Here is a 72089-nt window from a genome sequence, read left to right as displayed (position 1 = left end):
GAGTCTCAATATACGCTATTATCATTATTACTGTTGATAATTTTATGAATGGTGAAAAATGCAACATAACAGCAAGAGCACTGTAACACATCAAAGCCTGTGAACAAAAATAAATGCACATATTTCCATATTTGCTCCTTGACATAATGTGGTCTGGTTTTCTTGGGGCGCTTCATGTTTTGCCGTGCGTTACTGGGATTTACATATTTTAATTATTACAGATAGGTCTATTGTCCTTGATCCCCTCCGGTCAAGTCTCTAGGATTCACCCATGGTGAACATCCACCTGTTGGATGTGCGCATGCGCCAGCAGCAATCCCTGCTATCTGCCTAAGGGAGCACGTGATCACTCGCGGCACAAAGCGCGTCATTGTCAATAGAGCATGTGCTCTGCTGCAAACAGGAGTGAGCTTAGTGCTTCTGCATGGCGCATGGTTGTCTGTTAAATTGTACATGCTGAATGAATTGTTTAAAAACAACAGCAACTATACAAATTGTTTCTTGAGATGTGTATACATTAGTTACACTTACTATAGGATGTAAGTATATCTTACTATAGGTTATCGAACTTCATATACATAGTTAAAGTTGCACTTCTTTGTACTGAAGTTATTCTGTATTTGATCTGCTCTTACTGTAAAATATATATTTTGTGTAAGTCGCCTCGGGTAAGGGTATCGATGTATGTTTATTTTTCACAGACCACAACAAACGCATTGAGACACTCTCGTTTATATTAATTTCTTATTACTACACAAGTAATACCACTTGTAAACGTATGCAGACATCATACTTCAGCGACATAAATGCAGTGTGATCGTCTAAATGTTTATGTACTTATTACTTATAAGTCATTTAATTCTTGACAGCTTTTCACAACTATCACACACACAGGTGAAGCAATAACAGAAACTTTGAACATTAAAGGAGATTATAATGGTCAACTATTTGCCATCTGTATGCATACTCAACCACTTTTGTGTCTCTGGTGTGTATTTGTTCTCAATAAGGAAGGGGTCAAAACATTTTCCAAGGGGCATAGTTTCTTACAGTCACTGGAAAATTTGGTGACCCCCCTGTAAATCAGTTTTTCAATTACTATTCAGATACAACCACTTTCTTGATGTAATATAAATAAACTATCCACATAACTTGTACAGTGAGGGAAAAAAGTATTTGATCCCCTGCTGATTTTGTACGTTTGCCCACTGAAAAAGAAATGATCAGTCTATAATTTTAATGGTAGGTGTATTTTAACAGTGAGAGACAGAGTAACAACAAAAAAATCCAGAAAAATGCATTTCAAAAAAGTTATAAATTGATTTGCATGTTAATGAGGGAAATAAGTATTTGACCCCTTCGACTTAGTACTTGGTGGCAAAACCCTTGTTGGCAATCACAGAGGTCAGACGTTTCTTGTAGTTGGCCACCAGGTTTGCACACATCTCAGGAGGGATTTTGTCCCACTCCTCTTTGCAGATCCTCTCCAAGTCATTAAGGTTTCGAGGCTGACGTTTGGCAACTCGAACCTTCAGCTCCCTCCACAGATTTTCTATGGGATTAAGGTCTGGAGACTGGCTAGGCCACTCCAGGACCTTAATGTGCTTCTTCTTGAGCCACTCCTTTGTTGCCTTGGCTGTGTGTTTTGGGTCATTGTCATGCTGGAATACCCATCCACGACCCATTTTCAATGCCCTGGCTAAGGGAAGGAGGTTCTCACCCAAGATTTGACGGTACATGGCCCCGTCCATCATCCCTTTGATTCGGTGCAGTTGTCCTGTTCCCTTAGCAGAAAAACACCCCCAAAGCATAATGTTTCCACCTTCATGTTTGACGATGGGGATGGTGTTCTTGGGGTCATTCCTCCTCCTCCAAACACGACGAGTTGAGTTGATGCCAAAGAGCTCAATTTTGGTCTCATCTGACCACAACACTTTCACCCAGTTCTCCTCTGAATCATTCAGATGTTCATTGGCAAACTTGAGACGGGCCTGTACATGTGCTTTCTTGAGCAGGGGGACCTTGCGGGCGCTGCAGGATTTCAGTCCTTCACGGCGTAGTGTGTTACCAATTGTTTTCTTGGTGACTATAGTCCCAGCTGCCTTGAGATCATTAACAAGATCCTCCCGTGTAGTTCTGGGCTGATTCCTCACCGTTCTCATGATCATTGAAATTCCACGAGGTGAGATCTTGCATGGAGCCCCAGACCGAGGGAGACTGACAGTTATTTTGTGTTTCTTCCATTTGCGAATAATTGCACCAACTGTTGTCACCTTCTCACCAAGCTGCTTGGCGATGGTCTTGTAGCCCATTCCAGCCTTGTGTAGGTCTACAATCTTGTCCCTGACATCCTTGGACAGCTCTTTGGTCTTGGCCATGGTGGAGAGTTTGGAATCTGATTGATTGATTGCTTCTGTGGACAGGTGTCTTTTATACAGGTAACAAGCTGAGATTAGGAGCACTCCATTTAAGAGAGTGCTCCTAATCTCAGCTCGTTACCTGTATAAAAGACACCTGGAATCCAGAAATCTTGCTGATTGATAGGGGATCAAATACTTATTTCCCTCATTAACATGCAAATCAATTTATAACTTTTTTTCTGGATTTTTTTGTTGTTATTCTGTCTCTCACTGTTGTCAGGTGCAGAATATCGCAAAAGAAAATCTGAAAAAGAAGCCAAAACGGATCTCTTTTGAATTTTTGTAAACATGACTTACAGCAGGCTGCTTCATCGTCGTGTCAGTCTGTGGCCATGGTCAGCAATAGCACTCTACAGACGCAGAGGGATGTGAACCCACATGGAAATGAGGAGGCAATCGAAAAATCTGGAGATATTTAACTGAATTTGTATCAGGTATGGAAACGGAAAATCAGGTTGGAAGAAATTAATGTAACATGCATAGTAATGAGGGTGGAAGCACAGTCAAAAGTTATGGCTCAGATGCTTCTGTGTTAAAAGATCCTTCAAAACGGCTGAAAGTAGACTGTAATTTCAGGAAATTGTTAGCGCAGAAAGGGCCAGAATAAGTTAAAGTGTTTGATTTTCCTTAAGAGAGTAGTGATAGAAGATTCCTTGTTAAACATTACATGCGAGTGTTGGCAAATGGGAAAGAAGTAGCGAGACCATGGTTGGTTTATTCAACAACTAAAAATGCAGCATCTTGTTTTTGCAGCAGAATTTTTCTGTCAAATGCAAAATTTGCTCTTGCTTTGGATGGTACCCAAGATTAGAAAAACGTCTACGATTTTATGCAAGCATGAAAAGGCCACCTGGAAACATTCCAAAATTGTAAAGAACTGGAGAGGAGACTAAATACAAGCACAGCTACTGATCATGAAAATTCTGCATTATTAAAGCAGAAACGCAGCACTAGCAGAATGTATTGGAACGACTTATTGCCTTGATAAGAGTACTGGGCACTTAAAACATTGCATTGCATGGGAGTTCAGATCAATTATTTGAGCCTAATAATGGAAATTTTCTCAAATTTGTGGAACTAATGGGGATGTTTGATAGTGTGATGAAAGAACATCACAAGAAGCACATCACATGAAATTCACAATCATTTCTTGGGTAAAAATATTCAAAATGAGGTCATCCAATTATTGGCCACACAGATTATGGAAATTATACTGTCACTGCTAAAAATGGCAAACTACTACTCAGTTATTTTGGATTGCACACCTGACATAAGTAAAATCGAACAAATGACTAATAGTTAGGTGTGCGACAGTGAACCAATCGTGTGGTAATATGTCGTGTGGCAGTGTATACATTCAGGAGCTTTTTTTTTTAGTTCTTGGAATTAAAAGATTCAAATAGAGCTGGAATGACTGAATTACTTCTGCAGAAACTGGATGAGCTGGGACTTGACTTTGCAGACATGAGAAGACAGGGCTACTACAACAGGGCCAGCATGAAAGGAAAACATAGTGGAGTACAAAAAAGGATACATGACTTGAATCCAGCGGACTGAAGCCAAATGCAGGTAAAATGCTCGACTTCACATTTCTGGTTTGGTACGATATACTCTACGAAATTAATGTAACAAGCAAAAAACTCCAGGCAACTAACTTTGATCTCTGTCAAGCAATTGCATAGCTGGACACAACAAAAATGTATCTCCAGAATTATTGTACAGACAAGGGCTTTGCAGGGGCACTGACAAATGCAAAAGATTTGGCAGAAGAACTGAATATCGATGCTTGTTTCCATCTGACCTACACATTTCATCTTGTCAGAAAAAACAAAAAAAAACAATTCTAGAACGAGGCAGAAGACGAACCTATCAATGACCACAAACAGAAACTCAAGGTGAACATAAAAGGACATTGAGGCACTTGAATTATGTGATGAGTTAAAAGCTCTATAAGAACATAAGAACATAAGGCCAATCGACCCATCGTGCTCGTTTGGTGTTCATTAATATCGAAGTGATCCAAGGATCCTATCCAGTCTATTTTTAAATGTTCCCAAACTTTCAGCTTCTACCACATCGCTGGGTAGTTTATTCCAGATTGTGACTACTCTCTGTGTAAAGAAGTGTCTCCTGTTTTCTGTTTTGAATGCCTTGAAGACCAATTTCCATTTGTGTCCCCGGGTGCGTGTGTCCCTGCTGATCTGGAAAAGCTCCTCTGGTTTGATGTGGTCGATGCCTTTCATGATTTTGAAGACTTGGATCAAGTCCCCACGTAGTCTCCTCTGTTCCAGGGTGAAAATATTCAGTTCCCTCAGTCTCTCCGAGTAGGACTTTCCCTTCAGACCTGGAATAAGTCTGGTTGCTCTCCTAATAAGTCTGGTTGCTCTCCTGAAGAAGAATGGATTTGGGATCGAAACCAAAAGGATGTATTGGAATACATCTGCAAGAACAACATGTCATCTATGTTTCCAAATGCATTAATTTCTCTCAGAATACTGCTGATATTGCCTGTGGGGTGCACAGTTTATCTAAGTTGAAACTAATCAAACATTATTTGCAGTCCACAGTGACAGGATCGGTTGAATGCACTTGCGATCATTTCAATAGAGCACAAAACCTTTAACTGAAGGAAGCCCTGCATTCCTTTGGAGCAAAAAAGGCAAGACCAATCACATTTTCATAATTTAAGGTAAGACTATTTTCTTAATAAAATAATGCTTCATCATTTTGGTACATCAACATGATTTTGTGGTAATTAACAGATTCAGAGTTGTGTATGAAAATGAACGGGAGGGGAGAGGGCCTTATGTTTATATGTTGCTAACAGGGGGGGCAACACGTTTATATTTTGCCTAGGGTGGCATAATGTGTAAGGCTAGTGCTGGGTAGTTTGTTACAAATTATTTAATTAGATTTTAATGCAGTAATGTCAAACTTTAAAAAATAAGTTGGTTTGAGTAATCACTCAATCGCATATCTGCAAACCCAGACTTTTGGGAGATATGCACACAATGTAATGTCATGCTTTTGTCTCATTTATTTTAGTTGATTTAACTTTGCTACAGTATGTCAAGACACACACAATGCCTCGTCAAGCCACCATGAACCGAGAGCCAAGTCTCATACTGGGTTCACTGCTTCAAATGATCTGTGACCGCTGGTCCAGTGACCACACTGCAAAACACACAACCATACAAGCTGATGAACTGGTCAAAGCGCGAAAACACACCTAGATTGAAGTATCATTGGACTTTCCTTCCTGACTAGTTCTTGGTAGTGAGTCCGAACCGAACCAGTGCCCTGGTTAGGACTAGGGCTGGGCGATATGGCCAAAAATGTTATCACGATAAAAAATGTAACATCAGTCGATAAATGACAAATCATTATTTCTTTCAAGTTTAAAGGCAGATTTTTGCTCCTGAGTGAAAGTTGAAGAAACCAGAGAGTTAATTGTGGTTTTAAACTATTCGTTATGGTCGGAACATGACAAACACTTGCCAAACAGTGGCTCATTTCACAAATCTGAGGTAGAACATTGAAAACAATGATAATGATAAAATATTTTTTCAACATAAAAATATGCATGAGTAAAATTAAGTAAAATCCCTTTTCAGTCCTTTTTCCTCAACAAAATAAATATCTGCAGTCTGATGTATAACAGCCCCGCAGAGACAATCACCGTGAAGGCGAACACGTTTTAGTTAACTTGTGTCCATTTATAAGTTAAATTAATGAATAAATACATACAGCAGATCTGGGTTTCCCTCTAAAGTATTAAGGACTGGTTCATGTTTTAGGGGGGCTACAGCCCCGAATGTTTTATGAATGTACCCTGATCTCAAATTATTTTTGCTGGCGGCGTTTTCTCTCACATTCACACACATTTCTTTTTTTTTTTGTCGAGATATTAACATTTTATTCGGGGCTACATTCAAAAGCTGCAGCGCTGGCAAATATGGCTGGTGACGGCGCTGGACTGGTTTAATAAATGCATCCATAAATGCCATGACTGAAAAGTGCACACTTTAGTAAATTATAACCTGCTATATTGTATCTGGATGATTAATCGTGAAACGTGTACGGTGTTTCAACTGTAACGTGCCCTGGTTAAGGGCGTCTCCTAAGTAAATTAAAATAATACGGTCCAAAGTGTCGTTTGCAGTTACAAATCTGTAGTAAGAGTAATAATTTAAGGGAGTCAGGTTGTGCCGTTTATCTACTAGCACATATCTTGATGATGATTGCAATAATAACAATAATAATAAATAACAAATATTGTATTGTTGCACATGGAGATGTTTTCTTACAGTAACGTAATGCTTGTCTGAATATAATGTTGTCTATACACGTTTAGCTCTTCCTAATATCTCTTAACAGAAACGTGTGTTTATTACGCTGTTTACAATCATGTAAAGCACAAAGAATAAAATAGACACACAAGCCCTTTCCACGTCAGGCTGTGTCGCTCATAGTGTTGTTCTCGGTCTCTGTTTTGAAAACGAAACACAAACCAAACCCACAGTCGCTGCTCCTCCACAACAAATGAACTTCCCACACGGCTGGGTCCGAGAGAGCCAGTGTGTCAGTGCTGCTCCTCTCCACCGGCTACTGTCACAGAGGAGGACTGGACTGCTGTACTGAATTATCGACATTATCTTTAGATCGTTATCGAGATAAGTAATTACTGCGATAATTATTGTTATCGATTTATCGACCAGCCCTAGTTAGAACCAATACCCCAGTAAACACAATGGAAGGAAACTGGCAAAACGGGGAAATACTGAACTTGTACAAACACGTCCAGAATATCAGTCCGTGTCTCCTCTCCCAAACCCATGTTTCCACAGATCGCTCAACAGCATTGGGCCAACGTCGGCCCAACTGACGTTTTTATACCCACGTTGGCTTGACATTCAAAATGACGGCGGCCCGATGTCGGTCCGACATCGATCCATCCATGTTTTTACTTACAAATGTTAATTCCCAAAAAAGTTTCCTTTGCTCTTATCCTGTATCCAGTGTTGCTCGTTGCTTCGCTGTCCTTGTCCTGTAACCTCAGTGTTTTCAGAGCCCGTTCTTGATCTTGTAGAAATATATTGCAGAAGAGCTACAATCACACTTTTTCAATGCATCGTTTTCCATCTCCCTGGTGAGGTACAAATGCGGGAAGCTTGACAGAATATTTCTAACATTAGTATTATCCAATACTCACAGTTATTTAAAAAGGTGACATCTTATACATGCTGAACAAAAAGCCTAATTAAATAATGCATTTAACATTAAATATGTAAATGTACAGTAGCCACTTGGAGAATTACAGATCAAAACACAGCAGTACATTACATTCCCCACACCGGTAAGACATCTAAGATTGTATATATTCAAATTACTCAGCTGAGGCATTATTAAGGAATAATATGCACCAGTTTTATTCACAAATACTTGAAGAAACATTTAAAAGAATAAACAACAAATGTCTGATCTTGCTTCTCAGTTACTGAGTTCCTGAACTGAACAGCACTGGATCCTCTGGACATGACTTGGATCAATTCTAAACAGAAAAACTAAAAATAAATGTAAATTACTAGGCATTCAATAAGTTCAAGCCCTATTAATTCTTATAACTGTAATCTTAATTGTCAGTATTGACCACCTTTTAAATAGTTACGAGTTATACGTTCCCTTCTGTCCTGTAGCCATTAAGTTACATTTGTGGCTAATTCAGTGTCTGCTTTAAAATACAAACAAACAAAAAAATTGTTTCTGTGGCATCTTCACACACTACGCCTATACTTAAGAACGAAACCGGGCCATTGAAGAAAAATACAATGAAGAAAATGTGAACACTATTCTGTTTTATACTTCTTACAAATGAGTTACAAATTTAAATACATTCGCTAAATAATGAATTAACCAACTGGCAATATATTGTCAATTAAAAATGATATTTGGAAAACAACGACAGTTAATGTGTCGTACATACATCCTGCTACTTCATACAATTAAATATTCTACTTTTCAGTACATTTAAATATTTGAATTATAGTCATGAAAGTGAACTTACTTTAAAGCGGGCTGTTCAGTCTGAGCTCATCTGAGGAGACGCCTTTTCTCAATGTGGTCTTGAGGAAGAGTGCTCGAGCGCTTTCAAATAATGAAGCTGGGAACATTTTTGACAGTATCAAATGTATTTATTATTATGTATTATACATACATGTGATATTTTAAAGCTGTATATGTCCATTTAGTAAAACAAGTTGGGACCAAGAGGTAAACAGAAGTATTTACAAGTTGCCACAGGCAGACACAGGAGAGTACAGGTGAGAGGCAGCCATCTTGTTGAGACCTCAGAGCAGGACAGCGTAGAGAACTGCTGGGTTACAGTAGGTTGTGCACAACCCATAGAGACACCCCAAGAGCTAGAACTGCCCAACAGGTTCTAACTGCTGGACACCGAGTTGGACAGTGGCAGCTCAGAGAGTGATGGGGGGGCAGTTGAGCACCAGAGCACCATGGTGCCCACTCCTCCCCAGAAGAGGGAGGTAGTTATAGTAGGAGACTCAATTCTTAGAGGTATAGATCACACAGTGTGTTCTAGTGATAAGGAGACCCGCATGGTATCTTGCCTGTCTGGTGCTCAGGTTGCAGATCTCCCTAAACTAGTAGACAGGCTACTGGCCAAAGCCGGGGGGAATCCACTGGTCTTGGTCCACATTGGAACCAATGACATAGGAAAAGGTAGGACAGAGGTTCTGCAAGACAAATTTAAAGAGTTAGGAACAAAACTAAAGAGCAGAACCTCCACGGTAGTTTTCTCCGAAATACTTCTGGTACCACGTTCCAGGCAAGGGAGACAGGCAGAGATTAGAAAGTTTAACACGTGGTTGAAATCTTGGTGTAGGGAAGAGGGGTTTAGGTTTATGGAGCATTGGTCTTTCTTCTGGGATAGATGGGACCTGTACAAACCAGACGGTCTTCATCTAAACAGAAGGGGGGCTAATGCATTGGGAGACCGTATGGGCAGAGAAATTGAGAATCATTTAAACTAGGGACCAGGGGGGCAGGGAGCTCTGACAATGGGATATGTTCCACTAAGGAAAGAAAATAAAGGGAACCCACTAGTAGGAAAGTCCTGAAAAGTTTGTACCTCAATGCCAGGAGTATAAAGAACAAGATGTTGGACTTAGAAGCCACAGTGCTGGCGTGTGACTATGATGTTGTAGGAGTGACAGAAACATGGCTTACAGAAAATGATGGGGATGAATACAAGTTGAAAAGATACACACAGTTTAGGAGGGACAGGCAAAATCGAAGAGGTGGTGGGGTAGCATCATATGTGAAAAATGACATTGAGGCAGAAGAACTCAAATTAGATCCCAGTAACGGAACAGAATCTTTGTGGGTCAAACTTTTGAACAATAGATCCGGAGGATTAGTGGTAGGAGTGTGTTACAGACCACCCAACTCAGATATTCAGCAAGATGTTGCATTGTACAATGTAATCAGGACTGCATGTAGCAAGGATGTGTTACACCAAATGAGCACGATGGGTCGAATGGCCTCCTCTCCTTTGTAAACTTTCTTATGTTCTTATGATAGCGCATGATCCATCTCGCTGACCATCACTACTGTCCAACCATGCCAACCATATGTCGACGTCAGGTATATGTCATCCTCCAACTACGACTGTTGTCCAACCGTGCCAATCATATGTCAATGTTATGTGCTATCTGGGTCTGTAGCGTCTCGTTCCCATGGCTACAGCACTCCTACCGTCAATTTTCCGGCATTCAAAGCCAGTGTGAATGCGGTGCAACAGGAAAAAGCAGGCAAACATTGCCTGTAATTTTCCAGCATTTCAGTGTGAATGGGGCTTCATTTCCTTTCATTAAACAGTACACACTGGCAGCAAAACATAAATTGTTACCTTGGTTTTTTAAATCAATGAGGAAAGCTCTTTTTTTGTCTATTATCTTGCTAAACAAAATACTTTTTAGGCACCTCTGTACACCACCTTGCAAATGTCTAATTAGGTAACCACTATTCTCAAACTGCCATCAGTTAGGATTTCTGAATTACTTTGCAGTAAATTAGATATGCTCTCTATGAAGTCGCATCCAACTGCCCCAAATTACATCATTTTTAATAGAACGCATTATTTAATTAACCTGAGCTCAGTCTCAATTGCACAAAATCATTAGGACCAACATTGTGTGATATTTCATTTAAAAGCCCTTGCACAGTACCGTGCACAACGATTTTACATGATCACGGTTCACGAATTTGAATTTGAATTTTGAATTCTTCATAGAATTCCATACCCTGAAACCTATTCATGTATCTGTCATAATGACGGATACATTCCAAAAACACATGAGGCTGCTCCCCACCATCAATCCCCGTTTTAATTTTTCACCTCTGGTTCATGACCACCCTCTAACATTATAACATCACAAGCACCTTTCTTATTATATTATTATAGTCTAAGGCCAATTAATCAGACAGATCCAAATCTATATATTCCTGAATTTCCACATTTGATTGGTTATTATTTTCTGCTTCTCAGGATAATTCATCAGAAAAATCTAAATCTATATATTCCTGAATTTCCAAGTTTTGATGAGTGGTCTCCAGACAGTACATTGCTGACATTTTTACATTTTGACAGTGTCTGTGACTGTGCTAATTGCAACACAGACGTTCTAGATTTAAGCTTACGCAGCATACTTTTTGCGAGATTCATTTTATTTCTCAGTACTGATGTTATTACATGATCAGAGTGTTATTGCGCCATACTTGTCTCCATTGTTTGTTAATTGCAATTTTAAGAAGTTGCTATTTTCTGAATCAACCCTTCCACATCTTTCAGAGAGACCGGTTGACTGCCCGAGGCCACATTTAGCAAACAATCATCAGAAATGGTGCTATACCCTCTTTGTTTTAACATATTTGTCTAAAAATGTCTTTTACAATCTGGGTTCGGTTTTGGGGTCACCACCTGCTCATCATCACAGGACTCGTGAGCAATACGGTTTGTATTATGGATCGCCTTTCTTAGTTCTGTACAGCTGAATTGTACTTTTTTCTCCAATAGTCTGTTCTCTGCAAGGCAGTTGACTGTTGTCCACTCTGAACAACAGCAGCTCCCTTATCAATATGATTGGGTTTCTCCTGTGGCAGGCCTCTCGCACTCCCTTTCACTGACCCAGGTAAGGTGTTGAATTGCCCCAGCTGCAAAGCTTCTTCACTTTTACTAAAGTAGGACAGGTGTCACGGTATTGTGCTTTGTACAGATACTTTCTCCACATAAAACTAAACACTTGCTCAAATAACACAAATAAACAGTGAATTTTACATACCTCCACCAGTAGTGTGTTCTGTGGCTTGGAAGGAATGGGTAACGAAGTATTTGTGGAGGTTAAAGGGTATCTTGCCTGTCTTCTTCATTGAAGATGATGATGAAAATGCCTGTTCCTTATTTTCAATTTGTTTACCCCTCACAACTGTCAACATCAAGTGAAACAGACATGTATGCAGTAACATTGCACATTATTTGTTATTACTTTATGTCTTAGGAGGTGTCTGAAGAACTGTGTATTTGTGTAAACAAGGTCACTGTCTCACAGTCTTAGTCTCACGGTACTGTGTTATGGATACCTAGAAGAATACAGTCTGATAAGAACCAATTTTCTCCAAGGATTTGTGCGTGATACATCGTACATTGTACAAGCCCCCACTTATTAAACATTACATATGCCTTAATATTTCCCAGGCAGAAACCGAGCTTCCACTGATCACGGGACAGACATGTGGGTGTGATGCATTTACCCCACACTTCTCCAGTCAACCAGTGACATTTCTGAGCCTTGTATTCCAGTGTTTAGCCTTCTTGTGTACCAGTCCCTTGTGTAGCGTAAGATACACTTATAAATTTCAATTAAAGAAGTGAATTTATAGTATCACCTTATCACGAATCCTGGAATCTTGTAGAACTCAATTTCTGTAATAATTGGATGCAGACACCAATTCCAAAGATATAAATTGTCAAATTTATTCAAAAACAAGACGAAATGTAGCACTACACTAATTATACAAAAGGGAAAAACTAATTAAAATTCAACTCTAGATCAACAAATCAAAGACAAATCACTTTCGTGACCAAATCAAAGACCATGGGATCGCATATGATATCACACAAATCGTTCAACAAAAAAGGTTATAAACACATTGACTACAATACCGGTTAGTAAGATGAAGGTGAGTCTCTCATTAGTATTGTTAGTAAGACATTAAATAACTACGCAGGTTAGTATTTATGTCAGGTAACTTCTCGTTATATATATATATATCAGTCTCATTTACGTTTAGGTGCCGAGAAAGATCCTATCATTACTTGTTACCACAATTTCCCTTAACTGATTATTATTCAATGATTAAGGATAGGCAGGGCCACCAATAATCTAATGTCTATTAACTTGTGTCAATTTCAGACTAAACAGTTAAACAGGAATGAGAAGATATTTCTCGGCGTTGACAGATTTTATTTCTAAAATTATCAACAAAACAGTTTAATGCAACACACATTTCTATTTAAGAAAACTAAATGATATTACACATTCTAGAGTTATGAATCACAGATTAACATTTCGAATTGATTTCTCAAATGTCATGAATCATGAACTCCAAACTGTTAAACTTATCTGAACTTCGTCGCAGAGAGGCCTATAATAATGCCATCATGTGGTAGATGTAGAATACTACATACAATATGCAACAATGTTTTATTGAAAAACATATAATTTACTTTTTTAATCAGTGTTTAATTCAATATTTTAATTATAGAATTGTTAATACTGATTTGTCTTTGTTATTCAATAATACATTTTACAAAATAGGTTTGAAGTTTTGCCTTATTTATTGTTAAGAAGGAGAATATAATGTAACCTCAAGAAGTAATCCGCATCACCATGAGAACAAATGGCACAACATCCAAGCAGACAGTAACAGAATTAAAGGTAATGGATGGGTAGGTTGATATTTTACAATTCTTGAAAATTACAATTTCAAATACATTACTTTGTAAGCCTGTAGCAATTATTATTAAAAATAAGTATTTATCATGAAAAAAACATAACGTGTTCATTGGCTTGTTTAATTGAAGCTGCAATAGAGCTGTCATTCAGAGTTGAATTCCTGGAGGTACACCAGTCTATAAGACAAACAGGACAAATACAGGTATTACTTTCAAATATAAAAGTTTTCTGGAGAGTGATGCACTGAGATAGAATTTACCTGAAGGATTTTATGTGAATAGCATGTGTGTTAATCGCCGTAGGTTAGGAATATTTGTACCCTTTCATTCAGGGGTCCTTGATTCTAATCATTATGGTCCTGAATGTGTTATACGTTGGAGAAGAGGAAATCATTTAAATTAATGTTAATTTGAATGAGATCACATGGAAAGATAAATCAGAAGCACCCTGTGGTCCTCGATTTCTTTTTCTAATGGACTATTGTTCTTTTTCAGGAATTAACACTCTTGGTTCTGGAGACGACCTTTGTCAGCTGGATTACATTTTTTCCAACTGATTTATCAGCTAGTGAATTATGCGTTCTGACAATTGATTCAAGAAATAATCTCAGGCAAACCTCTGATCACCCAAACAAGCAAACCAATACACCAGTGGTCCTCAAAGTGGTGCCCTTGGACATGTTTGTGCCTGTGATGTTAGGCTGCCATGCTCATCACAATTTGTACATTTTAGAGGTGTATCATGACCAAGACTATGGGGCTTAATACAACACATTTCTCTACTTCTACTATCTGGAAAGTGACTCATAAATAGTGGGGAAGAACTTATTGCAGAAGGAAAATAAATACATAATGAAACTGAAATACGGAACTGAATTTCATGGAACTCATAGAAAGCTAGATATGCGTCTGCACATTAACTTCCTGGAAGACCCCTGAACTACAATGTTCCTACAGTGCAACCTGTTACACTTGCCTGCTCTATACATCACAACAACCTCAATGACCAAGAATACGTTTAATCAATCAAAGTCTTGGCTCTACTGTTGTATGTTTAGCGCTCTTTTGACTGTGTGGATTAGGCAATCATATGAGTGCCTGAGACAACAGTTCAAATTGGGATCTGACGGTATATGGTACATAAGCTCCTAAGCTCATAAGTCCCTTGGGTAGCCCAGAGCTATAAAGAGTAACAACTTTTTTTCCAATAAATGTATGGTATGGAATGTGGTTTTATGTGGTACAGCAAAACCTGATACAATTACAATTATTTGCAAGTGTAGGCTTAAGCACTACATTCTTCTTCTGGTATGGTATATATTAAGTATATCATTTGAATACTTTATTATGTTGTATCAAGAACTCACAACTACTGGCTATTAGGTTCATTATTTAAATCTTCACTGTTTAAGACATTGACATGTATTCAATGATATTACATTATATAGAGCTCAGATTGAATGGAGATCTAAATATTTTTTCTGGTCTCAAAGTCTGGAGGATAGGGTCATTGTGTGATAATTTTAATCTGGTCCCAAGATTATAGTCAACTTTTAGATAGGACAGGCTTACAATATAATTAAACCTTAGAATTTAAAAAGTCTAATATATCACATTCATAACCTAACATCAGAGAAACATTTATGCTCTTTTATGTACTTTTACATACTTTTATGTAATCTAGACATTAAAATAGGCATTTAGTTCTAAACTGTAGACTTCATCATCAAAGAATATTGAGTTTATTCACTTCTGCTCAAACATACCCTTATAGATACATTGTCGGACACTTATCTGCATTAACTTTGTACTTGCCAAATCAAATACTAATCTCTCTCCTACACTACATTTTCCAGCAAACAAATAAAATATAAGTTATAGTATGTTATTAGACATGAACATCGTATGTTTTAAGATTTTTCATGCTGTTTGTCCATTTTCCTTTAGATTAGACATCATCCCATATGGATAAAAAACATATGTTTAAGATAAAGTAGAAATGTGTGATCCCTATATTTCTCATATGTCATATGACATTCTTTTATATATGTACAACATATAGGATATATTTTAAATATATTTTAGTTTGTGATTCCTATATTTATTTTATATTTGGAATATATTAGGGCAGTCAGTCAATGAAAATATTTTATTTATTTATTTATTAATCAATGGGCATTAGTTGATTAATCGGTAGATAAAATAAGTGTAACAGTCTTTAAGTGCTTGTGCCACACAGTAATAATTTAATGTAGGCATTGGTATTACAGTATAACAACACTGAACGGGAATTAATTTGTTTTTTAGAAATGTATATTGAAAAAGAACAACACCAAATTATAATCAGCAAACTATAATCACTACAGCAAACTGATGCTTTGCTCACAAATTATACTGTATACTACGGAAGCGCATTGTTGCCACCCGAAAAAAAAAAAAAAAAAACATATTTTGGGGGATGTGTTATTGCCAGATCATTTTTTCTTTTTGGCTAGGTGCGTGTTGTTTCCATAAAAAAAAAAATTGTAATCCAAAACAATTGTAGTCCAAGACCATTTGTAGTACTTATGGGTAACCTTGCGATACGACAGAACTGTAAAGGAAGGATAGAAACTTAATAAACTTGTGTGAGACATTCTTACACACTCCTTCAGGATCCAGTATGTGAAGAAGGCCATTTTGTCTGGTACATGTTTCTAATTAGTATATTATGTGGCAATATTTTGTTTTTGTTTCATGACAACACAACACAATGAAATATATCAGGTGTTTAACTAGAGAGACGCATTTTTAGAATGATTCGCAGGAGCAATATAGTTTCAGTTCCTATACAGTTCTGTGTATTGCGAGGTTATCCATAAGAACGACAAATTGTCTTGGACTACATATTTTATTTTTTATTTTGTCCTGGCAACATGCACCCCCCCTTTTTTTTTTTAGGTGGCAGAAATACGCTCCATAGTATTCTACTCACATTGCCCTTGTACGAAATACATTGCTTGCAAATGAAACATAAAACATTTCCTTTGTCTTCAGTGTTTCCTTATGAATCATACAGTTTCATTCCAAAGATAGACTCTCGTGATGTGATATCATGCATGTTTCACCTTTATAAATTAACACTAGAAGCGCTGATCTAGTCAATTTGACAGGTTTAATTTGAATTACTGTTCCTGAATACACTGTGCATAACGTTCGTGACATTTCCTAAATATATGTATTAAATATGCCTAAGGTGTTTTAGCTGCATAAACGCAAATCAAGTTCTAGTCACAATCTCTACCTCACCTAGTATACAGTCTACAGTCTTTCGTGTGCTTGAAAAACACACGCATTGTATAGCATTACAAGTTAATTCTTACAACTGTACTCAGATTGAGTGGACACTGAGAGTAAAACCTTTTCATTTATTTGTTTTGACTGTGCATTGTATGCATTTAGAAAAAAAAACACTTCTAAGTAATTTATACCAATCATTTTAATGATCATATTTACATTTAAATATCCTACTCCATTTGTGCTAGTTTTATTCGATTGTTTGCCTTTCATTATACCACAGCGTTTAAAGAGCTATCGGTTAAAATAAGCGGTTTTGGCTCTTATAGGTACCCACTGGACACACAACGTTATAATTACGTGTTTTTTTGGTTGTATTTGAGTTGCGACGTCAGACAACCAAAATATAACCAACCTACAACCTATTTTTGACGACGCAGACGTTGCGTCTGTCTTATACTTAATGTATTGGCTATATTTTAGTCGATACTTAAGTTTAGATGAAATAACCAATACACAATCTTGGAGGTGTGACAGCTGTAAGCCAGTTCAAACAGCCACAGTGTTATGGGGAATAAAAACAATTCTGACATATTATTTCACAGTTTTACATCCTAATACATTAACCCGAAACGACTGACTTTTCATGTTTTTGATTGGCTAAGTTGGCAGTTAATTATTGGAAAATTAGCCAATCAAAACTCAGCGGTTTCAAGTGAACGTAGCCATGGCTACTCTTAGCTCAAAAAGACGTTCAAACCAGGCTGCGTCCCAAATCGCACAGTTGCTCCCTACACCCTTCGACAAGTGTACACTGTGCGTGACGTTGTGTTGACGTCACAGAGTGTGCACTTGAGTGAGGAGGGTGTAGGTGAAGCTAAAGGCGCTCAAAGGGACACACTTCAGTGTCAGCATTCAGCGCCTTTGCCTTTGACCGAAAAAGTACCTACGCAGTCTTTTCTTGTCATCTGTCTCTGTATTTAATTAAAATAATAATAATAATAATAATAATAATAATAATAATAATAATAATAATAATAATTTTGAAACACATTGTTCATTAATATCACCTCCTAGTTTTATAGGATACTACTTCAGTAATTAATTAATTTATAGGTGCCGAAACGTTCTTGGCTTAACTTTCTAATAATATATTTAAATCATGATTATATAATAATGTTATATTATCTATCTATGTATTATAATTTCCTTGATACATAATTTAACAATTTCTACAGCTGTCTAGCTAGCATTACATTTATATGCACCCGCCGCTGCCATATTTTCCCAGTTGACTTGTCTCAGCCTTTAACGCAAAGAGTTGTGGGACTTCAGCGCTAAAACACTTCCGCATAGTGTGCTCTTTTGTGCACTCCGTCGAAGGGAGCATTGAAGGGCACAAACAGCTCAATTAGGCTCCTTCACTCGCTCCCTAAGGTATTGGGACAGCCCTTAAGATGGCCACCATAGTACGTCCGCCTCTCAAGGGAAGGGAATGAGGAAAGTGTGCGATTTGGGATGCAGCCCAGATTCATGATGGGAAATGTCGTTTTGAAGTAAGTGAATTTTAAGTCCTGCTTGGGAGTTAAGTCTAGATTATGGCTTTAATGCAACTGGCTCCAGGACTTGTAGGTTCTGTTGTGTTATACTAATTAATTTGCAAACAAGAATATTGAATCTTGAATAGGTCAGCTGGTGTTGTTGTTTAAAATGTGTTTATTGCTGTCCATATTCGGGATTGAATAAAAAAAGTTACATTTTCCAGTGAAAAAAACAAACAAAAAAAAACTTATATTTGCAGTGTCCCCCCATCTGAAACTGAAAAATGGCATATATGAAACGAGGAAAAAAATGCCATGCTGAAGTCAGAGTGCTTGCTGAAGTCAGTAGCAGCAATGAGGAACAAGAAGACAGTTGTAGTCCTCAGAAGTGATGTTCATGAACAAGCAGACAGAAATCTTGATATTCTGAGTGATATGGAGAAAGTATCAGGACATGATAGTAATAATGATAATGATTTTGGGTATATTGTTTCTTCAGAGTAAGAATTCTGATTTTGTAGGCCTATATCTTATAAAATGTTCCAATTCAAGTTTCTTAAAGTATGACTTTCAGAATTCAGTTTCTTTCTACAAAAGCCTTGCATTATTTAAATTATATTAATATTTAAATTATAATAATATTAATAATCAAGCGGTGTACTAATAGCATTTTTTAATTTAGGAACTTAAAAGTCAGACTTGCAACATTGATATGATTGAAATAATGTGATACAGAAGTTAGAATCTGATGTCAGATTTTGGTCATGTAATGGCTGTATGTGAAAGTGGGGGGGGTGTGGCGACGGTCAAAAACCATGAGAGCAGGATAGGGGCGGCGGTCAAACACTGTGAGAGTGGGGGGGCGACAGTCAAATACTGTGAGAGCTGGTGGGGGGGTGGCAACAGTCAAATACCGTGAGAGCGGGGGGGGGGGGGGGGTCGCGACAGAACCGGCACAAATTAAACACTGGCAATCCCCAAAACAGGCAGAAAACAATGGAAGGCTTGGTATGTGCAAGAAGGCAAACAATACTTTGTGATGAATGAAGGAAACAAATGGATATTTATAATGAGACTAAACAGAAGGGTTAATTGGTTGTAGGTGGAGACAATGTTTCAATTTAGATGGCAATGAAGGCTGCATTGAAGAGGAGCGGCAATACAGGAAATACAGCAGACAAGGGAAAAACCTGGTGGGGGAATTTGGGAATGCTTAGGCTGTTGGTGTTACAGTGAGGTTCAGTTACACAATATATTTGTAACACATATATGGACTTCAGACTAATATATATTAAAAATATACATCAAATGGGCATTTTGTTTTTTATTTTCCAGTCAGCCATTTAACAGCCATCATTGGTAAAAGTGAGCATGCTACACATGATAGAGTTACACAGAAATAATGTCAAAATGCCAAGGGGCAAAATGTCCTCTATTCATGGAATGACCTATCAATATTTACTTTCAGCACCTCTTGACAAGTGACATAAGGCTGCAAATCCAAAGCTTCCTTTTGGGTTGACTTGACAAAATATATGGTAAAACAAGCTGTGCATTGCCTTCACACAGCCCACTTATAGGTCAGGAATCAGTAGACTTATCTACTAGATTATTAGGAATGTCACTATACATATTGGGGTAGAAGGTGACACAAATTATGAACAATTAATATGCATATATAAGATCAATATATGATGTTTAATTAATATTGTAATCCTGGAGGGAGCTGGCAGTAGGCACTATGAATTGAATCCCAATCTACCCAATGCTCTCTAGCAGTACACACTACTGCTTCACAAAATATCCAGATCTAGTAGCAAGGTAGTAATCGTGGACTGCATACTCATTGGACCTGTACCAAGACTGTGCACATTACAATACAATTGTATAAACTGGGAATAACCCCAAAGGAAGAAAGCTATTACTAGTCCATATGATTCATAAATGTTTTCTGTGCAGCCTGCAGTGTCTTTATTTTTGAATAATTTGTTCACAGTTCAGTAATGGAAATTAGTTACATGTGATCATCCCATAAAACTGATATATTCCATTTATGGCATAGGTATTTTGGTTGTTTTCACACTGCATCACTTTTCAAAAATATAATTATGAATGATTTATAAATATGCAAATATCTGAAGATTTACAGATCAAAAAGTGCCACTACTCAAGAGGCATCATTAATAATCTTCAGGTCACTTTTAAGCCAGCCTGCACTGTCTGAGTGTTTGTGAATGTTGTTAATGGCAGTTAATGTTCATGGACGCATTGGTGCTCTGGTCCTCAACTGCCCTCCCATCACCCTCGGAGCCATCACTGTCCAACTTGGTGTCCAGCAGTTGGGATGTCTCTAAGGATTGTATGGGCCATTTTCTGTGGTTACGACTGTAACCCAGCAGTTCTATACACTTTCCTGCTCTAAGGTCTCAACTCTCCTAGATTTTGGCATGCACACTGAAGACTCTGTATAGGAAAGTTGAAGAAAGTGTTTTGTGATAATTATATAATGTTTTATATTAACACCAGCATTAGAAGTAGCTTGTATAAAGACTGAGCAGATAAGCTTTAGCAGGCTAAGCAAAAGGTCAACAAGGTTCATTTGTTAGAAACTCCTGTCAGTACTAAAAGATTACACAGTGCCGAAATGGCCTACAGCTGTTTGCTGAAAATTTGTTTGTGACTTAATAATTTCTCCATATAGGCAGGATTTGTTTCTGTTAATGAGTGATTGACACTAGGTAAATGATGACCGTGGGATCGCATCTTCCTAGTGCACATCAAAGGCAGACATCTGCTTTTTGGATCCATCACCTCTTCACGGGAAGACAGATCGTAAACCGACCCGGACTTGTACCTTCTGATTGGATGAACGACCATAAGATTTCACGTCACTTTCCTATAAAGCTGCACTCATGTTTGTAAACATTAAGTCCTCACTGAAGGAATTTCCTGACGTGGGGCTTCCGAGCCGGCTTGATTAAAGTTCTATTTGCTTTATCTCGACGACTTCTCCACTTATTTCCGAGACAGTTCTACACACACTTTCTCTCTAATGGGCTGATTGACTAATTCTTCCATATCACTAATACAGCGCAGATCAAGAAGTTGAGCCTCAAGATCATGGACCTTGATCTCTAGGATGTCAACATGCTGACAATGTTCAAAAATGAAAAATTGGATGAGTTGATCCAGGAAGGCAATCATTCTGCAAACATGATACTGTAATGGCCACATGCTTCTAAATTTCTAAAGTTTTTTATTTTATTTTATTTTATTTTTTGGGCTCTTGGTTTCTGTCCCCTGATCAACTGCTTGACTTTTTTGTCACAGAGATACAGTACAGCTCTTTCTCAACAGCAGCTTTAAGTACCCTGAGGTAACCTTCTTAAAAGGACGAAAACGACAGGGCAGGAGTTGTGGTGCAAATGGAAAAGAAGCCTTTATTGCAGGTGTAGCCAATGCAGATTGGAGCTCCCCGCCCGGGATTCGCACTGCGCACCACCAGCGCCCCTCAGAGCGCTCCACACCGCTCCAGCGCAGTACAGTGTTAAGCCCTCTATGCCAAAAGACCGGGTCTCCCACCGCGGGAGGCTTAACACTGTACTACTTTTTACTGAGGGGTTACCTCACTTTGTAACGTGCTCATTATAACACGAATGAACCCCATTACACTGGCCAGCCCAGAAGAACAACAGAGCCTCGTCTCGTATTCAAACAGCTTTCTTACAGTTCTCTTCCAGGTTTTGCATTTCATATAGTTCTAAACAAAAGGTAAATAATGTCCAATCAGCAGAGGATAGTGTCCCTGATGTGCATGTGGATTGGTTCAGCCCTCACTTCTCTACTTCCTCCTCCTCCACAAAACATTAGAGTTGTTCCACGTGTTTTTACATGTGGAACCAGACAAAGAGAGAAAAGTGGCTATGCAGGGGCAGGGAAGAGAAAGAGAGAGAGAGAGAGAGAGACAAAACTATACAACACAATATTTTACATATTCCATTCAAATAAATATATACATATTCATATACATTTTAATATTTATGCAGAGCTGATATGTCTTTTATCGTATTTAAATTTCAGTCCCTCCTGTTGGTCCTCCAAGAGCAAGCGGTAGAGGAACCGCAAAAAAGGGAAAAGGAAAATATGAGCCTATGCAAGAAGTTAGAATCTACTTTGTGCAGACGGCTGTATGTGTGCATTCATCCCTGTGCAGACACCACATTATGCTCTGAGGCAGAGTAATATTGTACTCAGTGCTGTCATTCCATGGATGACCCACGATGCGCTGTGGCATCCCACTGGTATTGATGGTGCAGTGCCGCTAGGGGAATATTTTATGTTAGTATAATGTTAAAGGCAGTCGAAGCCCTCCTCATGCAGACTTCTCAACTTGAGGGGGACAGACTGGGAGGCAGAGACAGTGGAGGTAGACAGAGAAGTGAGGGACTTAGTAGCACGAATTATTACACATTTCAGGCATATCAGCAAAGCATAGATTATTATTATTAAAATTGACAAAATCCCTTGAAACAGCACATATCCCCAATGTCCCATTATCCCTTTTAACCACATTAACACCCCCACCAACCCTCAGCAGTGTGAGGAGGATAAGAAGGAATCTCATGATGGTTTAAATCTGGGGAGACAAAAGGTGTTATTTGATGTACTTCAGGTCTGCAATGGTAGCTTTCCTGTGGGAGACTCTGTGGGAAGATTTGAAAAACTAAAAAATGATTCTGAAAATAACTTTGCATGGGCTTCTGTGCATGGGAGCACATGGACTGTGGCTGTGTACAGAGATGCCATACATATTGTTTCAGATAATCTTTAAACAGAGCACTAGAGTCAGTGGGTCCCCAGAGGTCAGCCGGGAGATGCGTTGCCCTGCCTATCATTAGTTCATAAGGGGAAAGTTGGTTGCCCTTATTTACAGAGGCTCTGAGTTTAAATAGAATGGCAGGGAGAGACACAGTCCAGCCCTTACCTGTTGTGAGCAAAGCCTTTGCTAAGCTTTCTTTTATTTGTTCATTCCACCAGGCCAGAGCTCTGAGGGTGGTAGGGGATGTGAAACCTCTGTTTCACACCAAGGAACTGACAGGCCTGTTTCATAATTTTACCTGTGAAATGTGTGCCCTGGTCAGAGTCCATCTGTTGGGGGCCACCCCAGTGTGGAATCACCTTGGCAGCGAGAATGCAGGCAGCAATGCTTGTAGAGCAGTCCCTGCTGCACTGTTAATTTTGGCAGCTTGTTAGTTTTAGTCTTACTCTTTTGACTAAAATGCTTGTCAAAACGTTTTAGTCATATTTTAGTCATTTCATCTATCATTAGTTTTAGTATTAGTCAATGAAAACTCCTGTCATTTTAGACTAGTTTTAGTCAGTGTAATTTTAATCCACACATATATACTTTTTATTTATTATTATTATTATTACCACCATCATGCATTATGTCTGATGCCAAATGTTAACATCAATTAGTGGATAGTTGCAAAACAAACATATTGATAGATTTAATTTGAAATTGATTTGAAATCAAGTCACAAACTGCTATTGTAAACTTCATGGTCACAAATTACTGTAATTCACATTTTTCAGTTTGAAGTCTCTCTTGAAAATGTATGAAATAAGAATAGAGTTACAAGAACAGTATAGAAGCATATACTGAACTTTATTCAATTGCAAAATGTAATCCCACAGTTGCATTTTCATTTATGCACGTGTTATTTAGGTCAAAATGCAAATACAATCTTCCCATTTGTATTTTATATTCCATTCTTTGACAATATTAACATTTCCAATGGCTTTTGCATTAACATATCATTTTAAAACACGTCCCCTGGGGTCTGGGCTGGAGGTGTTTCGAGATTTTAATTGGTTACCTGGGTTTACCTGGGCGCAGGCGAGACATTGTTGGCACCATTTTGCAACATTGCGGCCCATACTAGGCCACCACCAGTGCATATGCATGTGTTGTAACTTGGGTTTGTGACAGGTCAACCCAGAGCCATCTTTCATAGATAGCTCCGACTACAGCGGAGACAGAGGGCGGTGGTGGTAGAGCGGCAGCAGCTTTTGCAGCCTGATTGCCAGCCTTCTGTTATGCCTTCACTTTGATTATAGCTGCCGTTAGCGGTGACTGGTTTCTTTCTCTGATTCTGTTTATAATCTATTGCGGAAGCCCACTGGTAGAGAGTGCAATCAGTTTTAAAAGTTTAATAAAATAAACACTCTGGGTTGTTTATTGTAAAGATGTTTACCGAACTTATATTTTTTTGCACATGATCCTTAGAAATATGTATTCTTCGTCAAAACAAGTGCTTTAGTTTTCTTCCAGGCAGCCCCAATTGGCACAATGGGAAGAGATGGCACCAGAGGAGGCGTTTCTTTATGTCACGCCCCTTACGCCAGCGCAACTGGTCACATTCGTTTTGCATATATGTGTGCAGATCTGCGCTACAATAACTGGACCACTTTGCTTCCAAGGTTTCGATTTACATTTCAGTAACACACATTATACATTTATAATATATATTATATATAGCAATACGCATGCATGTATGTATGTATATAGGTGTACTTCATCAGCTTTGTATTTTAGTTTTATATAATTGTATCATGTGGAATTGATGTTTTAATCAATGTTTTGGCTTAATCTGAATTATTTAGTGCTGAACTCGAGTGCGCAGTTCACCATCACTCTCGTTGTGGAAAACAAACAAAACGTTGCTCAGTACTCATTCATCTCTTTTATGGATTTATTCAGCATAACCTTTCTATTTTTCTAACAAGCATCAACATCAGCTTACTGCCATGTGAAAAAAAACGTAATTATGTCAGCGTAATGTCATCACGTTCGAACCGTAATACTTGCAAATAAAATAATAGGTAATTCACCTGATACCGTAATACAATGTATAGGAGTGCAATACTTTTAACATTTAGTTTCTTCTCAGATCGGAATATCTATGTTTTTCGATTATTATTGTATTGAACACATATGCGTGTTTTGAATAAAACCGCAGAATATGAAACTCAACTTGTTTCAACTCAGAGTATATTGTACATTTAATGATACTTTTGCCCCTGCTGCAGTGCTGTGTGGGTGATGGGTTAAGCCGTATGGTGCAGCGTATACAAAGTTACTGTCAAGTTAAAGTAACGAGAGAGAAAAAAAAAACATACAGCCAGCCAGCTAGATATCTGGTTTAGCTATACATTAAATGTCATCGTCATTTATACAGTTAGTATACAAGCAACACAGCTAACACACAACGTTGAATAAATTACATTTTTACAACATTTTGGCAACGTGTTAGCAGGCAAGATACTTTACAGCATTGTTTCCGTGGGTCGTGGGAGGTTAAAAATGGGTCACCAAAACAAAATGTAGAATATAATTTTTCTCTCTGGTTTTCTCTCTAAATTTAATATTAATAATATTTGCAGTACACCTGATATCCAGAAGAGGCAATATACCGCAGAGCACACTGTAAGCATGGCTATTAGTGAGAGCCCAACTGAAACAGCCCGTCGCTGGACCAAAAACTCAGCGACAGCAAGCTGTCCCGATCGCCAGTGTCACCGAGTCTAGACCCAAAACTGATTAGAGCAGACATGGAGGATGAAGCAGTTCAATAGACTGGTTCAAGAAATTAAATTGGGTGACACTGAACTAGGTCTACACTCACCTAAAGGATTATTAGGAACACCATACTAATACTGTGTTTGACCCCCTTTCGCCTTCAGAACTGCCTTAATTCTACGTGGCATTGATTCAACAAGGTGCTGAAAGCATTCTTTAGAAATGTTGTCCCATATTGATAGGATAGCATCTTGCAGTTGATGGAGATTTGTGGGATGCACATCCAGGGCACGAAGCTCCCGTTCCACCACATCCCAAAGATGCTCTATTGGGTTGAGATCTGGTGACTGTGGGGGCCAGTTTAGTACAGTGAACTCATTGTCATGTTCAAGAAACCAATTTGAAATTATTCGACCTTTGTGACATGGTGCATTATCCTGCTCGAAGTAGCCATCAGAGGATGGGTACATGGTGGTCATAAAGGGATGAACATGGTCAGAAACAATGCTCAGGTAGGCCGTGGCATTTAAACGATGCCCAATTGGCACTAAGGGGCCTAAAGTGTGCCAAGAAAACATCCCCCACACCATTACACCACCACCACCAGCCTGCACAGTGGTAACAAGGCATGATGGATCCATGTTCTCATTCTGTTTACGCCAAATTCTGACTCTACCATCTGAATGTCTCAACAGAAATCGAGACTCATCAGACCAGGCAACATTTTTCCAGTCTTCAACTGTCCAATTTTGGTGATCTTGTGCAAATTGTAGCCTCTTTTTCCTATTTGTAGTGGAGATGAGTGGTACCCGGTGGGGTCTTCTGCTGTTGTAGCCCATCCGCCTCAAGGTTGTACGTGTTGTGGCTTCACAAATGCTTTGCTGCATACCTGGGTTGTAACGAGTGGTTATTTCAGTCAAAGTTGCTCTTCTATCAGCTTGAATCAGTCGGCCCATTCTCCTCTGACCTCTAGCATCAACAAGGCATTTTCGCCCACAGGACTGCCGCATACTGGATGTTTTTCCCTTTTCACACCATTCTTTGTAAACCCTAGAAATGGTTGTGCGTGAAAATCCCAGTAACTGAGCAGATTGTGAAATACTCAGACCGGCCCGTCTGGCACCAACAACCATGCCACGCTCACAATTGCTTAAATCACCTTTCTTTCCCATTCAGACATTCAGTTTGGAGTTCAGGAGATTGTCTTGACCAGGACCACACCCCTAAATGCATTGAAGCAACTGCCATGTGATTGGTTGGTTAGATAATTGCATTAATGAGAAATTGAACAGGTGTTCCTAATAATCCTTTAGGTGAGTGTATATCACTTCGTTATTTTCCATGACTTGTTTATTCATAGCTATTCAGTTCATAAATTAATATATGTGCCTGATATGCAAACTGCCCTCTCATCCTGCACACCTGACTGGACTGTGATATTGACAAAAAACAAGCAGCCCATCTGTCCCATCAATTTTGGAAATATATGCATGCATTTAGACAGGCCTCGCCAGTGAGCAAGTGTGTGCAATCGCACAGGATGACAAGACGTCTCCAAGGTTACAAACCTGTCAAAACTAAGGTTGTGTCATGTATGTCCTACCTCCTAAAGGCAAGTAACCAATCAGAAACATCATATACATGTTCTGCCCCTGGAGCAGTTCTATCCTATCAGTGTTGGTTTCCAAAGTCTCACTTCACTGATTGGGTCATTTTCATCCGCTTGGACTAAGCAGAGTGACAGTGCAGAGAGCCTTTGACAGGTTATAATGCTGACTGAGGAAACGCTGGGAGGGGCAGCGAATAATGCTGTCACACAGGGTGTACAATTGGCCAGGGCCGGTGCTGCATTTAGCTTTTTGAACACTGGATCCGATGATGCATACAATTTTTACCATCGTGAAAAGTGAACAAAAATAAGTGTGCATCCATATCCCACCTTGCACACTGAGGCCATCATTGTTGTTCAACAGAGGTGCGTCAACGAGTTCAATTCCATCCGATTTATTCCATCCAAAACAGAAGTATTTACAAGTTGCCACAGAGGGAGACAGGAGAGTACAGTTGAGAGGTAGCCATCTTGTTGTTTGACTAGTTTCAGACCACTACTTTTTTTTTAATCATGATGAAAAAACTCCTTATTTCTTCAGCAGCCCCATTGCAAACTCAAAACGATGGGTGACAGACCCTCAGCACTGTGCCACGGCTGTGGATAGCACTTGATAGACGTTTTTAAATCCTCTTATTAAGCAATAAAAAAAGCTTGTATTGCTTGTTCCACTTTATTGGCTAACCTGCTTGTTGTCTTGCTTACTTTGTTTTGTCTGTTTAAATTGTGCTGCATGTTGTATTTTTCATTGTGGTCTGCATGTTTGAGTTGCTACTGCATATTGCCTGTTTTATCTTTTTGCTGTGTCTGTTTTGACTCTTACTTGACTTGTATATAGCACTCTGTGTATGATAAGAGCATGTTATAAATACAATGTTTTATTATTATTATTATTGTAGTTGAAGGAGGTAAAGAAACAGTGGTGTAGTTTGTAATGCGCACACTGGTGTAAGAAACAGGAAATGCTGTGTTCTTGACATGGTTTAAACATATCCAATGTGCAATGTCCTTGACGGACAACTTTTCAGGTGAAAGACTACAAATGGTGTCGGATACAGTGAGCAATAGCCTTCAGATAAGGCTAATCATACTTTGTTCACACAAAAACAAATCTCACAAATCAGACACACAAAATCCCAGCTACTATCCCAACAAATCTACATTTCCATTATCCCACCCTGATGCACAACATAATACAATATCTACCAATTAATTGGCAGCAATATTGCAAACCTGTCAATGTCAATTTGCACGTTGCCCGCAGTCTGAACTCCAGAAGAGGAGGTGATTGCTGGCACTAGCAGAGCTAATTTTAGATGCGTCTTAAATGTGCCTTTAAATCTGTGCATGCAGTGTCAACCCTGATGATGAAAACAACAGAAGAAAATAAAAAGTAGCTTGCGACATTTCATTTTTTCAAAGTAGCTCTCATGTTAAAAAAGTTGGGGACCCCATGTTAAGATTAAATTGCCATAACGTGCATACTCTCCCAATCAGTAACATGGAGGCAGGACGTTCAATTGATCTCAATGACTTGTTTGTTTTGCGCACAGTAATTCAGCAATAGGATTAATTTTAGCAAATATGCAGAAATAATTAACAGGTGAATGTATTTCAATTTAGCCGCAAATTTAAAATCCCATTCTGTTTAAAAGTGTCCCGGGATTGTGGGGCCAGGTAGCAATCTACTTAATGAGGGAACGAACGGTCTGGTGATATAATAACAATATTGTACTAAATGGAAATTGGGGCATATAGACTTTGTCTGATTGCATGTTCAGTGCTTTTTTGTGTAGTCATTGTTGGGTCACGAAGGTTTGTCATTCTAAAAATGTGGGTCGCCGGGAAAAAAGATTGAAAACCACTGCTGTACAGTAATAAAATCTAAGCTTTTGTGCGCCAGATTGGTTGGTTCTTGGTCTTTTTTCTGCCATTATAACACTGAACGCATATCAACACCAGATTGATTACAGGTTCCTAGAGCATAACTTATGTTTGAGTCCATGATCGAACATAAAATTAAATCTGAAAACTGATCACTGTGATCAATTATAGAAAATAAATGAAAAAAAGATTCAATTAAATAATTATTGTTATTTGATAGGGGGCCCCCTAGCGGCCGGGGGATCTAATTGAGCGCTTATGCCGTTTATGACTAGAAATGGCTCTGTGTATTATTTTAAAGCTTATCCAAGAAACAAGTCAATGAGAGCTACTTTATTTCTTTATTGGCTTTATTGGTCATGTAGATTGTTAATGTAGTGTCACATATCACTATTATATTTTGTAATCTGGCTTTTCATTGTCGAAGCCTGTATGTACACTAACAATCAACATGGAATTTAAATCAAATAAAGAAAAAATAATCACTGAACATGTTGTGAACTGCATTAAAAAGTAAAAACAAATTGCAAGATGGGATTTTCTGCTTTTTGTTTTAGTTTGAAATTACAAATTGTTTCCAGTTTGTTCCATTGTACTACAGAACTCCCCCATCTGAAGTACAGGACTTATTTTGCATGCTGCAGAGGGTGACAAATAATCTGCTGTCTAAGCATAAAAGGATAAAAGTCTGATTTTATGATATGGATTTACATTTAAATGATAATAATTAAGATTTTAATTTAATAGATATCATGTCATTTGTTCACTAATGCTTAATTTGACTGGAAAACTGAATGATTCTGGTTTTATTTGTTCATCTGATGCAGGGCATAAAACAAACTATTTCACAGTGGTCCATTGGTACATTTGTGTATTCAGATATAACTAATGGATCTCCTAACACAATACACTAATCATTCACAAAAACTTACAACATAAATATGTAGTTTGTCCCTCCTCAAAATCCTGAATTCCCCAAGCTTTTTGTTAAAAAAATTATAAAAATATTTAAATTGTTACCTATGTTTAATATCCAGTTTGTACTATATTAATATAAATACAAGTAATACTACCACTGCAAACTACCATGACGACGACGACTACTACTACTACTACTACTACTACTACTACTACTACTACTAATAATAATAATAATAATAATAATATTTATTATTAATAATAGTCTCCCACCTGTTTCTTTACCAATCTTATTTATTTTAACTCAATTTTCCAACCTTGTTCATTTCACTGCCTTACAATCCTGTCTCTCCTCCTTCTCATCTCAGCCTGCAATAAGCCATACTGTGTTGAGAGGAAATTATGCTGCCCTCTGGTGTAGATCTCTGCCCTGTCTGCTCTGCTTTTATATCTGTTCCCACCTAAGTTTCATTTCTGGTCTTAAGCACCCTCTTCAATCCCCCAGCTCCCATTCGTTTTCTATGTCAGTGGATGGCAGTGCCTGCTTCTGATCAATGATCTCTAAGCCCTTGCATATGTCATCCAATCTACATTCCTTCTCTCCTTGCTCATGGCTATCGTCTTTTTCTTTCACTCTCATAAATCCCTGCCCCCTCAGCCCCTGTGTGACTGCCCTGTTTTTTCTGTAGCTCCTGAATCATAAACCTACTACAAGTGCCTTGGATCCACAAGAATGGTCCTGTCTCTTTACCACCATGTAGGCTACTAAAAAATAGCTCCTGGTCTAATGCTGCTTTCTTTCTGGATTTTTTCAAAATTGGAATATTACAATTCCCTCTGGGCTGACACAAATGCATTAACAATTAGTAAATTCTAATTCCTCTGAAAGCACACTAGCGTTTTCTCTAGTTTTAGCCTATACACATTTATTTTGTAAGTTATTTCGCAAAGTCATTTAATCATAAAAAAATGTAACTCTATAGTCTATCTGCTTTACTTTTCCAAAGAATATGAAAGTGTAAAAAACCCCATTATTTAATCTCAAATATAGTGGGAATTACAAACTGCATCATGTATATACTGCACGGTTTGAAGCTTTGGGAAATGACTGGTGACGTTGCGGCGCAGCCCACTGCTTGTGCTACTTGAGGACAGGCATACGGACTGGAGCAGCACTCACATTAAAGCAGGCAGCCGAAGCAGAAGCATCAGGTGAATAACTGGGAAGCATTTGCAGGAGCAAGATAAGGAAACAAAAAACCAAAACAACAACAACATGGGAAAAAAAAAAATTCGCAAAAATGAACAAAGGCGGGATATGTTGCCTGCAATGCAAATATTAGCATTTTAAAACCATATGTATTGCTTGTTAAATAGAATCAGACTTGTCACATTGTATTCAGAAATACAGACCATGCACCAGATACACTGAACTCTTCATTGGTAACCACAGCATTTATTCACAGTATTAACTTTTAGGAGCTTAACTGCGGCATTTTCTCGAACATATATTCGCATGTAATGTTCAAATTATTCAACTGCGAAAGTAGACGATTGCTTAGATTGGTTAAAAGTGTTACCGGAATACTCACAGTTGTGGAGAGAAACATTGTATTAACATATCTGAAGTGATGGACCTGTCTGCAATACATAATCAAAGTGAAGGACTGGGAAATTTAAACAAAACGGACAGTGGCGATGCATCTTTTTTGGGGATTGGTATGGACAACTTCATAACGCTCTTAATATTTGGGCTCATTTTTACATTGGGAGTGTTGGGCAACTCTATGGTGATAACAGTGCTGGCCCGAAGCAAGCCGGGCAAACCTCGGAGCACCTCCAATATCTTCATCCTAAACCTCAGCATAGCCGACCTCTCTTACCTGCTGTTCTGCATCCCTTTCCAATCCACCGTCTACATGCTGCCAACATGGGTCCTGGGAGCTTTCATCTGCAAGTTCATACACTACTTTTTTACAGTGTCAATGCTGGTCAGTATTTTCACGCTTTCTGCCATGTCCGTGGACCGCTATATTGCCATCGTCCACTCCAGAAAGTCATCTTCGATTCGAGTAGCGCGGCACGCACTGATGGGAGTCATAGCTATATGGATGCTCTCACTAGCCATGGCTGCACCGGTTGCCTACCACCAGAACATTGTCGAAAGGAAAGGAAACGGTACATTTTGTTGGGAAGTATGGCCGGACCATCACCAGAAGAAGATTTATGTCGTGTGCACGTTTGTATTTGGGTATCTGCTGCCTCTTATTTTAATATCCTTCTGTTATGCAAAGGTGGGTCCGATTTTACCTTAAAAACGTTAAATGTATATTTAACGGGCTGCTTCCAGTTATGGCACATCTTTTTATCACTCTTGTTTATCATTCCCCCCAGTTTAAATTTATATTTTTAACTATTCCTATACTTATACTATATACAATAGTATGTTAGCTATTTAATTGACGTGCATTTAGATGTGTATTCAACATATTTCGCTGTTTATAAATACCTGTCCTGTATGTGGTTATGTCTCCATTAAATCGTTTTTTTAGTCATGGCCAAGTAGAAGAAACATTGAACCACTTATTTCAATGTTGTTGTTTTTTCCTTTTCTTCTTATAAATAACCCACATCTTTATTATTTGTTGTTGTTGATTGATTTTAAGACATTTGTTTATTGTTTAAGAATGATAATTGTGGTAAGGTTACATGTTTACATTATAGAATGTGTACTTAGTCCTTTTAATCTAGTGATACTGTGCTTCATTCGGTGTCCAGTCTTTAAAATGTTACATTTTAAAAAGTTAGATTTTCAATTTAACATGTTTCATTATTATAGTAACTGTTCACATTTGAAAACTCTGAACATTTCAAAAAGTTGTCCGTGTTAAATCATTGCGTAATTATACCAAATACATAGAGAAATGTATGACTAAATCTCCCATTAATACATGTTTACTAATATGTGAATGTAATCACATCATTTTCTTCTTCGGTGTTAATTGTATTCGTCTAGACAGGTTTTTCACTTTCTTATTCTTTGGCCATCATTTTTGTACCTTACGGTAGTCATTGTATGTAGACTTTAGTTGCATTTTTGTGTTAGATGTTCATACGGTCATTGGATTCCAAACCTTACTGAGTTCAGTTTGAAGCTAATGTAAATATATATAGAAATTAGCAGGTTACCAGTGATAGATTAAGATGATCTCATTAATGCTGCTGTTTGTTTAAATGTGTTTACAGGTTTTGAATCACTTACACAAAAAGCTGAGGAATATGTCGAAGAAATCAGAGGCATCTAAAAAGAAGGTAAGTATTGTAGTTATATTTGAAAACTGTTTATACACTACAAGTGCAATTAAAACGGCTCAGTGGCAGAGCAATTAAAGTAAACTATGTAACCTCTGCTTTATAATTATATTATAATTAGGAAATCAAAACATAAAGGCATTCGTTTGTATTGTATGTGTTTAATTGCTTATGTCTGGAAACGAGTCTGCAATGTAAATTTGCAGCTTTACTATGTTATTGAATTACCCTTTTGATTTCAGTTATATGAATCGCTGAAGATTTGACATGTCTGCTTATCATTTTTTGTTTTTCATGTCATTGTTGTTTTCATTTTTTGTTTTTTTATGTGCTCATAAAATTAAGGTTTATGTTTTGTGTACTGGTTGGTCATGTTCTGTGCCAGCATGCTGTGAATTAGCTGATGCATTAGCTGATCTGCAATCTTGCCTTAGTGGTTTTAGATAGTGTATACTCAACCTGATTTCATTTTTTGCTCTGATATGAGATCCATTACATTTTTTATGGCTACCAAGGTGGTTTATGTCTGTCCATTGTAATAGTGTAGATCAATTTGTAACCTAGGTTACATATCTTGTTATTTATTAGGAATTCTTGGAAACACATTGAAGCATTTGCCATTCAAATAGTGCAGTAAAAGTATTTTGTTAGTCTCTCAATCATAGCTTTAATTAATGTGTCAAGACACCTCTGAATCTTAGAGTCATGAGTTTATATATTAAGGTTTAAGTATAAAAACATTGGGTGCCATATTCATTCATATTTATCATGAATTCATTTACATATTTTACTTTGCAAACTAACAAATCTGATCAATCAAATGTTGAAACCATCCTGTTTTTAATTAATTGAATTAACTTAATCCTTCAGGTAAAATATTTGTCTAAATAGATGCATTTTTAAAATTTGGAAATATAATAAGTAGTGTATGGAGTGACATAAGAGAAATAATACTGTGTGGGAACGATTTAATATCTTTATACACTCACCTAAAGGATTATTAGGAACACCTGTTCAATTTCTCATTAATGCAATTATCTAACCAACCAATCACATGGCAGTTGCTTCAATGCATTTAGGGGTGTGGTCCTGGTCAAGACAATCTCCTGAACTCCAAACTGAATGTCTGAATGGGAAAGAAAGGTGATTTAAGCAATTTTGAGCGTGGCATGGTTGTTGGTGCCAGACGGGCCGGTCTGAGTATTTCACAATCTGCTCAGTTACTGGGATTTTCACGCACAACCATTTCTAGGGTTTACAAAGAATGGTGTGAAAAGGGAAAAACATCCAGTATGCGGCAGTCCTGTGGGCGAAAATGCCTTGTTGATGCTAGAGGTCAGAGGAGAATGGGCCAACTGATTCAAGCTGATAGAAGAGCAACTTTGACTGAAATAACCACTCGTTACAACCGAGGTATGCAGCAAAGCATTTGTGAAGCCACAACACGTACAACCTTGAGGCGGATGGGCTACAACAGCAGAAGACCCCACCGGGTACCACTCATCTCCACTACAAATAGGAAAAAGAGGCTACAATTTGACAAGCTCACCAAAATTGGACAGTTGAAGACTGGAAAAATGTTGCCTGGTCTGATGAGTCTCGATTTCTGTTGAGACATTCAGATGGTAGAGTCAGAATTTGGCGTAAACAGAATGAGAACATGGATCCATCATGCCTTGTTACCACTGTGCAGGCTGGTGGTGGTGGTGTAATGGTGTGGGGGATGTTTTCTTGGCACACTTTAGGCCCCTTAGTGCCAATTGGGCATCGTTTAAATGCCACGGCCTACCTGAGCATTGTTTCTGACCATGTCCATCCCTTTATGACCACCATGTACCCATCCTCTGATGGCTACTTCCAGCAGGATAATGCACCATGTCACAAAGGTCGAATCATTTCAAATTGGTTTCTTGAACATGACAATGAGTTCACTGTACTAAACTGGCCCCCACAGTCACCAGATCTCAACCCAATAGAGCATCTTTGGGATGTGGTGGAACGGGAGCTTCGTGCCCTGGATGTGCATCCCACAAATCTCCATCAACTGCAAGATGCTATCCTACCAATATGGGCCAACATTTCTAAAGAATTCTTTCAGCACCTTGTTGAATCAATGCCACGTAGAATTAAGGCAGTTCTGAAGGCGAAAGGGGGTCAAACACAGTATTAGTATGGTGTTCCTAATAATCCTTTAGGTGAGTGTACCTTTTCACAGAAAAATTGCCAGTTTACAGAACACATAAAGGATTTTGAGAGATTACTGGTCATATGCTAAAACCTGTTCATATGTGTGAGATCTTGCTATTTGATCTTCATTAGCTCAACGTGCTTGCAATGTGAACAAAAATGCACATTTTAATTGGTAAAATACATAAATATAATGAGGACAAACAATTTCAAAGCAAGTTTTCATTTACTTGATGTGAAGACAAGCTGTTCAAATAAGAGTTTAATCAATAAAAAGAGCCTTGAGTTATTATTTATTTATTGAGCTTCATTATTAAGACAAAGTTGAAAACTAATGGTGTGAAACATACAGCTAAGGCCAGGTGAAAAAATAACATGTTTATCTTTAACTTATTTACATTGCTCCCTGTTTAAACTTTACTTACACTTGAAAGAAAAAAGGCACCATTAGGATTGCTGTCTATTTTTTGTGTTACTTCCAAAGCAAATCATATTTTACAAGAAATGTCAATTAGCATCTTAAGTTCCTTTATGTGATATACAACATTTGTTTATACTGCTTTTATATCCATGTGGTGCTTACAGTTAGGTCCATAAATATTTGGACAGTGACACAATTGTCATCTTTTTGGCTCTGTACGCCACCACAAAGAATTTGAAAGAAAACAATCAATATGTGTTTTAAATGTAGACTTTCATCTTTAATTTGAGGGTAGTTACATCCAAATTGGGTGAACGGTGTAGGAATTACACCCATTTTTATATGTGATCCCCCCAATTTTGTCAAAAGTAATTGGACAAACTAACATAATCATGAATTAATTTGTGAGTTTCAATACTTGGTTGCAGATCCTTTGCAGTCAATGACTGCCTGAAGTCTGGAACCCATAGACATCACCAGATGCTGGGTTTCTTACCTGGTGATGCTCTGCCAGACCTGTACTGCAGCTGTCTTTAGTTCCTGCTTGTTCTTGGGGCGTTTTGCCATCAGTTTTGCCTTCAGCAAGTGAAATGCATGCTCAATTGGTTTCAGGTCAGGTGATTTGTGTTCCTGTGAGAGTTTTCCCTAAGATACAGTGCCTTGCAAAATTATTCAGACCCTTCCTACGGTGTCCCATTTTGTGAAATTACAAAATGACTTTTTTTAACTCAATATTTTATTTGAAACTTGAATGCTAAAACTGAATACTTTTAATGGTAAGATAAGTTACAGTAATAGACAGCCATTTTCATTTTTTTACACAGACACTGTCTCCAATATTGCAAATCCCTCTGGCCCCTCATCCTCTAGCGGCTCTATTCAGAGTTGTTCCCAGTGGTGTTTAAATTTCCACAATTCAATCTAACATTATAGCCTTTGCCACCTTACTGTCATGTAGATTTTGTATGGATGTAGGCAATCTGCCCCACCCTCTCATCTACATTTAAAAAAATATAATGCACATTACGTGGATCTACAGAAACATTTTTTTCTCTCTTTTTTCTGTGTTTGTATAATTTTTTAAGCAATCTCATGATCATGTGCTACCTGTATTAATATGTAAGAAAACTCAATAAAAATAATATTAAAAAATAAATAAATGTGTAGATAGATTTATCAAATTAACAGCAAAGGACCCTTGCTGCTGCCTTACTGACCAGCATAATAATAAGGTTAGAGAAAATCAAGAGATTTTGAAAAGACTGATCTAATTTAACATAAGCTTCCCCTTCATGAGAACGATGAGGGCCAGATGTGAAATTTTGAGTATTTTCAGGGACTGCATACAAATCAAAGCAAATAATTACTTGTGATATGAATGTACAATCACTTGAATTAATGTAAATAAAATGTTTTACTTAGAAAACCTGCTCACAGATACAATAACATTATACACTGTATCTGAGGTGGGGTGAACTGAGTATGAAATCATAGAAAATAAAGAGTACGGGTAGACCTACATAAAAATAAAGTTATTTCCATATTGGTATGCCACATCAGAGTGACAAAATAGTAATGTAATTAAGAGCCTACTAATAACAGCATCACAATTATTATAACATCCAAAAAAAACAGGCAAAGGATTTATTCTCACTATTGCCTCATCAAATCATGAGGCTTGTCTTGGGGGAATTGTTCCACTGGTGTCACAACTTATGTGAGCATTGAAGCTGAGAGTGGTGCCAAGTGTGTCATTCAGGTGAAAATTGTCGTTGTCAGTCGCAGAATGTCACACAGATGGGAGTCAGTCAAGCTGTTTCTCTGGCGACTTTTGTTCAGAATCATGAGAGAGAATGTCTGCTCACAAATGTATGTCCAGCCAAACAGCCTGAGCATCCTCTTTGCGTGGGGTGTTAAATGAGGGAACCTGTGGTCTAGTACAGGCTGCCCTGTTGGCAATTGTGAATTGTGTCATCGCACTGCATGTCTATCAATTGCTGCAAAAGTTACCTGTATACCGTTTTCACTTTAAACCACATTGTCTTGTGGCTGTTCCTACCACAGAGTACTCCGAGATGGAATAAATGAATAAATATATACGTGCTAATATTAGGCTACATAAACCTACCTAACATCCTCATCTTTATCATCATAATAGTAATATTCATTATATTTCTTCAATAATCTAGCATCTGTAAGCAGGGTCATTATTTCATTATGTATTTTTTAATAATCATATTAAAATGCAAGATTATGCCATGCAGTATGATCAGAAAATATTATTAGCTTATTATTATTATTATTATTATTATTATTATTATTATTATTATTATTATTATTATTATTATTATGTCATGTAGCCTAATATTAGTGTACATCTGATTGTGATTTATGTAATAAAAATGTACATTGGAACAACTAAAATGGAAATGCAATACATATGGTTGTTAATGTCAGTATTTATTCAATGCAAAATGTAAATAAATAAATCAGTATATTTTTCATATATTCCACTGTTTCACAGTGAAGATCTTCCAGCTAATCACTGCTTGCATAACATTTCCAAACTGCAGTATTATCTTTTCCGGGTTTCTTGTTTATAGTCATTCTAACCTGTCACAGGCTCTCTGACATATGATTGGTTAGTTGCCTTTAGGAGGCAGTCCAAATAAGATGTGCCTGACTGGGTAATTTATTCAGAATTCCAGCCTTCTGGGCTGTCACTGTGCTTATTCCCACCTTCATTAAGAAAATTACCCATTCAAGAGCATCAAATATGTCCAATCAGAACCAATCAGACATCAGAAAACAGCAATGCCTAAACGTTAGCCTTTTGATGTTGCTCTAGTGAGATTGGGTTGTGCAGTGACACTGGCCTAACCTTATTGCTTAACGAGGAAAATTCTCACGCATACCATAATTTACAGACTATGTCACGGGCCATTTATAAATTATAAATGGGCCGCATCTGGCCTGAGGGCCATTTGGACACCCCTGGTCTAACAGAATTCAGAATTATTTGATTGATACAATTGCAGAAGTAATTAAAAATAACATAAAATAAGAGATTTCCAAAGCGCCATTTGTTGCTGTAGACGTCGACAACTCCACAGACGTTTCAAACATAGCCCAGGCCTCTGTGATTTTGTGGAACGTGTTGAACAGTGAAGTGAAGGAAATGTTTGTGGGCTTTGATGTGAGCAGTGACAGAAAAGCAGCCTCATTGTTGGAGTGCATCATGCAGACCACAGAAATGTACAGTTGTGTTCAAAAGCTGGTTGCTCAAATGTATGATCTGTTATGGCCTTAGAATTGAATGGACTGCATGCAGAAATAAGAGAGAAAGTGCCAGAAGCTACATTTATTCATTGCTATGCACACAGGTTAAATCTTGTTAATCGACAAATCACATCTATGAATTCATGCCATGGGCTGCACCTACAGGGTGGAACTCGCCTTCAAGGCCTGTACAAACAATAAGTCATCATCACTCTGATTTATGCACAGTGTTCCAAATAATGTGAGACAATCCTAATAACTGGGAGAGTGACACACTTGTAATGGCAAGTGGATTTGATAGTAATCTAAAGCATTTCATTTTCAATGAAAGAGATGCACTTTTCAGAGTGCACTTTTTCTTTTTGCCCAACAAAATAATAGACATCGGACACTGCCAGCAAAGAATCGGAACACAGTGACTTTTTTGCAAAACAAGTGTTAGTCCTTTGATGACTTCTACCAAATAAAACAAATGTGCAGACATTAGCCTTGTAGAAACAGTACCAATTAAAACCGAAAGGAAGTGACGGCTATTCAAATTGCAGATAATATGAAAGAACAAATGAGAGCTCAGTAATGTCAGACTCTTGCAGTTCATAGGACTGGTGGATGGCAAGAAACGTTACCTGAAGCGACAAAGTTACTGCAACTGGTACTGACGATACCTGCCACTGCAGCATCCCTGGAACGGACATTTTCTGCACTGAGGATCAAGACATTCAGTCCAAACCAAACAGGCCATGCTGTCTGCCTTGGTGTTGCTGTCAGTTGAAAAGGAGAGGGACTGTTAAATCTACAGAGGAACAAGGCTGAGGACTTTTACAAGTCCATAACGGATATCTTTGTTCAGAAAGACAGACAGATGGACTTCATCCTCAAATTAATATGTAAGTAAACAAAATATGCTATTAAAAGTATTGGCTTTCAGACTGCTGATGTTGAACGCAGTTATTGTTTGGGATTGATACAGTTTATTTTGTGTAACAATGCAGAAGTGTGATCTTGATTCCAAATAATCAAATACAGTGCTAAAGTATGCTGTGATGGGGAATTCTGACAAGTGCCCTTAATCAGGCCTGTATTTGTAAATATTAATATTAGCGACTATGCTTTAATAATTGAATGTCTTAATAATTCAAATAGTGTGGCCTGACAAGTGTGCTTACCCTGACACTTCACCCATCATACGTCACTGAAATTAAGATAACCACTTTATTGTAAACAGTAAAAGATGGAGGCCATTCAAAAAATTGTATGGCTTGTTAAATTAATTTTGTTTACCTCAATTAATTTAGGTTTGGAATACATATGCAATCATTACTTTTCAATTTGTATCTCTACTTTATTTTCTATTTGTTTTTACTTTAAATGTGTGGGGTAGGTTGTGTATATAATGCATAGGGTATTAATTCCTACTTCAGAGTGTCATGACTGCAAGCTTAAACCAACACAATGAAAGTGAAAACACAGTGAAAACTGAGAGGGTCTGAATACTTTTGCAAGTTTGTTTCACTTTTTAAAATGGTGGGATAGTCCTTGAGTTTCTCAACAATATGGTACTTCATCAAAAGTTGTTATATACAAATGTATTTACCCTCCTGTGTACACTGTATAAAATGATGAATCCACAGAGCAATGAAGTCACATTTTAACATAACTGAAATATAACTATAAAGCAAAATTAATTATTTATTGTCTAACAAAATTGCAAGAACTGGGGCCAGTTGCATAAAACTGTATTTGACTAATCTAAACCATTAGAGTAGTCTTAATTATACAGTTACACTAATCTAATGCAAGTTAGTCAATTGCATAAAAATAAAGACTGACTAAGACTTAGCTTGAAGAGTTAGCCTCCTCACCCCCAGGCTCTTGTATTCTGGATAAGGATGTCTGGCAATAATAAATAAATAAATAAATAAATAATAGGGCCCAACAGATATATCAGAGCACCGATATTATTGGCCGATATTGGCCTTTTACAGAAATATTTGTATCGGCACATGTTCCACCGATAATGCACCGATACATTTTCTCAATCTATTGGCTAAATATTTTTTTCAAATTACCATAAAATCCTTCGTCAGACTTCTGACAAAAAAAAAATCATGTTTATTTGGTTTTACATTAGTTATTGTATTTATTTATCATAGTTTTTTACCATAGTTATGATGTTTTCATTTTCTGATGGAAGCTTCCTACTCTACAGCGAATCTCAGCACAGTGGCACTGCGCACACACTACTGAGCACCGCGGTGAAACTGAAGATTAATGTATACTATGGCATAGAGGTGGATTATTACTGAAAAGTGAATTCAGTCACTTTTCAGAATTCACAATAGCAATTAAAATAAATAAAAACAGTAAATGTTTGCTGAAGGTGTTGACTGGATATCAGGAAGCAAAAACTGTCTCTAAATGACAAGCAAGCTGAAATTACATTAAAAATTATACAGAAAATGAGTAAAAAAACACACCTCAGACAATGTTGAATAAAACAAACTATACATGAGATTTATAAAAAGTTTTAAATACATACATGAAAAAGGAGTTCCCTTTTAAGAGAAAATGCAGTGAAGCTGTGGATCGGCAATATTGAGCACTGAGGAGGACTTGTGAACCTGAGAGAACCTGACAAACCTGTAAAATACTAATATAAGCTAGACCAACACTTAATGCTATCTTATTATTTGTTCTAAAGAACATTAATATTTTTCAAATTTTCAATTTATTTTTGCAATGTTCAATTTGTGGTTGTCATTATGATGACAAGTAATGTTATGTGTTAATGTTAATGTTAACTCTGCTAAGAAAACGTACAGTATATTATTCAATTTAAAAAATACATATTTGTCTCTATTTCTCTGAGAGCCAAATTTGCGCGATCCATGTTAGAAATTGTCTGATTTACATGCTACCAAACAAAATGCAATATCAGTTGATATGATGGTGATTAGTAAAGATTTAAATTCGAAATAAACTTTTGACAAAAAAAGTTGAAAGTTCAGGTTCAAACACCAACACCGTCGATATGGTGTTATAAGGGGACTGGGTAAAACCTGAAATGGGTTCTAGATGAGGAGAAGGTTATCATGAGGCTAAAAAGACTGTGTAGAGCTGTATTGAACTGCAATGTATAAAAGGGAATTATTGATGTCTAAATTACTGAAAAGTATGCCTCGGAATGCTAATAAGCCATATTAATCGATCAAATGGACAAATAGTGTAAACTATTTTGGGTGTATGTTTCCAGTTCCAAAAAAAACTCCCCAGCAAAAAACTGCTATACCTTAAAAAGGACTACGATGATTTTGAGGTGTTGTCTTTTCAATATTAGAAAGAAACCCTTGGAAAGCTGACAACCCAATCTAAGACACAAACTTGTGGCATTGGGGACACTAATTTGGGTGTTTATTCCCAGTCCCACAAATGGCTCCCCAGCAGGCACGTGCACAGGTATGGCTCAACCTGCCCTTTTTCCATAAGACTTCCAAAGTGTCCTTTTTCCTGAGCACCTGCCCCCCAGACCGCACTTCGGCAGCTTAACATCCCCCCCTCCCATTTTCTACAAAATGTAGAAAATGTATATACATTATTATTGTTAGTCCATCCAGCCATCCATTTTCAAAACCACTTATCCTGGAGGGGGCCGTGGGGAAGCCAGAGCCGATCCCAGCAGGAATACACCCAGGATGTTTAAGACATCTTTGTAAATCTTTCCACTGTTCCGGCATTTCGGGTTTTACCCAGTTCCCTTATAACACCATATCGTCACTGTTGTTGTTTGAACCTGAAATTTTGATTTTAAATATCAAAACTTTTGACTTTTCTTCTCAAACGTTTCTCAACTTTTTTTCTCTAAATATTTATTTTTTCTCTATCTTAAGTGGCCCTAATGCTCTTCCGTACATTCAGAACCACACTTCTCACTTATTTGATGAGTTGCACTTTAAAAACACCTCTAAAAAACACCTCCATGAAGTTGGCACCTCATGTGTTCAGAATATGAATAAAAATATGTGCATTCGTTTTTGTGGTGCATTTGTGCTGGTTTGTGCCGCAAAAATCATTGTTTGTGCCATTATGGTTCCCGACATATTAAAGATTATATTTTATGAGCTGTGACATACTCAGCACCCCATCAACATCCAAATCACACTGAAATACTCTCTTTCATTTGTGCTACGTTCGTGCTGGTTTGTGCCATTGTGATATTTTATTTCTCAAGTTATTAAGCCATACTTTAAAGAGTGATGTCACTCAGCACCCCATCAACATCCAAATTGCACCAAAATAGTATGTTTCATTTGTTTATGTTTGTGTCGGTTTGTGCCGTATTAATTTTCATCGGTGCAGTTATATTTTATTAGATATAATGTTTTTAATTATCAGCGATGACGTCACCTAGCACCCCATCAAACTCCAAAGAATCATTCCTAGTTCTGGAATGTCTCAATCAGCTTCTGTCATTATCACGTCTACATGCTATGCTGACAACTGTTTTATTAGGGTACATGGCTCAACTTTTTATTAAATAGAGGAGACTGTTTTTAAAGCAATGCGATTGAAATGACTTAAAATGCGTGAATAGCATTGACCGTCTAGTAAGAAGTTGCCCTGGATAACTGATGTCTGGTGCAACAAAATACCTTTTTAATTGTATAGGGTTCGCATGGAGTTATAGGCTACTTCCTTGTACCCAAAATACAGTGGTGAACTTGTTGATAACATGTAACAATTTCTGAACTGAAAGTTTATTCATATTGCCATGGATTCCAGTGTTTGTTTGTGGTTTCGTAGTAGGGGTTTAGGCTTAAGCCTATACACAATTATGTAGTCCTAACCTTTGAAAATGAGACATGGAGAAGTATATGCATTGATGATGTATTTAATTATTATTAATTGTGTTGTCGGCAGTCCAGACCTGACTCTCCTGCTTTGCTGTATGCAGCCAAATGAAGAACCCTGTTGTGTAATTGCACTGCAACGTACAAGCAGAATTATATTGAAGCAGAATATGCTTTTGAAGCCGGATACGGCCAAAATAGCCTATGCATTTTACAGCACACATCAGCACAAACGTAGCATAAGGGACAGAGACCACTGTTAAGTGATTAAAATATAATGTTTAATATCTCAAGAACCATGTTGGTACAAACAATTATTTTTGCTGCACAAACCAGCACAAACATAGCACAAATGAATGACACCACTTTGGATTGATTTGGAGTTTGATGGGGTGCGAGGTGACGTCATCACTGATACTTAAAAAATGAATATCTAAAAAACTATAACTGCATTGATAAAAACGAATACTGACGAATTAGATGAATTAGAATACTAACAAATTAGACATTGATGGGGTGCTTAGTGATGTCACTCATTAAAAAAAAGTATGGCTTAATAAAATAGCACAAATGTTTCTTTTAATGGCACAAACAAGCACAAAAGTAGTACAAACTAAAGAGACTATTTTGTTGTGATTTGGACATTGATGGGGTGCTGAGTGATGTCACTGCTTATAAAATATAATCTTTAATATCTCGGGAGCCATAACGGCACAAATTATGCTTTCTGTGGCTTAAACCAGCATAAATGCAGCACAAACTAATTTTTATTCATATTCTGAACACATGGGGTGCCAACTTCATGGAAGTGCTTGTCTCCCATTCTTGCTCTGTGTGGTTGCATTTTAGCAATAGTTAGAATGCTTGCATATGTAGCAAAATAACTAATGTAAATAGCTAATTTCAAAATATTGCCTACATTTCTAACAATACATAGATTACTGTACAAAATAATTCCAGTTATAATAATCAATAAAGGGTAATATTTTACTTTTCATTCCCATTTCTCTACTTATAAAAATAAATAATTGCATTTAATAATTTTTACTTACATAATACATCCAAAATCCAAATTCAACTATATTGAATTATCAATTATTTGTGCAATATGCTAATATTTAACACACCTATTATTTGTTTTATTATTATTTGTATTATTAGATTAACAATACTTGTATTGTAATATAACTATTATTATTATTAGAAAATTGAATAATATGCTTATTAGTTTTACTATTATTGTAGATACTAGCATTTGTCACAGCTACTGCCCAGTACTCACTCCCTTCTAACTGCAGCTCCACTTATCCCCACTAGATGTCACCTTCACCCTTTCTTCCCAGTCACTTCTCCCAGCTCCCATTCAATCAATCAATCAACATTCCTGAATACCATGTGCACTTGTTCAATCACTCTCTGCCCCCATTCGCCATGTACCTTCCAAATCTGGTTCCTTGCTTCCTTCTGGTCCCCATATAAACCCCTCACTCACTATCTGTAATCGTGAAGTCACTATTCAACTACATCTCTGAGTGTTACTCCCTGTGCCTTGATTAGTGCCTTGTTCCCTGGATTCCTTGCCTGACCTCCCGACCACGACTTTCGACTTTCCTCTTTACTCTGTTTGCCTGATCAACCGACCCTTGCCTGTGACCACGACCATGTCTTCGCCTTGCCCTTGATTGACCTGTCCTGCTGGTATCCCGTGCCCCGCAGCACGTTACAACATTAATGCAAATTGTAATTTAATGTATTTCATACCTTGGGCTTATTGTATTGTCATTTTGTAATGTATATTTTGTATTTAATTCTAAATCACCCTGGATAAGGTAATCTTCAAAATAAATAATCATTATTAGTCTAACAATACTTTTATAAAGGAAACATAAACGGCTCTATTGCAACTATTGGATTAGAAACACTACAGTGGCTCTCAAAAGGATTCACCCCCTTGACTTTTCCACATTTCATTGTTACAACATGAGGAGTTTTTGCCACTGAAAATGTCCATAATGACAAAGTGAAAAATATAATCTGCAAATTGTTCTACATTAATTACAAATTCAAAACAGAAAATAATTGAATGAATAAGTAATCACCCCTTTGCTATGATACTTCTGATTGAGCTGTGGTGAAACCAGTTGTCTTTAGAAGTGACTTAATTAGTTGAATGGCGTCCACCCCTGTGCAGTTAAGGTGTGTCACATGATTTTGGATTAAATACACCTGTCTCTGGGAGGTTCCACAGTTGGTTAGTACTAGTGATGGTTTCTGAAGTATTTGAAGCTATTGTACTGAAAAAAGGTTCACTGCTTCAAAGCACCTGATACATGCTCTCCATAGTGACATCAGCTGGTCAATATATGGTATTGTGACTGGATTGAGTGAATTGAAAGGCAACAGTCCTGGAGACATCAGTGAGTTAATATACCAGTGAACCCATCGGCATCTTTGATATGTAGTTCAATAGAGGTTATGTGAAAATAATGTGTCAATGTGAACATGTCCACAAAGTAACATTATGTCATAGCTTAGCTCTGTGATCAATAGAGAGACTCAAGAGTGGATGTTGAATTTATAGTAGGCAGTCATAATTATGTGATGAATGTTAAGTAAGTAGCAACGTCAGATAAATGGAATTAACTATAAGCATAGTCTACATTTCACATAGCCTAGATACAGTGCATCCGGAAAGTATTCACAGTGCTTCACTTTTTCCACATTTTGTTATGTTACAGCCTTATTCCAAAATAGATTGAAGTCATTATTTTCCTCAAAATTCAAAAAATTCAAACAATACCCCATAATGACAACGTGAAAGAAGTTTGTTTGAAATCTTTGCAAATTTATAAAAAAATAAAAAATAAAAAAGCACATGTACATAAGTATTCACAGCTTTTGCTCAATACTTTGTTGAAGCACCTTTGGCACCAATTACAGCCTCAAGTCTTTTTGTGTATGATGCTACAAGCTTGGCACACCTATTTTTGGGCAGTTTCTCCCATTCTTCTTTGCAGGACCTCTCAAGCTCCATCAGGTTGGATGGGGAGCGTCGGTGCATAGCCATTTTCAGATCTCTCCAGAGAGCGGGTTCAAGTCTTGGCTCTGGCTGGGCCATTCAAGGACATTCACAGAGTTGTTCTGTAGCCACTCCTTTGTTATCTTGGCTGTGTGCTTAGGGTCATTGTCCTGTTGGAAGATGAACCTTCGCCCCAGTCTGAGGTCCAGAGCACTCTGGAGCAGGTTTTCATCAAGGATGTCTCTGTACATTGCTGCATTGATCTTTTCCTCGATCCTGACTAGTCTCCCAGTTCCTGCCACTGAAAAACATCCCCACAGCATGATGTTGCCACCACCATGCTTCACTGTAGGGATGGTATTGGCCAGGTGATGAGCGGTGCCTGGTTTCCTCCAGACATGATGCTTGCCATTCAGGCCAAAGAGTTCAATCTTTGTTTCATCAGACCAGAGAATTTTGTTTCTCATGGTCTGAGAGTCCTTCAGGTGCCTTTTGGCAAACTCCAGGCGGGCTGTCATGTGCCTTTTACTGAGAAGTGGCTTCCGTCTGGCCACTCTACCATACAGCCCTGATTGGTGGAGTGCTGCAGAGATGGTTGTTCTTCTGGAAGGTTCTCTCTCCACAAAGACACGTTGGAGCTCTGTCAGAGTGACCATCGGGTTCTTGGTCACCTCCCTGACTAAGGCCCTTCTCTCCCGATCGCTCAGTTTGGCTGGACGGCCAGCTCTAGGAAGAGTCCTGGTGCTTCCAAACTTCTTCCATTTATGGATGATAGAGGCCACTGTGCTCATTGGGACCTTCAATGCTGCAGACATTTTTCTGTACCCTTCCCCAGATCTGTGCCTCGATAAAATCCTGTCTCGGTGGTCTACAGACAATTCCTTGGACTTCATGGCTTGGTTTGTGCTCTGACATGCACTGTTAACTGTGGGACCTTATATAGACAGGTGTGTGCCTTTCCAAATCATGTCCACTCAACTGAATTTACCACAGGTGGACTCCAATCAAATCTCAAGGATGATCAGTGGAAACAGGATGCACCTGAGCTCAATTTTGAGTGTCATGGCAAAGACTGTGAATACTTATGTGTAGATCCCGTCTCTGAAATAACTGGAAAAGTCGTCGAGATAAAGCAAATAGAACTTTAATCAAGCCGGCTTGGAAGCACCACGTCAGGGAATTCCTTCAGTGAGAACTTAATGTTTACAAACATGAGTGAAGCTTTATAGGAAAATGATGTAGAATCTTGTGGCCATTCATCCAATCAAAGGCTTCAAAAGATGCAAGCTCTGGAAAGTTTGTAGGCTGCCCTTCCCAAGGGAGGAGGTCATCATAGAGGCAGATGTCTGGTCCTGTTACAGCATACAAACGGTACGATCTTGTGTTTTTTTTAACAACAAGGTAACATCTTTAGCTTTGAGAGGGGAAACAGGAAATCCACACACAGACAAACCCAAGGGTGGATACATTCGGGAAAACCCATAGGCGATAGATTCGGAGAAACCCGTTTCTCTTATCATACAAAAACAGAAGAAGAAGCATAGAGAATAATTTCAATAGGATGTATCTTTAACAACCACTTTGTTGGTTTTGCTAGGCTAGATAAAGCTAATTTGCTCAGTCTGTATACAAGCCATTTCTAATGCTAACATCAATATAAAACATTATATAATTATCACAAAACACTTTCTTCAACTTTCCTATACAGAGTCTTCATTATGTACATGTGCTTTTTTGTTTTTTATTTTAAATAAATTTGCAAAGATTTCAAACAAACTTCTTTCACGTTGTCATTATGGGGTATTGTTTGTAGAATTTTGAGGAAAATAATGAATTTAATCCATTTTGGAATAAGGCTGTAACATAACAAAATGTGGAAAAAGTGAAGCGCTGTGAATACTTTCCGGATACACTTTATAGTCAACAGTTACATGTATTTCCTATTCATATATCTAGGGATGTTCTGTAATGATCCAAGTGATGCTGACATATAGTATAGCCTACCTTGTGTTTATCAGACAGATATGCTTGTGCAACTGGGAAAGTGATGGTTTATATAGGGCAAACAAATACTAGGACTTGCACAAAGTCAGGGATTTTGTAGGCATATAGTCAGGTGTATGATTAAACAATTATACCAAACAGGTGCCAATGATCATCAATTCAATACGTAGGTTGAAACACAATCATTAACTGAAACAGAAACAGCTGTGTAGGAGGACTAAAACTGGGTGAGGAACAGACAAACTGAGCTAACAAGGTGAGGTTGTTATACTGCATCAGCATGGTCTCTCCCAGGCAGAAATTTTAATGTTGAGGACCGTAGACGCAGTGGTTGGCCAAGGAAACTTACTTCAGCAGATGAAAGACACATCATTCTTACTTCCCTTCACAATTGTCCAGCAGTGCCATCAGCTCAGAACTGGCAGAAAACAGTGGGACCGTGGTACACCCATCTACTGTCCAGAATAGTCTGGTCAGAAGTGGCCTTCATGGAAGACTTGTGGCGAAAAAGCCATTGGCTGTAACAGAAGGCAGTTTGTTCACCGAAGAGCTGGAGAGCGTTACGTGACTGAGTGTCTGCAGGCAACAGTGAAGCATGGTGGAGGTTCCTTGCAAGTTTTTGGGGCTGCATTTCTGCAAATGGAGTTGGGGATCTGGTCAGAATTAATGGTCTCCTCAATGTTGAGAAGTACAGACAGATACTTATCCATCACGCAATACCTTCAGGGAGGCATCTGATTGGCCCCAAATTTATTCTGCAGCATGACAACAACCCCAAACATACAGCGAATGTCATTAACAACTATCTTCAGTGTAAAGAAGAACAAGGAGTCCTGGAAGTGATGGTATGTATTCTATAAATGTATTCTATGGTGTCTGATACACTGACACATACACTCACCTAAAGGATTATTAGGAACACCATACTAATACTGTGTTTGACCCCCTTTCGCCTTCAGAACTGCCTTAATTCTATGTGGCATTGATTCAACAAGGTGCTGAAAGCATTCTTTAGAAATGTTGGCCCATATTGATAGGATAGCATCTTGCAGTTGATGGAGATTTGTGGGATGCACATCCAGGGCACGAAGCTCCCGTTCCACCACATCCCAAAGATGCTCTATTGGGTTGAGATCTGGTGACTGTGGGGGCCAGTTTAGTACAGTGAACTCATTGTCATGTTCAAGAAACCAATTTGAAATGATTTGACCTTTGTGACATGGTGCATTATCCTGCTGGAAGTAGCCATCAGAGGATGGGTACATGGTGGTCATAAAGGGATGGACATGGTCAGAAACAATGCTCAGTAGGCCGTGGCATTTAAACGATGCCCAATTGGCACTAAGGGGCCTAAAGTGTGCCAAGAAAACACCCCCCACACCATTACACCACCACCACCAGCCTGCACAGTGGTAACAAGGCATGATGGATCCATGTTCTCATTCTGTTTACGCCAAATTCTGACTCTACCATCTGAATGTCTCAACAGAAATCGAGACTCATCAGACCAGGCAACATTTTTCCAGTCTTCAACTGTCCAATTTTGGTGAGCTTGTGCAAATTGTAGCCTCTTTTTCCTATTTGTAGTGGAGATGAGTGGTACCCGGTGGGGTCTTCTGCTGTTGTAGCCCAACCGCCTCAAGGTTGTACGTGTTGTGACTTCACAAATGCTTTGCTGCATACCTCAGTTGTAACGAGTGGTTATTTCAGTCAAAGTTGCTCTTCTATCAGCTTGAATCAGTCGGCCCATTCTCCTCTGACCTCTAGCATCAACAAGGCATTTTCGCCCACAGGACTGCCGCATACTGGATGTTTTTCCCTTTTCACACCATTCTTTGTAAACCCTAGAAATGGTTGTGCGTGAAAATCCCAGTAACTGAGCAGATTGTGAAATACTCAGGCCGGCCCGTCTGGCACCAACAACCATGCCACGCTCAAAATTGCTTAAATCACCTTTCTTTCCCATTCAGACATTCAGTTTGGAGTTCAGGAGATTGTCTTGACCAGGACCACACCCCTAAATGCATTGAAGCAACTGCCATGTGATTGGTTGGTTAGATAATTGCATTAATGAGAAATTGAACAGGTGTTCCTAATAATCCTTTAGGTGAGTGTATTCCAAACCAAATAGACACTGTCAGCTGCTGGTGTGACTTAATGAAGCTTTGTTTGCAGTGATCACGTATCGAAACATTGTGCTTCAGAAAGGACGATACTGCTTCATGAAGCCTGCTTCCAGCCTAACATCACTAGTTAGTACAATTCCTAACACAAACTACATCATGAAGACGACAGAACATTCAAATCAAATCCGGAATATGGTTCTTCAAAAGCACCAATCAGGGATAGGATATAAGAACATTTTTAAGGCATTGAATATCTCCCAGAGCACAGTAAAGTCCATTATTAAGAAATTGAGAGAAAAAGGCACAACTGTGAATCTGCCTAGATCAGGCCGTCCTCACTAGTCAGGGAGGTCTCGAAGAGGCCTATGGCAACTCTAAAGGAGTTACGGAGTCTACCAAGCCTGAGCTGGGAGACACTGTGCATACTGCAACAATAGCCCTGGTGCTTCACAGGGAGAGAAAAAAATAGCATCAAATCTCGGATAGAGTTTTCCAGAAGGCATGTGGGAGACTCTATGGTCTGATGAGACCAAAATACAGCTTTTTGGCCAAAATGCTAAGTGCTACATTTGGCGCAAGCCTAACACTGCACATCATCCTGAGAACACCATCCCTACCGTGAAGCATGGTGGTTACAGCATCATGCTATGGGGATGCTTCTCTGCGTCAGGGCCGGTAAACCATGTAAAGATATAGGGCAAAATGGATACAGCAAAGTACAGAGAAATCCTGCAAGAAAACTTGCTGAAGTCGCAAGAGACCTGGGACTTGGGAGAAGATTAATCTTCCAGCAGGACAATGACACCAAACATACAGCCAAAGCCACACTGGAGTGGCTTAAAAACAAAAAGGTCAGTGTCCTGGAGTGGCCCAGTCAAAGCCCTGTCTTCAATCCAATTGAGAATATGATATGTGGAAGAGTTAAAAATTGGTGTTCACCAAAGGTCAAGGCTGTAATTGCTGCCAAAGTTGCCTCTACCAAATATTGACTGAAGAGGGTGATTATTTATGCATTCAATTATTTTCTGTTTTGTATTTGTAATTAATTTAGAACAATTTGCAGATTATATTTTTCACTTTGACATTATTTACATTTTCTGTGTTGATCAGTGGCAAAAACTAATCTTTAAATCCATTCTGATTTCAAGTTGTAACACAAAGAAATTTAGAAAAGTCCAAGGGGGGTGAATACTTTTGAGAGCCACTGTATATAAATAATAATCAGGAAAACTAAATAATCACTTACATCATTATGAACAGAAGATTTCAAATACATGATAGACAGCTCATTTTTTTGTTCTTTCAATTTGCTTCAACTGTACCTGTAAAAATGTTAGTAAATATTCAATTTACTTAAAAAAAAACAACTAGAAATTAAAAACCATAAATATCAGATATTTAAATTATATGCTCAGGTTTTAATGGATTTATACATCTTTAAATAGGGTGTAAACTGTAAAACATCCCCGTTTTAATTAGGATTACCACACGTCAGAATCATTTAGCAAAATGCACTATTCCATTCAAATGTGAATGTAGGGAACATCTGGATTTTAATTTATTGAAGCCATTAATATACATTTCATGAAGAGGGAAACAATAAATGACTTGCTAATTAAATCCAGAAGGTGTTATTTTCATCTCCACAATCTTCTCGTTGCATTTAAGACATTTGGCACTCTATTTGTTTGCTTCAGTGCAGAAATGTGAAAACACATATTTAACCATTTTTGGTTCAGTCGCCATTATAAAAAAAATATGAAATCACAAACAAATAAGTTAATTTGTGTCCGTGAGTCCAATGTGGTATTTCCAGACCTGGAAACCATGCGCTAATTAGCTAAAGTGTTGCAACAGAACTGATACATTAAATCCAGTTTAACTCTACACCTTAACATTTTTGGAAAATGGATTCATTTAAAAAGAAAACTGATTGGGAATTCATCAGTATGAGAAATTACACGTGAGCAGTTTTAAACACCAAGTCAAGTGTAGTGTTGCACAGCCATGGAGCAGTGCTGCAGAAGGCTGTTGAATAAAAAAAATATATACATACATATATATACACACACATTGTAAACAAAAATTTAAGTGTTTCACTTTCATTTTGAGTTTGCAAACTGGAAAAATAAGGAGCTTTTACATAATTTTTACACAGATGTAAAAAAATGTATTGCACACATACTACACCACACCATAAAGACACAAAAGCAGAGTGCATGTTTCAACATTAAACTGTTTATTTGAGTGTGAGCTTAAACACTTTCTAGAATTCTAGCTACACCAGTAGGTACCATTCATTGCTTGTCATATATTCTGTCTATATTTATGACATTTTGAATGCACAAAACATCAGATCGAATTTAACTGGTTTCACCCTGCACACACTCAGTTTTTCTTTTTTCACGCATATACAAATCAGATGCATGGGATCCAGTTTGCATATAAATGTAAATATTGTGCTACTATGCACACTCGTATTGTCTCTCTCATTTCAGAAAATTAACATTCTACATTCAAAGTCCAGTTTTGGACTGCCGTTGAAGCTATTTGATGTAGAAAAGTCTGTGTTTTCTTTATTTTTCTTTATTTATCAAAACAGTTTAGCACCTTTCAAACTGAAACAAAAAGTAAAACTGCTTTGTCTTTTGAGAACAATGTAAAAACACCTGTTGATCTATGCACTTTATAAAACCCTTTATTTTTAGCACATATGTTTTCTTTTGGTTATATAACTGTCATCTCAAGTTGTTTTAAAAAGAGCATTGTGCAAGATGAGGAAAAACTTAAATATTTTTTGTTTTTTAATACAACACTTGCATTTAATGCTGGAATTGATTTTGTTTATCTGATTAATCGAAGTAGTAATTGATAAACTAATCGATTATCAAAATAGTTCTTTCTTGCAGCCCAATATCTAAACTAGAGCCATAATTCCTACTCAACACAGCTGTGTCAAGTTAACTCTCTGTGTCCATTATGAATTCTGGGAGGAAAAGTAGACATGGAACAGATCAATGGGAGAAACATAGTAGCACCCTGCTTTTTTTTCTTTCTTGTGTGAAAGCAGCTGATTTGCCGCTCCTAAAAATAACAGGGTGTGCCTGTGGTGGGGGGCAAGACACTTCAAACCCAAAGCTGACTTAAAGTGTGTTCATGTTTTTTTTCATGCCAATCAATGCGTCACATTTAATATCGGTAAGAATTTATCGCAGTGGTTGGCATTACCGCGCGGGAGGGGTGGTGAATTCTTTAAGAAGTAGAAATCCATGGTGAAATATAGCTGTGCCACCCCCACCCTTGAAATAGCACAACTATTAGGTCGCACACACACACCATAAGATTTAATAATCAGATATATATAATCAGTATCTACTTTCTAACTCCACCAGGACACACCACAGGCCCATTACACAATCATAACAAAACAATTTCCTTGACAGTCCCTCTAATGACATGCCAAATAATATCACCATCATTTTCCACCTTCGTTTCTCAGAACTGAGAACAGACCAGCACCTTCAGGAATGGAAAATATGGTATGCATAGGCTACAACAGCACAAATAATATACCAGTTACCCGGCTACCCCAGTAACTGTCCACCCAATTTGACTGTCATCAGTGCATTGAAGGGGACAAAAATCAAGAATATTATTATTTTTTTTTTCCCATCTATCTATTTGAATTGTTTGTTAAGCCTACTACAGATTTGCTGGTTTGGTAAACATTTAAAAAAAATCTGTAGTCTATCAACAACAGATACCTAAACATATTTTATGAAATACATGCATTGGCCTGTACTGTATGTGTTGATTATCACAGTGTACTCTTCAAAATTAATATTGAAAAATGTACATTGGAACAACAAAAACATAATGAAAATGCAATAAGTGTGGATTTTAATTTCAGTATTTAGTCTATGCAAAATGTAAATATATAAAACTTTATATTTTACTTATATTTCACTGTTTCAAAATGAAAATCTTACCATCGATCACCTTCCACAACATTTACAAATTCCAGTATTACTTTCTCCCATCTTTTTCTTTAAAAGCCTAGTCCCACCTTCAAGCAGAAGTAAATGAGAGAATCAGTGAAGCAAGGTTTTGGAAACCAACTTTGTTAGGACAGAACTGCTCCAGGGGCCAAATGTATCTTACATGTCTGATTGGTTATTTGCCTTTAGGAATCAGGACATACTTGACACAACCTTAGTTTTGAAAGGTTAGAATTATTTTAAAGAAAAAGATGGAAGAAAGCAATACTGGAGTTTGGAAATGTGGAAGCAGCTGTAAGTTCTTCATCGTGAATCCGTAAAATATACTGTTTAATATATTTACATTTTGCATAGAATAAATGACCCAATCTCCTGTTTGGGTCATATTGCCCAAACCATGATCCAGAAATGTATAAAACCTGTGACAAACTTATAAGAGATAATATTGACAATGGGACTGCCCCTTGTTGGTCTTCCCTGCTAGCTTGTAATAAAGATAATATTCTCTCCACTTTGGACTCTTCCACTTCATTAAAGAAAGGTTCTTGGTAAATGCTAAAACTGGCCCTGCCCGCTGATACAAAACTACAAGCCTATACTCTCTAGTAGGCCTGTCACAAGTATTGCATAATTGCCTGATCACGATTATTTGAGCTGAATCTTTAGATTCCACAATCATATTGTAACGTACCACCACACGCCATGAGGGGTTAATGGGGTAAAGGTGGTGCCGTGGGGAGGAACATGAACAGAAGGGAAAAAAGGGGAAATGGAAGGGAGTACCAGTGTGTGAATGTGTGTTCAGTCCCCTACATGTGTATACTGCAGTTAGTAAAAAATAAAACAATCTGTTGTTTCCCCTTTAAATATGAAACTTCAAATAGCTTTAAAAATTCTTTGGAAACCCCCCTAAGCATTACAATATGCAGCAGTGCATTTGACAGCTCTGGGGAAAGTTATGCTGTAGATAATTTACAGACAGTCCTTTGCTGCTTAATTTCAGTATGTTTAAACTCGGACCAAAAATCTGTTCTGTCATGTACTATTCTCAACATTATTATTTATTTGACAAACACGTTTCCATCACTGATTTGTTGCATAAACAAAAGGAAAAACACATCTAAAGCAAGTGTAAAACCTTTTTATTGTAAGTTTTGTCGAATTTTGTCATTTAATTAGATAATGTGCCTAAAAATGCTTGGATGAAAATATGACTTTGTGTTTCCCTATTGCATATTAACTTTTGATAATTGAGGGTTCTTGTACATGAATGAACTGTACAGAACCACTTTGTCATTACATTAGGTAGGCCTACACAATAGTTTTAGGACAAGTTATTTAAAATAATTCTATGTGCAGCAGGGCGAGAGGTGAAACATCACAACCCATGCGCATACTATTTGAGGTTTAATTGACATTGCTTTGCAAATACTACATAATTTTGATGACCAGTCCTTGAAATTAACAACATGGATTTAGGGTTAGGTTCTAAAAGGAAACAGGAATTTCATGTATTTATATGTTCCAATGTTCAATGTCAATAAATTACTTCTTCTTCATGAGGTGTATGTGTATTACGTGATTAATTGGTTCCCAGAAATCACAGAGTAAAGTTATATCACATACAGTGAAATGATTTTAACTTGTAAAATAGGGATGCGTTCCAAAAAAAAAAGAAAGAAAGACAATGAATTGTCTACTAAAATGTCATGATCATCAGCCTAACTTCCTAGTGGTTACAAATATGAGTAAAATAAAAAACATTAAAATAAAAACCAAAGCCACCATTGATGACAGCTCTGTAATTATTATTATTATTATAACAAACTACAAAACTGTACTTCATAATGATTACATTTATGGTTAGAGAAACTAGCAACTGAACGTTTGTGTAATTTTCTATTGCATGATGAAAGTTTGATTTAATTTAATTTGATATTGTAATGTGATTTTTTTTATTATCATAGTTTGAAACTGAACAGTAATGTGTAGATCACTACAAAATATATAATTTTAATATCACTCAATGCCATTTTCATTTATTTTGAAATCTCTGGTATATTATTAAAGTACTGTTAGCTGAGAGGCAATTCAAATACAAACTTTTTGCTCAGTGTCACAAGGGTCAGTATTTAACCTGAAAGTAGAACCTTGCATGGTACAGCACACCTGCAATTTAAATATGTGATTGTGTTACACAGCTATATTTACACTGGCACCCTTGTTTAAATTGCATATAATCCATACATGATACATACTCTTTACAGTACACCTTTATATGTGCCGATCCAATGGCGAATGAGGGGGGAGCTGGCCCAAACAGTTCACCGGTTTGACGGCCCACCGAGCCTGCTTTGATGTATTGTGTGTGTCAATATAACAGTGCAGAACAGTACAATGGAAACAATCTATAGCTATCACTTCCACTTTGCATATCATGTCTGGGATAAAGACAAAATGTTGACCGCATGCTAATAGATATCTAACTGTTCAGATAGTTAATATTTTTCTAAGATAATTCTTTCTTTCCATCCTGTATGTATATGCTACATTGTCCACGTTTGTAGTTTGCTTTTGGCGCAAGGTTTTTTTTAAAGGATTTTTTCTATAAATATCATCCAGACGTCTCCATATGCTTTACCTATTCACATAAGCCTCAGAGAGAGGCAGTTTAAGGGTTAATATAGTCCTGGAGTGGGGAAGAGGGTTAGTGGGTGGAGAGAGTGTGTGGGAGGAAAAGTAAGATAAGAGAGGCGCACACAGAAGCAGAGTCTGTCTTTGACAGCAGTGGCATTGGATGCAGTGTTTGTCGTGTAAATAATCTAATGAGTGAAAGGATGTTGATCTGTTAAGATGTTGCAATAGACAAATAGTTTTTAATTTATCATTACAGTTATTGTTTTATTAGTAAGTACTTTTGATTGGCCTAGGACTTTAAACTGGAGCGTGGCTTGTTTATCTGGTATCAATATTAGAACAAATCATTTTGCTGAATAAAGTCCTGTTATCTAGTGACCGCCACACATATAACTCACAGCAGTCGCATCCTCTGAAAACGAGACCAGGCTGATACACAAGTTACCACAATACTAATGCGAATTTAGATTAGCGGTGAGGTTGATCCCTTATTTAGGAGATAGATTGAGGTAAAAATGTCATAGCTAGTTTTCTATTACTTAGTCATCAATTTGGTAGAATGCCTTTTCAATCGAGACTGAACATGACATATATGGATATGTTTGAATATTGATTGACTCTTGTTGTCATTGTTACTTTAGTTTTGAATGGAGTTTGTCTGAGTGCATTGGTCCCTTGTCCTGTTTAATATTAATTTACGGGGGAGAACTTGTATTAAACTGGTAATTTTGGTAGCTTTGCTACTGAAATCGTCCATTCTTTGTTTCTAAGGTTTTAGTTGGTATAAGACAGGGTTGTGCTGGGTGACAATGGCTTGTCTGGTGAAATTCATCTTGGATGAATGGATGTGCTTCCAAAGGTGTTTTACCATCTGTCCAAGGGGTCATTATTTACAAGATCCTGTTTGCTGAGAATTGAGGTTTCTCCATGATAATTATATAATTGTGTATATGATTTACAGTTTCTTAAAAGTCGCCTTCAGGGTGATATCAGGGTAACATGTCCTACACTGTGGCTCATTTAATAGCTAAACAGAAACAAATCCCATACTATCAGCAACAACTTGATTAAACCCTGTCAATTTCGATTGTAAAAGGAATTGTTTGGAGAGGAGAAAGCTCAGCAAGTAGTGAATATACCTATTTCAAACAAATAAGTACAGTATGCTGGTTGCCTTCGTGAGAGTGACTTGGCTATCTAGTGGATGAATCGAACAACATATGAAAACTGTCAAATCTACTTGCATACGTTTGTTATGATTTCATGACAAATGTTATTTCCGAGGCATTGGATAATTTTATAAAATCAAACAAAATCAACTGGAACAAATTCATCAGGGTGTGCACAGGCAGGCACTCCGGAATTTCAACAAACTGTCTTCTGCATAGAGACGCACTTGCTGCAAAGGTCATTGAACCCGAGAGTCATTGCGTTTTGGATACTGCTGTGAACATTGTAACTTTGTTAAAGCACGAGCCACAAACTCCAGATTATTCACTGCACTTTGTGAACGCTGACAACCAGTTTTCTTTTTAGAAATCTTATAAATGTTAATACTAATGCTTTTTTGAGAGCATCAAGTATTTTGAGGATATCTTAAAATACAATTGTCTGAGTCTTCTCTCAAGAGAGGATATTAAACATTTTGACCAAGGTTTCCATACATCTGGTGTTCGTTATCCGAGTCTAATTTTGGAACAGGGCCTTATCTCACTTGGTTAGTTTGTAACCTTTTGTCCTTTCACAGCCACATACATGCAGCTAAGATGGATTTAGCATATTTTGTATATTATTTTGTCTCTTGGATATGACATACTGCAGCTTCATCACTGAGACCTGGCTTTAGTTCACCATGATAAACCAACGTTCTGTTCCACTGAACATCATTAAAAGTTTATATTAATAAACATATGTAAAATAAAACTTCTGGAAGTTTACCAAGATACATTTCCATTCATATTTAATATTTTTTACCTAATATACTTCACACTTGTTTAAAAGTGTTTTTACAATAACAGTATAATTGTATGCAAGTACATAAACTTATTTAATCTTTGTTGAGAAATATTGGAAAGCTGTAGTTCATGACCTGACTTGAGGTTTTATTATTTGTTATCTAAATTAAGACAGCTGTATGTCTGGATTGCATCATTTCACTTCTATTGCATGTCCAGTCATATTCTCATGGAATACAGCATACACAAATAGTAATAAAATAGATACAAATGGATGGGTTAAAAATAGTGATTGCATTTGTCTCACTTTACTCAGAAATGTCAGTCTACTGTTTAGTTTTTCTGTGCTTTCATATTCTTTTTAAATGTTATATGTGCTGTTATATCTTATTTTGTTTGAATTGTATTACAGAGCTTCAGTTTCCCACAGCTTGTTTTTTCCAAAATAATATATAAACTAAATACATTTTAAATGTAGAAGGTTACTTCCGAATACCTATTTGTTTCTATGTAAGTAGTTTAGCTTTTTATTTAAGGGAACAGATATCTGAAATCAGTCACAAAAGGGTGAATCAGCAAGAAATGTGGATTCATTATACAATCCTTTTATGTGTCATGTCATGTTAGAGGTTAAAATCCTCTGCATAGTTGTATGCAAATTGTGAGTACTCTGCTTAGCTGAATTTAAGGGGCCAGGCTCTGGACAGCAGTAACAGATTTGATTAGGAATATATAATCAAAATCACATGAAAATGTGTCCTTTTGAGACATGTGATAAGATAACCAGACACCAGAATAAATTACAGGAATTCTAGCCAGGTAAGGAGTGTACAGCAAATTATATTTTATATAACATTATATGGTGTTATACACCCCTTACCTGACTAGCATACCTGTATTGATGTTGAAATAAAATGTCTTTCACAATGATTGTGTTGGCACACTCCTTCTGTTATACAACATATGCCAGACTGCAATTAGGTTTTGCATAAAGTGGTGTTCCAACACTTCAGAATGCATCATTAGTCTGCCGAAAATAGTAATCATCATCATCCTAATAATAATGTGTATGTTTTTCAATTTCTAAAATTAATCATGGAGGTGGATGTAAAAAAATCTTATTATATGTTCTCCTTTTTCCTCCACAGACTGCACAGACTGTACTGGTGGTAGTTATAGTCTTCTGCATCTCATGGCTACCCCATCACATGGTCTACCTCTGGGTAGAGTTTGGCTCATTCCCTCTCAACCAGGCATCCTTTGTGTTACGAATAGCTGCTCACTGCCTTGCCTACAGTAATTCTTCTGTGAATCCTATTATATATGCCTTTCTCTCTGAAAACTTCAGGAAGGCCTACAAACAGGTGTTTAAGTGCCAAATCACCAGTGAATCCCCTTTGAATGATGTTAAGGAAATAAGAAGGAAAGTGGACACTCCACCCTCCACCAACTGCACCAATGTGTGAACTAATTAAAAAGTTGTTATTGGGTGCAACAAACTCACATGATAACATAACCACGCTGTGAGGACATTAATATTCCTTGAGTGATTTGTAATTTTGAAAAAGGTGAAGAGTGATTTTCATCAGAGAAAAGGAGCTGAAGCTGGCTTTTCCTCAGATATTTCAAATCATTGACCCCTCTTATTATAAGAATGTATCCATTGGTTTACATCATTGCTACATCTCATTCTGAAAAAAAAAACAAAAAACAACAATAACACAAAATACTACAGTGTTCACCAAGCATTCAGTATTTTTGTCAATTTAATAAAGAAAAATGTCACATCTATATAAATAATCACATTACCTTCAAATCTGGTACCCAGTATGTTTACTGAGGAGAGATTAAAACTAAATATTTGCTCTTTATTTTTAAACTGATATTTAATTCTGTACAATATTTAACAACTTCTAAATGCTCATTGTTTAAACTACCTTCTATTCAAATTTTGTGCACATAAGGTACTTGCTTTATCTGGCTGAAATAACAAACAAAAAAATGCATGGTTAACAACGGCAACATTTTTGGTATAGAAATTAGCTGCATTTAAAATATGTGCACTCTAAATACATACAATTACCAATTATGACACACTACAAACACAATAACTACATTCACATGAAACTGTTTTATGCATGACAGCTGCTATATGACAGTAGTTAATACATACATCGCATGCAGATTAAAATATATGTCCACAACATCCTCTTTATGCATGGATTTTTCATATTTAACAGTGAGAGGATGTTAAAAATGTGCAACACTGCAGATACTAATATCTATAAGGCCATGCTTTGTTTTTATCAATTGAGGTATTGGTAACACTTTATACTAATGTGCCATTAATAGTTTATAAAACAGTTAGGAACCATTAATAATTACATTTATAATTGATCAATATATACATTTATAAAATTTTAAAATAAAGATTTGAAAAAAATCTCAAAACACACACACACACACACACACACATATATATATATATATATATATGTGTGTGTGTGTGTGTTTTGAGATTTTTTTCAAATCTTTATTTTAAAATTTTATAAATGTATATATTGATCAATTATAAATGTAATAATTCCAGTTATAAACCTGTTTAAGATATGATTTATCACATATCTATCCTTCCTGTTTCCTGTTTGTATATAAATCATAATGTACATTAATCTGTTTGCATATGATTTGGGATGCAGCCATTGTAATTGTAATGTTCTATAATAACAGGCTTAAGCCTCTTCCACTTTGGGTAGTATTATCTTTTTCAGATAATTGCAGTTTCATTCACAACCTATTGTTTTATAAACTCTTTACCAATTATTAATAATGACACCTTAATATAAAGTGTTAACTAAATAATTTAAACTTATTATCATAAGTTGTAAGTATGGTATTTTAATTTCATATTTGTTGCATTTCACGTTATTATTTGCAAAATTGTTCAGCAGTGTACTCATTTCCATAGGTTACAATTTTGGGATTACAACGTGGGGAGGGGAAAGCAAAAGTGTGAATAGACTATGTTAACTGCTTCAACAAAGATTTTTCTCATAAATTGATTGTGGAACTACATTAGTGCTTCACAGGATTCAGAACAAAATAGTTTGCTAATGGGACACAAAGCAGTGATGTTCAGCATTTGTATTTATATAATGGATTTTAGGAGAATCCTAAAGGAGAAGGACAGGAGAATCCAGGAAATTAGTAGACAATAAAGTGAATTAAAAGCAGATAACAAACTTTCATTTTAGTTTGTTTGCTTGTTTGTTTAGTCTTAATGAAGAATTATAATATTGTTTGGGACATTTTTCAGCACAGAATTCAAATATGTGTGTTACCCTACCACAAACTGAAGATCATTCAATCACTCTGGGAAGTAAAGTACACATTGTCAAGTGCTACTTGCTACCTTTTTATCACATCGATGATGCAGGCATAAGGTGAAACATACTTGGAAACTTAATATACATTTTCTTGTCTCTATTGTGTAGCTATTAAGAAGGAAAGTGGGAGAAAATCCTTTCTTTACAGCGTGTACTTTAGGTTGTTTACAGAATGTGTAAATAAGCTTTCAGGGGCATAAACTATGTTTCTTGTGATTGCAGAATTAATAATCCATTTTAAACTCCTTTAATTTTAGAATTACAAAAAAACACCACATGACATTGTTTTAACACTGTGCATATGGCGTGGAGTTTTTTTTATTGAGGGCTAATGTTTTGGATATTGTTATGTGTCCACCCTTCTCCCAGCACGGATTCACTATAAACAGTTCCACAAGTCACAATACATATTTACATAAATGTGAAAACAATCATCAGTAATTGTAGGCTTCCTTGAATCTGTTTGTTTCTTAATCCTCCAATTGAGGATTCATAAAATGTAAATACAGTCTGTATTGAATGTATTCCTGTATGAATACACAAGGTAGCTAGCAAATAATTAGTTGGTTCTTCGCACTATAAGACGAATATTGCATTATCTATTGTATACTTTTACATTCCTCATTATAATGGATTGTGATCCTGAAGCTTATACATATTTAAATACTTAGCTGCCATTTCACTGTACTTATAAGACTTTTTCATAATTTGCATCCCATGTAGTTTTACCTCAATCTGAACCAGAAACTGCACACTAAGTGAAGGTACATTTTCCACTGTTAAATAGCTGGGCTATCTTATTTGCATGGCTAGACCATTCGAGAATAGATAGCATCTATTTATTTTATATTACAATAATTAAGTATATATTTATTTTATTTAAACAAGCTCACTTATTCTGATATCATTGTGTACAGTGTATGTTTTATATTTAAGCAGTGAATACCATATATAATATCTTATCTTCATATTGCGTTGTTAGTGTGGCACCGGAGGGCATTACAGTTAAGATTCCTTCTTTTACAAGTGTGCCATTAAGGCTGTTTTAAGAAACAGTGTACCTGCAGCACTATGGAGGTCCAAGACTGAAGAGTTTGGGTAAATATGGTTGTGAAATTTGAAAACACAGAAAAATAAACCTTCATTATTTAACAAGTATTCAAATTAATAAAACTTCAACATCATGTTAAGTGTGTCATCCCTTAAAAAAAAAAAAAAAGATTTTCAACAAAATGAGGGAACAGTGAAGCAGCAAAAGTGTTTAAGTTTAGTGCATCGACAAACATAAATGATGCAAACTAGAGAAAACTCTGCTCCTGGTTATCCAAATGTAATTGCTTCTAAGAGAAAGTGTAGATAGATTAACATACTTTCACTGATACAGAAAACTTAAACTTAAACTTTTCCCAGTTTTCTTGTATAAATAAATTAAATGTGACATGTTTATTTTTTTTTAAGAAAGCATTTGTTTTAAATTTTTATTGGATGCCCACAACAAAGGCAGAGAACTGCGTAAGACATGGATTTTATTTTATTTTATAATCTACTAGGAATCCATGTATTATTTTACTCCCTTTATTATAGCATGTATTATGCTATTAAATACATACACGTCTGGTATGCAGAGCAAATATCTATGATATTATTCTCACTTACCTACATACACTACAAGCACCCTCATTCTTAAGGCTATATTAAAAGCCATAAATATGATTCATTGAATACCCTTAAAAAGTATTAAACCTTTAGAATGAATTACAACTAAACAAATACATTAGAAATTAAGATAACACTTTCAAATAAGGTGGTGTGATTAATTAATATGTGAATCATCTGAGTCCTGATATTGAGCACATAAACCAGTAACCTTAACTCTGTTATACATGGGATTAACACCAGAACTCAGATGAAGTGCATTATATATTTATGTATTAATCCTGTGTTATTCATGTATTAATTCATCAGGAATCACACCACCTTATTTAAAAGTGTGACCAAAATGGATCTGAATAGATTGGCCAAAGCACATGCACAAACCATCCATCCATCCATCCATCTTCGAAACTGCTTATCCAGTTGAGGGTATGCAGAAACCATATTAAAAAAAAGAATGTTTACCCAGCACTAAGAGTGTTACCATTTAAACCCATTTCACTGCCTTTGTGGACCATTTAGAGTTTGTAGAGTTTGAGACCTTTGTACAGTAAATCCCGGTGACTGCTTGTTAATGTGTGTTAAATGTAACTGTAGATGCTGATATACAGTTGTATACCACCCTTTATTTGAAACAGTATAATCCAGGGAATAATTTGGTTTAATAGATATTGTTAACTTATATACTTAAATATATACTTATTTATCAATTACATATTTTCAGAGTTTCTTGAACATTGATATCACTCAAGCTATTCTCCCAAGCATGCACATACGTTACTAATTCATGTGCAAATGACAACACATGGTAACCACCTATGAAGATCAATGTAAATATGACACTAGGTTATCTCTTTAAGTCTCTCAGTAGCAAAAAGCTTGACAATAGTTCCTGAAAAAGATGCATTTGTATATAATAACATTCTTACAAATCTGAGATACACAAAGGAACTAACATGTATGTTTTCATATTAATATTTTAATATTAAAACATAAGGCCATGAAATAACTTCATTGCTTCTAAAAGCAGGAGTTCAAGCACAATCCCAATTTTAATGATTTATTATGATGTATACACACGTTATGTCTGATTGACTGATCAGATGTATATTTTTCAGTGTTTGTTACATCGATCCAACCAGCATTAATTACATAGAGATTAACGGGAGCACAAAAAAGTAAAAACAGTATAAACTTATCAATCATATTTGATGAGCAATTATATCACTGTTCCTTAAAACCAAACGAATCAACAAATAAAAGACCCCCCAAAGCACCATATGTAAATCACAGGAAAAACATGTGTTCTATCTAGTGTGTACAGCTTGTAAACTCAAATAACCCCCACCCCCACCCCCCCTAGAATTTATAAATTACATAATTTAATTGTGGTTAACAAGGTGACATGTTTGTGTAGCAATATTTGTTTATATCCTGTAAATATATACTAATATATACTTGGGAAAGTAAGGGCTTATAGAATTTATAAGAGGTAATGCACATTCACAGTTATGATTGAGTCAGGCATTTTACTCTCTGCAGTTTGTTTTTATTGTTTTTATTAGTCTACTTTTAAAGGAAGCACACATCTTCTGTTTATATGCTGCCTCTTGAGAGTTATATTGGGTAATGTATTTCTAAATAGGAGAAATATATGGGGCTGTGAGAATGTTATTCTCAGAAATACTCATCAGAAACACAAGATTTTTTTTTGTTATTAATTATTAATTTATTAATTAGTTATTATGTATGTTAAAATATTAATTTGGTGTTTCGCTGTTAACTGTGACAAGAGCTATATTTGATTTGTAATGGTTAAATTACTTAATTGGTATCTTATTAGCTAATTCACTGAAAACTTTAGGTAATTGTTGCAAATTGTTATAGTCCAAAATGTTTTTTGGAAGTGTTGTATTTTGTGCTTTTGTATGTCTTTTCTCTTAATATAAATGCTCTGTGAAACAGATTTAAATGATAAATGTTGCCATTTATGTAAATTTAGAAGGAACCACCTTTTAAAGGTAGTAGTGACACATTACATCAACTTGATTAGTGGTAGCTTTACAGAATTAGTATAACAGTTTTTTACAAAACCAAAATGCTGCCCGTTTTGCCTAAAATGTGTCAGAAGGTGTTACCTCAAAATATTTAAAGAAATTAAAGTTTTTAGATCATGTTTAATTTGTGCATTGAAAACATATATGGCTTGCTGAAATTGCTTTGATTTGAAAAGTTGTCACAAAATTTGATTTTGTTTTGTTTTAGGACAACAGATTTACACTGTTAACAATAATATGGTATTTGATACAAAAATATATAATGATATAATATAGCAGCATCAAGGATAGTTACACATTACAAAGATACTGACTGACACACTGTTAATGTGTAACCAAGGAAGATCATTGTTTTGTGTTTGAGATTGTAACAATTGTGTGTTACATGGTAGAAGATTATTTTTTTAATGGAATTTCCTGATTTATTAAAAAAAAATCAAAATGTTAATTGAGTTCTGATATGAATTTCAGAACAGTAATACAATTCAATAAACCCCAGATACATTTAATTATTTCCATTTTGCATACTTTGCAAACAAGTTTATACATGTTTGTATGTTTTGTATGTGTCTTTTATTGCCTTGTGAATTATAAAAAAATGACTGCCTTGCCTCCAGTTTATATTAAGCTAAGAGGCTGACTGTGCTGTGGCAAGACTAGGTGCAGAATGTTCAGAAGCATTAGCGACATGTCTGCGAATGGATCTCACGCTGCTAAACTATCGTGGTATTAAATCTAACACGATTTGCGCCGCAAAACGACCTTGCAGCTCCTTTCTTGCACAACGCGAGGGAATAAAACACAATTTTCACACAACCGCTACTAGAAAACTACACAACTGTACTCAGTCGCGCTTTCATGTTTAGTTAGTTGCTACTTTCTTTTAATTTTTAATGTAAATCCCATGATGTACAGTTGTGTAGTTTGCTATTAGCGGCTGGTTAAAGTTGTATTTAATCCCGCCTAACAATACATTGGGAGTGGTTACATTTTCGCTGTATTAAACCAATAAAATATCAACCTGAAAATGTTCTCACAGGTCCTCTAGTTTTAGACAACTTTGAAGTTGTGGCTTGTGTGAGAGCTTTAAGATGTTGAATCAATACATGGCGAGAACAAAATGTCTCGACACAAATACAGACACAACCTTCCTTGTTTATAGATTGTTCAAATACACCTGCTTAAAGTGTAATGTATAATTGATTGTTTACCTTTGTCAGATCAATTTTCTAATACAATAATTATACCTGATCAAATTAACTGTAAAGCATTGTATTTTAAATAATTTTCTGAAATGAATTCACACAAGATACATAATACAAATATTTGTTTGCCTGGGAAGTCGTTTCTCATTTATGCAAATTATATCTAGAAGCTGCAGAATGCACCATGGGGATTTTCATAAAGGAAAAAAAAATCACTATATTCGCATTACATATTTACTATTGACAGTAAATCTTCATTTGACCCCTATGACTACTAAAAATAAAACTTTATATGTGTTTATAGACAGAAATATGCAACTTTTGACCTGCCCATGGTATTTGACAATTTTGATAATTACTAATGAGAACTTTAGTATACAATTCAAATGAGGGAATATTATTACATTTGGAAAAGTAGGCTGCAATTGAAGTTTATGGTAGTCACGAATCTAGTATAAATATAGTACAAATAGGACTTGCAACCATAGATGGAAGTGCATAGGATTCTTTAACAGTGTATTGTGCTTTAAGACTACAATAAACAGAAGCATTCCCATTACTGGTATATTATGTTTTGCTCCAGAAATCCAGATTTGTATTTCAGATATGTTTTTACACATAATATCGTGTTATTATGTATTGTTTAATTAAAATGCTTTATTTTATTATGAACTGATACATTATGGATTTGCATTATTTAACTGGACATATTGTTACATTTAGTATGATAGCCCACAAATGTAAACCTACTGGACAAGGATTCTGTAATGTTATTGTAACCTTGTAATAAGCTACAGTGATGGTGTCATGATGCATTTATCTTTATAATATACTGATGATTGGAAGAAAAGAGATGAAGAGAAATGTTGCTTAGCACTACATTCTCCTCTCTCACTTTTCAGACTGGCTCAGTGTTAATAAACTTGATTGTACTTCATGCAACATGTCCGTCCTGTCATTCTTATGTAAAATAAAAAACTCGATTTGTATATTTTTTTCTGGAAGGAGAAACAGACTCAAAAATAGAATTTTCCATTTTATTGGAAACAAAATATACAATACTTGCATGTTCTCTATAGATCTCTGGAAGAGATCCCTTAATATAGTGCTTTCACACATAGAAACAAACACACAGACAAAAACTTTGCAAACAAGTCCCTGTCCTCAGCATACAGAGTCAATTATCTGTCAGCTCAGAGTTTTAGCAACAGGTGTTGGGAGCTCTCCGCAGAGATACTCAAATTAAAGTTGGAAAAAACACACTTTATATATTTGTCCTTTGTAATCTAAGCATATTATTAGCACCAATCATCACTAACCTATCCTTATATATGAAGTGTTTTCTTTCTTTGGACATTTGTACAACCTTTTACTTCAGTCCTCATAAATCCATGACTATAACCTTAATACCACATCAGACCTCTCAGTTATTTAACGTCTTAAATAACCATGGTATTCACAAATCAAGGAGATAAATATTTAAATAATTCAAACAATTTGAAACACAAAATACATACACAATTCCCGATTTCCCTTATAGTTTGAGAAGAGTTGTATTTATAATTAGTACTCTGGTCATATGTGCTGATAAGAACATAAGAACATAAGAAAGTTTACAAACGAGAGGAGGCCATTCGACCCATTGTGCTCGTTTGGTGTCCATTAATAACTGAGTGATCCAAGGATCCTATCCAGTCTATTTTTAAATGTTCCCAAACGTTCAGCTTCTACCACATTGCTGGGGAGTTTGTTCCAGATTGTGACAACTCTCTGTGTAAAGAAGTGTCTCCTGTTTTCTGTCATATCATATCATATGCGTTCACGTGATCTACAGCTGCAGTTGCATGTTCAAAAAATTATAATAAATTAGTAAGACATGATCTGCCTCGTCTAAACCCATGTTGACTATCTCCAAGAATATGGTTTTCATTAAGATGCTCCTCTATTTTCTGTCATAATCAAGTGATGCAGCTGAGACTGATTGGTCTGTAATTTCCTGGCTCAGTTTTGTCCCCTTTCTTGTTCTAAGTGTCATTTGGAATATTTGAGTTAGCGGCCTATACATAATTTCCCTAATTTCACAGGTTCTCTAACTAGTGTCCCTCTGACTCTATCTTGGTCATTTGAAAATATCAAGTCAATGCATGTGCTCTCTCTGGTTGATTCCGTGACAAATTGAGTTAGAAAGCAGTCATTTACCATCTCAACCATTTCTATTTCTGCTTCTGTAGTCCCAACTCGGCTTTCCCAGTCTATGTTTGGGAAATTGAAATCCCCCATTATAACAGCCACATCCTTGCTACATGCAGTCCTGATTACATTGTACAATGCAACATCTTGCTGGATATCTGAGTTGGGTGGTCTGTAACACACTCCTACCACTAATCCTCCAGATCTGTTGTTCAGTTTGACCCACAAACATTCTGTTCCGTTACTGGGATCTAATTTGAGTTCTGCTGCCTCAATGTCATTTTTCACATATGATCAAAGGACAAGGTTCAACAAAGAATACAAGGGCTACTCTTAAGGGAAGAGACACAGTAATAGGGCACATTGTGTACATGAGCTTGTTACAGTGATGCAACTCAAGCTTGAAAAAGTGTATAAGGCCTCGTTTTGTCTTTTGAGCTGTACAAGGCAGATTTTCTGATATGTGTTCTGACTGCATGCACTGCACCTGCAATTGAGTGTTTCATTCTATTCTTAAAACAAATAAACAAACAAATAATGTTAAGTTGAGTAGCAGATCTTTCTCTTCACCTGTTATTTATGGGGTGATGTTTTCAGTATATACTGTTTGTACATTGCAAAGTATGACACACCATGCCAATGTAAGTTTTTTCAGATGCTGAACTTTTCTCTGCACATTATTATTAATATTGCATAAATTCAGTGTACAGCATATGTATAAGTACATATAAGTGTAGAATCTAATAACAATGTGCTTGTTGAACATTTAGATTAGTATCTGCTGCCATCTGATTTTTTATGGATTTACAAATATACCATTCTGTCGAAAAATGTACGAGGTAAGGAAAGGAAATTGAGGTAAGTGAGCATTTCTAGAGGATGATTTTGATTTGTGTTTTGTTTTCGTTTTATTTTGTTTTGTTTGGCTTCTATTGCTTTATATGATTGCTGAGTTGCACTAAGTGCAGAGGTATTGGTGTATATCATACTCACTCCTGTAATAAGATGCAGAAAAGTAAAATTGAGCTGCTTTAATAAGTTGCTTGTTGAACGTCAAGAAAACAAAATGATGTGCTCATTGAACATTTTGCTCTAAACAAAACCCAGAGAGATACACAGATAAAAATATGATTGAATCTTCTAGTAATGTAATTGTAATCAACAAATATTTATTTTGTATGTAGTTGAATAATCTCAGTAAAGAAGCTCTGTTTATTTTGTTTTGTTGGGGAGCACTTTATAATAGGAGCTAGTAGGAGAGAGAGATACACCAATACCTTCACAGGCGGTGTATACCACAAAGCAAAACAACAGCAAAAAACAAAAAAAAACAAAAAAATTATCCTCATTGAAATGCTCACTTATCTAAATTTCATGTCCTGCGTCCATGTTAGGGGGTGTTTCACAATGATTAGTATGTGTAAATCCATAGAAAACTAGGAAATGGCAGCCAATATTAATGCAGAGTGTTTATAGTATACAATGGTAACCGTATAGCTTTCATTTGAATTGTACAGTTGTAAGTTCAAAGCAGTGGACGTACCTGTACGG

General features: G+C 36.7%; 1 protein-coding gene across 1 annotated transcript; it reads left to right on the top strand.

Moving 5' to 3' along the window:
- The first annotated feature begins 31749 nt into the window (after nt 1–31749).
- Nucleotides 31750–61594, top strand: galr1a (galanin receptor 1a). The gene is made up of 3 exons (XM_066714617.1): nt 31750–32556; nt 33509–33574; nt 61196–61594. The coding sequence occupies exons 1-3, from the start codon at nt 31894–31896 to the stop codon at nt 61511–61513; spliced, it is 1047 nt and encodes a 348-aa protein (XP_066570714.1). The 5' UTR covers nt 31750–31893; the 3' UTR covers nt 61514–61594.
- The last annotated feature ends 10495 nt before the right edge of the window (nt 61595–72089 follow it).

This window comes from Amia ocellicauda, chromosome 10, assembly GCF_036373705.1.
Source record: "Amia ocellicauda isolate fAmiCal2 chromosome 10, fAmiCal2.hap1, whole genome shotgun sequence".
In the NCBI taxonomy this organism is placed as follows: domain Eukaryota; kingdom Metazoa; phylum Chordata; class Actinopteri; order Amiiformes; family Amiidae; genus Amia; species Amia ocellicauda.
Note: the sequence above shows the minus strand (reverse complement) of the source record. Positions and strands in the feature narration are given on the sequence as shown.

What these genes read in the sequence shown, in the direction of transcription:
- galr1a (XM_066714617.1), top strand. Translation starts at nt 31,894, where the DNA reads ATGGACCTGTCTGCAATACATAATCAAAGTGAAGGACTGGGAAATTTA. An exon ending in TATCCTTCTGTTATGCAAAG is followed by an intron (nt 32,557 to 33,508) that starts GTGGGTCCGATT and finishes ATGTGTTTACAG; the next exon opens with GTTTTGAATCACTTACACAA. An exon ending in CAGAGGCATCTAAAAAGAAG is followed by an intron (nt 33,575 to 61,195) that starts GTAAGTATTGTA and finishes TTTCCTCCACAG; the next exon opens with ACTGCACAGACTGTACTGGT.